At 45.3% G+C, this 60,279-nt stretch overlaps 4 protein-coding genes across 13 annotated transcripts in view; 2 read left to right on the forward strand and 2 right to left on the reverse strand.

Moving 5' to 3' along the window:
- The window catches only part of THNSL2 (threonine synthase like 2), a 9,515-nt gene extending 7,985 nt beyond the window's left edge, over positions 1–1,530 (reverse strand). Inside the window, exon 1 of one of the 3 annotated variants that reach the window (XM_026034187.1) lies at positions 1,464–1,530. Coding sequence is in view for 1 of the 3 variants with exons in the window: in XM_026034186.1 (XP_025889971.1) it covers positions 627–665 (39 nt within the window). In the remaining 2 variants the exon portion in view is untranslated. Of the gene's footprint in view, positions 1–626; positions 751–900; positions 952–1,463 lie in introns of those variants that run through there. The other 2 variants (XM_026034188.1, XM_026034186.1) reach the window with 2 other exon arrangements.
- Positions 1,531–12,194: 10,664 nt separating this feature from the next.
- On the forward strand, positions 12,195–15,528 carry FABP1 (fatty acid binding protein 1). The gene is made up of 4 exons (XM_026034234.1): positions 12,195–12,320; positions 13,260–13,432; positions 14,839–14,931; positions 15,408–15,528. The coding sequence occupies exons 1-4, from the start codon at positions 12,254–12,256 to the stop codon at positions 15,456–15,458; spliced, it is 384 nt and encodes a 127-aa protein (XP_025890019.1). The 5' UTR covers positions 12,195–12,253; the 3' UTR covers positions 15,459–15,528.
- Positions 15,529–17,114: 1,586 nt separating this feature from the next.
- SMYD1 (SET and MYND domain containing 1) lies at positions 17,115–38,195 on the reverse strand. 2 transcript variants are annotated; one of them, XM_026034220.1, is made up of 10 exons: positions 38,045–38,195; positions 30,001–30,177; positions 29,507–29,720; positions 27,690–27,820; positions 25,921–25,959; positions 23,271–23,463; positions 20,937–21,029; positions 19,992–20,155; positions 18,949–19,117; positions 17,115–17,499 (listed from the first exon to the last, which is right to left on the reverse strand). In XM_026034220.1, exons 1-10 carry the CDS (start codon positions 38,179–38,181, stop codon positions 17,341–17,343), a joined length of 1,476 nt encoding a protein of 491 aa, XP_025890005.1. In that variant the 5' UTR covers positions 38,182–38,195; the 3' UTR covers positions 17,115–17,340. The 2 variants fall into 2 exon arrangements, with proteins under 2 accessions (XP_025890005.1, XP_025890006.1); XM_026034221.1 differs by lacking the exon at positions 25,921–25,959.
- Positions 38,196–47,800: 9,605 nt separating this feature from the next.
- The window catches only part of KRCC1 (lysine rich coiled-coil 1), a 14,889-nt gene continuing 2,410 nt past the window's right edge, over positions 47,801–60,279 (forward strand). For 3 of the 7 annotated variants that reach the window (XM_026034114.1, XM_026034113.1, XM_026034112.1), the window contains exons 1-7: positions 47,801–47,959; positions 49,161–49,265; positions 49,355–49,529; positions 49,969–50,247; positions 51,511–51,610; positions 53,113–54,039; positions 59,227–59,354. In XM_026034114.1, coding sequence (XP_025889899.1) covers positions 47,816–47,959; positions 49,161–49,265; positions 49,355–49,529; positions 49,969–50,247; positions 51,511–51,610; positions 53,113–53,893 — 1,584 coding nt within the window. In that variant the 5' untranslated portion in view covers positions 47,801–47,815 and the 3' untranslated portion in view covers positions 53,894–54,039; positions 59,227–59,354. Of the gene's footprint in view, positions 47,960–49,160; positions 49,266–49,354; positions 49,530–49,968; positions 50,248–51,510; positions 51,611–53,112; positions 54,358–59,226; positions 59,355–60,279 lie in introns of those variants that run through there. The other 4 variants (XM_026034116.1, XM_026034118.1, XM_026034119.1 and 1 more) reach the window with 4 other exon arrangements.

A 60,279-nucleotide genomic window follows, 5' to 3' on the forward strand; every position in this document is an offset into this window, starting at 1 on the left:
AGAAAGAAAGAAAGAAAGAAAGAAAGAAAGAAAGAAAGAAAGAAAGAAAGAAAGAAAGAAAGAAAGAAAGAAAGAAAGAAAGAAAGAAAGAAAGAGTCAAAAAAAAGGAATTAAAATGAACCCATGGAGCTACAAAGATTCAAAAGACCCAAATCTGCATAATTTTAAACAGACTAAAACATTTCTTCCACAAAGTTTGCATCCCGACAACTCTCATGTGCTGTTGCCTCTCTTTGATTCTGCTGAGCACATGTGAATTCCGCATAGATCCAGTATTTGAGTACATTTTTTTTTCCAGCCATCACCATCATGAAATAAGGCTAAAAGCTGAGCATCTAATGCCARCACAGCTAACCAGAAAGCCTCAAAATTAATCTATTTTAAATGACATTTCCTACAGCCTGAGCCAGGACAGTTACCCCAGACCCATGCATAAAGTCCTGCTTGGGGAGCAGTGAACAAAACATGGGTATCCACCCATTTTTCCCAGTTTATCCCCTCATGGGACTTTCTTGCAAACATCGTGAGGCAATTTCCAGGCAGCAGCGCTGAGATCTCCCTGTGTTACATAAAGGCAAAGAGGAGCTGAAAAAAATCCCCAGGGACCATAAAAGACACCACAGAACTGTGCAGAGCGACGCTGTGAGACAGCCCAGAGTCAACATCCAGCGCCTGAAAAGCTGGAAACGCCAAATCTCATCCCTGCTGTGACTCTGCCCCAGCGCCGGGGCGGTGAAGGCCGCGTCSGGACGGAGCCGGCGGCAGAGCCGGACACAGCTCCACGCCGGAGCTGCCTCCGGCGCCGCGGCCGCCCAGGAGCGCTCGGCGCCTCTGGAGCTGCTGGGATTTTGCCTCGGAGCCCTGGGGAGGGACACGGGGGCTGTGGGAGGCAGCAGGTACCCGCGGACCGCGGCGGCCACCCCGGCCTGACGGATACTTGTGCTCGCCGAAACCTTTCCCTGTTGCAACTTCCTGAGGGATATAAGAGTCCCCTTCAGGAAAGCTCCGGTCGCGCTGTGTGGATGGTGGAAAACAGCCCAGGGGGGCATCCTCAGGTCYCTTCCAACCTCAGCCGCTTGCTGGTGTGTCCCCATGGAGGAGAAAGCAGCTGGTCTGCAGAGAGAGACCTGGGACCTTCAGTCAAAGTGCTGGGGATTTGAGATTTTTGAGGTTTGGGAGAGGCACGAGTAGTGCCCCAGAGCTGTGCCATCATGAAAAGGGATCTCCTGGACTTGAAATTCTCCAAGGGCTTCCCTGCAATGGGAGATGGATGCTCTGTGCAGCCCTGAAACCTTCAAAGTGCAAACCCGGTGTACAAAAACCCATCTTTTTCAGCCCAGTTGAGACTCACAGGAACTGTAACCAGTAGCAAAACCACCCCCAGGCCAGCCCCAGCTGGACCGGGTAAACAGGAGCCCCTGGGGTGACCCACGGTGCCCATTCCTGGTACCTCGGCCACTCACCTCAGCTGGTCCCCAGTGCCCCCGCGAATCCCACAGGATGGGGGTGAAACGACAAATGCAGAAGCTGTTTGTGCCCAGATATTTCCGTGCCTGGGGTATTTTTGGAAGGTAGATGACCYTTGAGTACACACTCAGGTTGGTGATTAATCCCATGTTTACCAGGCATCAGGAAAGCTCATCGGAGCGTGCCCACACGCTGCCCCAAATGCCCCCGCTCCTTGCGGCCACCAGTGCTTCCCTACSCCGTACCTGATTTCTGGCTGATAGCTGAAAAGAGACACTGGCAAAGAAAGCCACCATGGTCATCCAAGTCACTCCAGCACATGCTTGGAGATGTGGAGTGGAACTATGAAAAGGAAGCGGTACAGAAGCATTTTGGGGGCTTTGTTTACACCAACTGAATGCTAAACTACAGCGGATCCTGGTGAAGAGCCCTTCTGTTTTCAGAGAAAACAGGGGTGGTGTTTTTAGCTGGAGTTGCAAGTTTCACTTCAGACGAGACTTTAACCCTGRCTGTGGGTCTAAGTTCAGATACAAGCGTACAGCTGGGAAGTGTGCCCTCATGTTCAGGTTAAACCAATACCAGATAACCCCTCAAATCCCCAGTAATGCTGGTTTAGGAACCAGAGTGGCTCAAGGTTCAAGATATAACTCTTTCTTCTGCAGCTCTCCCTTGTATCAGCTTCGATTCTTCTAAGAATTGTAATATTTTTGGACAGAAGAGCTAACAAGCAGATTGATGGTCACTTGAGCATTGCTCAAGTGCGTTGCTCTAGGATGCATGCTGGATCACTACAAAAAATGCATTGCACCAGGAGATCCAGCTCCTCTAAGCGGGCAGAAACAGCCGCAGGGCTCTTGACACCACTTTATCAGCGCCTTGCACCTACCACAGCAGCAGCACTTACCAACGTGTGATGGGTGTCAGTGTTTGCAACCATACAATTTGAGTAAATTACCTGGGTACCTCTCGCACAGAGGTCACACGTGAGCTTAGCGCCCATAGGAAGCAACTGGGATGTGACATGTGCCATGTACAGCTGGACTTAACCAGTCCAGTACTGGACTTAACCAGTCCAGTACTCTCCAATCTATCTGGACTTACCCACCAGAAATCAGTTGCATTTAGAGAGCTAGTGGATCTGGGGGCTCTGGGAAAGTCTCTCTGGGGCCAGTCTCTCAGGATGGGATGCACCGCTCTGTTAGCATCCCAATTAAATCCCCATTTCGCTAGATGGCGGCAATGCCCCACGGCAGCCCTGAGGTGGCAAAGGGTGAGCCACAGCCTCCACAAAGTCCTGGTTCCTGACCATCCATCCAATATTTCTGGGCCTGTGAGGAAGCAAGGGATCCATCTTGCCTTTCTTCCCATCACCCAAACCCTTTATGTGATGCTCTCCATGTGTTCACCTCCAGGTAGCTCTCTCAGGACTCATTAATCTCTCTGCAAAGCCCCACTTAGAGGTGAGGAAGAGGAGGCACTGAAATGTCCACAGCAAGACCCAAACAGGAGCTGTGGTGGCCACATGAGTCATTTAGGTCTGTTGCACTAGTCTGCAGCAACCTCCTACCCCTGAGGCTGGTCATGCAGAGACATTTCCAGYCAGATAAGGACTCCCTGGAAGAAGGTGAGTAGCCTTAGACATGGCAAAGGCTGTTTGAGGTGTGGAAGCAGATTCTTCTGGTTCACCTCACCTTATTCCTTAGCTCCATTCTAAAGTTTTATAACCCTCCTTCCAGTACAGTCTCTCCTCTTCTGCCTTCTGCTCTCTCCATTTCCATGCTGAAACCCAGTTGTTGTTACACAAATGTTGGACAAGGTGTGAGATCCACAGGCTGTTTCCTCTTGGGTGAACTAGGGACCTTGCCTCTTGCTCCACGGTGGCTCCCCCATGAGGACTCCTACCCTAAGTCTCACCTTTCCTCTAAGGATAAGGAAGAGACCCACAAATCCCACATCAAAGGAGTTAACACTCACCACCTCTTCTACATCAACTACAGCAACTAGATCACGTAGTTGCTACTAATGGGTCAGGCAGCAGGCTCTGAAGCTTACCGTGAAAGGTCTGAGCTTTCTTATCCACAAGAGAGTCAATACTGAGATGCAAGTGGAGCTTAGATATTTGGGCACTGCAAATAGTGCTCAGATACTTGGGAATGAGGAGAACTGAATAGGACAATCCTAAGTGGGTCTCTGGAGGCCTACACCCAAGACAGAAACTCAGCAAGAGGCCCATGAAAATCCCATAGTGACCACTGAAAAGGTATGAGCTTCAGACAAAGCTGCCCCACCACCGGGAAGAGCTCAGCAGATGCAGAGACACCACATGGGTGTCTCTCACCTTGCTGTCCTCCGTAGTGTATTTACCTTGCTCGGGACCAATTTTTCTGAAGATCAAAATCTCCTTGACTGCAACCAAACAGAGAATAAGGCACTTTCATGAGGACTTATCACATCAGCCTAAATGACACAAAAATATCCCCTTTGTCTCCTGGTCCTGTCTCCGTCCTGCTAGAGAGAGAAACATGCTATGTTGCCTTGTGTTTGCAAACTGTACCCAGACAAATGCTTCCAGATCTATAAATGGGCAAACCAACTCTAGGCAGATCTAGTAAGTGGATGACAAGGATGTTTGGTATTTTGCAATGCCTTTTGCTACTCTGTACAGAGTGGGAAGCCTGTTATATTTTCTGAGGGAATGTACATAAGCCTGTCACTGGTGGTAGATGAAGATGTCCTTGGTCCCTTCCCCTGTTCTACAAAGAAGTATGAACTTTCACACTGAAAACACTGAGGTTCCAGGTAAAAAACTGTCATGCTTTGTCTGCCAACTAGATCACTTTGATTCTGCCTTTGTCAGAGGTCATTAGACCCCATGCTGGTGAGATTCAAGGTACACAGCAGCATGAGGAACTGTAGAGGTTTGCAGAGTGCATCTGCTCAGCACACAAGTATGCATCCAGAACCATCTTAGCACCTCATGTCAGGGAAATATAAGACAGAAGTTATATATCTGTAAATGAAACAAAGTGTAAGAAGCTGGTTTTTTGCTATGCTGAATGCGGGTCTTCTTCCCTCTTTCTAAATCCAGTATAAATTCAAGGTAACTCAGCTGACATGATCTCCGAGATAGGACTTCTGTGTGGAATAACGTCTCTTTTCATATGCAGGTACAACAGACATGAACTTCTACCTTCACTTGTAGTGATCTGGCAGGGCAAGGAGCAGGCACAGCTAAAACATTGCAGAAGGTGTGTCAGCCCTTTCACCACTGCTGGRTGTTAAACCTGTTCTTATCACAAGGCATTTCACAATAGGCTCCAAGGACATCGGTGTGGTGGTTAGTTCTTTTAGGCTAAAGTGCAAGACCCAACTGTAAATCCAGAGCAGAAAGGGAATGTGAGGATGAGATTGTGCAATGCTTGCTCCAGTGATGGGATATTGAAGACACTCTTGCCCAGAGAAGGTGGTGCAATCTGGTCCTACTGTGACAAAGATTACATTAAATCTCTCTGCATCAAACAGGACACAGACTGTAGTAATTCTGGATTTTGTTGACACCTTTGGTCCTACTTGCATTGTGCTCGATTCCGGGGGAACACCTCACTGGCAGCAAGACCTGGAGAGGTGGCTACTGGTGAAAACTCTGTTGCTCTTGAGTGCCCATGCAATCTCTTACACTGCCCTCTCACAGCAGCATCATATCTGAGCACTAAGCTGCTGGTTTGTGCATCACTCCCATGTCATTGTTTTCCCGAGCCAAGCAGTACTATATGCTAGGGAAAGCCATAGAGGACTTTCTTTGGAACTTACATTTGTATTAAATACATGTTGTGGCTGTACATTTAGCTTAGAAAGAGACAAGAACACTGGTCTTTGGCACAGAGCATCTGCGTATTTGCTTTGGAGCAGAAAAGGTTGGCATGGGGGTGTCACTTGATTCTTGCCTTTTGTCCCTTTCTCTTGGACAAGATCTCAGGCAAGATTTTTCTCCGGCATTGAAGGGCTTTTCCTGTTTTGAAGGATRTCCCTTTGTGCCAAAGGAGTGAAGATGTGAAAGTGGTTATATCACCTTGGTGCAYGAAGCTCCTATAGATATCATGGGTGTGGGACACCAAGTCAAGTGTATGGCACTTATTAAAGACAGATAAAGAAATGGGATGTTCATGCAGTCCATTTTTGTGATAAGATGGGTTGTATAGGAGGACCCATGTGCAAGCAGCAGGACACACTTGTACATGCTCCTCCTCACGACTGTATGAACCTGAGTAACTATCCTTGACCTCCTGTCATCTATTGCAACTAGTCATTAAGTGAGACTCAGTCAGGATTGAGGAGAGGGCTGACCAGGTAAAGAGGTGATCATATGCCCAGAGTGACAGCCGGGAGTCACTCCAGGGTAGAGTTTGTTTGATCACTTGTAAGTACTTTGAGGGTACCATCCTTTACATCCTAAGGTTCAAACCTCAATTTGATCAGATGAAAGGCCTATCCCCTCTGTGTCACTAGGGCTCCTAAGATATCCAGCTCAGTTGGAGACATCTGTGCTTACAGACATGTTAAGCAGAATGAGATAATCACATTTACACTACTCAAATGTTGTGCTACTCCATTTTAGAGGACTCTAAGTCCTTCTCACTCAAAAATGTAATTGCTAATGGCTTCATTTCTTGCCCAACATTTTGTTTTCCCGACTTGGGACAAGGTAGCTCCATAAGCAGTGAACATTGCTTTTAGTCCTTGTCTTTCGACTCTATAAGCTGGGTGGTGTGATAGAGGACAGTCTAGCAGTCTACTCATGTAAAATGACCAGACTGTGATTTGGGTTAGTTCCCAGCTATAAAGGAAAAAATATGACTTTTAAAGGGTCGCCTTCACCTGGAGAGATATGCAGGTGTCACATGCCTGGAGAGAGGCCACAGCACAACACTGCAAACATTTCAGGTTTGGCAAGAGATCAGGAGGCCGGGGCCAGGTAAGTATCACAGCCTGTCATTGCAACCCAGGTTTCTCACTATAGGCTTGTGGTAGTCAGGCCACTTTGTGGTCTTCACAGCTCTTGATCTCCTTGGGCAATAACAGCAGCTCTGGTGTCCAGTGAGCTTGAGATCAGCCAAGTTAATCTCTAGGAGACAGACTTGTTTCCTCCTTTACTTAATGGCAACAAGCAAGATAGCTCTGGTTAGCTGTTGGGTTCCTGCTATAAGGCAAGACTTTAGCAGTGAAGAGCTCTTTGGTAAGCTCTACTCTCCAGATCAACACTGGCAAGCAAAGCTAAACTCATATTATCTGGAGATAATATGGAGAAGCAGTATATACTGGAGAAGSAGTACACGGCCTTTACTCCCTTTGGGACCTTTGTAATAAGATGAGAAGGACTGAGTGCTGCCCTTCACTGGATTTCRCATTAATTGAAGGTGTTATCAAGCAGTGGTACTCTATAGAAGCTGCCATTTTCGGCAGGATTATCAAGGCCCTGATAATGGTGTATCTAATCTTAGACGATGTGAACTGGCACTTGCACATCTACAGCCTGAAAGCTACAGTTTGCAGCCARCCAGCCTGATTCCAGAATATTACCAAGGCTATTTAAGAAAAAAAAAATGTGAATTGTGCCTTATTTCATGTCACACTATCTTGGTAACAAAGCCCAATGGAAATCTAGTGGAAGCCAAGATGGGCAGAGGGTTGAAAGCATCGGCAACATCTATCCTCAACTCGCCCAGCCTTTCAAATCAATACAGCCATGTGGCCTTCTAAGAAACCTTTGTTCCTTGAAGTTCAAAAAAAAAAAAAAAAAACGGAACAATCAGAAGACATGAAAAGTAGTCAGGAGACCAAGTTCCCAGGTACAATCAGGACAGAAATATGAAGACTCAAGCAATAATAAGCAGTAATATGGCTCTAGACACAGAAAGATCTGTGGATCTGTGATTGACGAGCTGATGACCACTCATATACAGTTATGAGTTTGGGATGCCCAAGAGGCTCTGCACTCAAGGAACCCATGACTAAACTAGCAAGTGCCCTGGCTTGCAGCCCTTCATTTCATTTGAATTTTGAATTTCTAGTGCATTGGCTAGTCCCAGCTTCACAAAGCACTGAAGTGAAAGAAAAGACTTCATTGGGAATCACTGGTAGACTAGATAGAGGAGATGGATAGGTATGAGAACTGCAAAGCTGTCAAGCTACAGCAAACTCTCTCCATGCAGCACCTCCAGCTGTAAAGTCCTTTCTGGAGTTCAGAGCTCCAGAAATCAGAGCTTTGGTTCAAACTAGAGAGAGCAGAAAGGGTTTTTTTTCCCCACAGTATCTCTGATACCAGATCGCTTGGCCATCCCCTGCAACATCCAGATTCATGTGGATACCACTTAGCCAGGGGAGAGCCAAAATCCCCTACAATAATGTCCATATTGTCAGGCTGTGGGACAGTGAGACAGTGGTTTCTCAATCCCCATGGACAAAGACCTTTTGCTGGACGAAGGATGCACGTAAACCCAACAGGTTGCAGGAGGTATCAAAAAGGAAAAGAGTGAATTTTATTTCCCACTTAGAGGCACACCTAGGTTCAATCTCTGCCCTGATGGATGCTCAGRCATAAGTACTTAATTGATTGGGGCAAGACCTCACCCAGGGAGAGGATGAGGGCAGGCGATCAGAGCCTACAACTTCTCCAAGAGCAGCAACAAGGATAATGGAGCCAAGTTCTTTTTGGTAACAGTAGRTATAGGAAAAGGCAACAACCAAAAACTGCACTTTGGGAGATTTAGGTGAAGAGGAGAATAAATGCTTCCACAAGCGAGTGGTGCAGTCCTGGGACTGATCCAGGACTGGCCAGACAAATCTCATATCAGCAACAGCAGATAGAACCAGAGACCTCCAGAGGTCTCCCCCTCCCTGCATTTCTGTGATTCAGAGCCTTGGGACACAGAGAATTTGGTACTTACGTGGCTAGGAGGAAGTTGAGAACATCTGCATGTTCATGTCATTAATTCACGTGCAAAAAGCAGAGGTGGCACACCTGAAGTCTTTAATGTAGCAAGCTTCTAAGGTCCTAAGCTTTATCTCCAAAGCAACTCTACCTCCATGGAGCCTGCTGACTTTCTGCAAGACAGAGCCTCATCAGTTTTGAAAATGACCTGAGCCTTTTCTCTTCTTATAAAGCATACACAGATTTTAGCCTATGGGGCAGATTTTAATCAAACAATCAGCTGGCTCAGATTTGTGATAATTCAAATCAGGCACAATTTCTTGACCCTTGAAAGTTAAAAAGACTTGGAAAGTTAAAAGATCCCATATTCTGATGGGGGAGATGTACAAGTATTCTGAACTTTGCTTTTGAGATTAAGTTTATCTCACCTGCCATTTGCTCAGCAAGCCTGGCTAGATAATTATTACCCTGGCCAAATTTCATTCAGCGAGGTTTTTTTCCCTCCTTCTTCATATATACTTCTGCATTTCTTTACTAGGGGAAATAAAAGAATGTGAATCCACTTGTCAGCAAAACAGAGAGCTTTTATTATTGATCACTGATAACTAAAAGTAAGTTATAACAAGTAGCAGTTGGCTGCATTTCCCAACTTGCCAGCAGTAAATGCAATTAGCAGCTCAGACAACCAAAGGAGAATGACTCCTACTGCCACAGACACCAAGAGTGGATGATATTTCTCCAGACTCCTGTCTATCTAAGTGTACTTAGTGTCTGCTTCTACTTCTCCTACCTCCATCATCAATTACTCAACACATTGAAGTTAGAAGCATAATTATCATGTATTTCTCCACAATAAGTGAGAAGAGCAGGATACTTGCAGAAAACACCTTTGATCTGAAGTACAGTCAATTATATCACCAGTTGCCCATTTCTGCTGACAAGCAGGAGAATCCTGGACAATTATTTAACATTCATAGACCTTAAGAGATGGGCCTCCCCAGGGCAAGTTCTCACCCAATTCCCAATGGTTTCCAAGTGGTTCAGCTAACTAAATTAAGCATTGCATAGACTGARGATATTCCACTTAAATCAAGATTTGTTCCAGAGTTTCACTGTCTCAACGAGCAAGCCCCATTGTTGGTTTCATTTTCACAACTCAGTTCCTAGCTATCTTAGTGCGGAGAGCACTAATGTCCTTTCCCAACTGGTAAGTAATAACATCAGCAAAAACATTTCGTGACTGGTTTAAATGACAGTTTCCCTATCGTGAGTCTAAGSGAAGACATTTCCAGCCTGGATGTAAATCCTGGAAAGGAAAGATATTTAGAAATAAATATTTGGCATGATGGAGAAAGTCYCTATGCTTTTCCAGACTTGCTTTTAAACAGTTTTTTTGTTTCATCAACCATTTCAAAGTGTGTAGGCCAAAATCAGCATGAGGGATGTCTTGTCTCAGGTCAAATCCCCACCAGCGCTGTGAGACTTAATACTCTCATCTCCTTTCACAAAGAGCAGGTGTCTGGATGAGGGAGCTTGTGCCAGGGGCGTCTGCGATGGTTGGGGAAATTCCAGGTGCTCCTTGAGGTAGATAAGTTGGATTCATTTTGCCTGCTATTAAATGTTTGTAAATAACTCAGTCATCTATCTATGCTCCTTTGGTAGAGGCTAGAGGGAGATAGGGAACCCAGGGACATTGCCTGTGTCTTGTCCCTCCTTTGGCTCATCTGCACAGGAGCTCTGAGGCAGTCCTTGCTGCACATGGCTGAGATTAGATGAGAAAAGTCCCTCCCTGGTGGTCCAGAGACCACCCCTTCTCTCCAGCCTGCACCTAAGAGTGGATGAGAGCTGGGTGGCCATGCTGGCATTGGGACAGTGAGATGTGCTGGTGCGGGAGCACATCTCACTGAGCAGTGAATGAAACTGGAGCTGCAGGCAGCTATGATGGCAAGGTAAGTATATTCCCATGGTGAACATACCACAGGGCCTTGGGAGCACTGAGCTCCTAAATGAGTCAGAGGCAAAAATAATGAGGTAGTTTTTCATGTTCGTATATATGAAGGAAGAATGAGAGTCCTTGGGTCCCCAAATCAACTGGAGGAGCAGCCCGAGGCCCATGGATGCTCAGGAGGCACTCGAGGCCTCAGGTAGCCCATACTGGGTGAAGGTCATCTGGAGAGAGGCAGGACCTGGCTGCCACAGCGCGGTGGCCTTGGCAGCCCCAGCTGGGGTCAGACTCACACCATGCACATTGAGGCAGCGCTGCAAAGGGCCTGTGTAGGCTACAGCCCATTGCAGCTCTAGGAATATTCGATGATACTGCATGAAGAGGGAAAAATATAAATCCWAATTCCTGCTGGGGAAAGCAGCCCAGCACTGAGAAAAGCGCTGGCTCAACAATGCTCAAAGAACTTGCCCAGTCTTGGGCACCCAGGGACTGTTTCTCCCACCGGGCGCCCCTACAACTTCCCAAGTGGAAAGGGCTTTCCCTGCCTTTGCCAGCAGCCACCAACTGTACTAATTAACTGGAAATTGAGGCCAAATCTTGACAGTGCAGTGGCTGCCACGCACTGTCGCAGCATGGGAAGAGCATCCCAGGAGGTGGATCCACACAGTGAATCTTCATTGCAAAACTGCCAGGCTGTGGCCTGGGGAGAGAGGAAGGAGACGAGTTTTGTTTCATTCTATTTCATTTTCTGACAGAGAAGCATCTCCTGATTGCAGAGAGACAGCAAAGAGCACAGAAGAGAACGCAGGAATTGCAAAGATAATAAGGCACATGGGTGAAAAGGGAAAAGAAACCTCCGCTGGTGGCTTTGGGGAGAGGAGAACTTCACTGAAGGACTTGRGAGAGGTGAGAGTGAGCAGGTGAGCTTGGCGGTCCTCATTTGGAGGGTGGACACTGGGAGGTGGCCCAATGAGCTGGAATGCCTGGACATGGTTGGCGTGAAGGAGCTCGGACCAAAGCCTTGTCTTGAATGGACAGAACAGGCTCAGTCTGGGAACTTCTGATGCAGTTTTTGCAAGAAATGCAGCTCTGAGAGAAGAGAGCTTCATTGGCAGAGGGGTAACTACACGGAGCCTGCTCTGTGGAAAGGAGATTAGAGACTTTTAGCACGGCTCCTCATGACATCCCTGTCTCCATCACTAATGGCACAGTGCATTTATCCACCTCAAACCTTTCAATGGAGGCAAGGGCAGAGGGATAGAGTTTGAACTCAAAATGCGGCCTTCAGACTGGAAATAGGTTAAGCCAAGATTTGATTTTGTGACCTGTCATTTCACTAGGGGACCACAATGATTTTCTGACTATATCCATGGATTATAGTGAAGCCCACAGGTATAGAGGACTGCAAGGCATCTATAGGAGTGCCGGTGTCTGCCTGTGCACAGGCAGTATTTTTTGTGTTAGTGTTAAAACCTCAGCATTTGCACATGAGCAAATAGAGACACTGATGGTGTTCGCTCCATGGGCCACCATCTTTCACCACTTCCTGCTCTTCCAAATGTACATTGCCAGACTCCAAGCTGATTAGATGATTTGGCTCCGAATCCTCTGATAACCAGCCTCTCTGTCCAGTTTTCTCCTCCATTTGTTTACGGATGCCGCATTGCTAACGCCATAAAACAGGTTTATGAGACATTCCCTGCCCCCATATCGTAAATCAAGATCTGTAAAATACAAAGTGATTTATCGCTGACCATTGCCCAGTTGTATGTTAATGTTTGAACATAGCAATAAAAGAATTACATCATCTCACCTCTGACCAACTTTTAGGGCAGAAGGTCCTTATAAAACCAAGCTCTGCTTGCCTGCAAGACATCTTCTCTGTTGTTGGGAACACAGAGAGCCTTTCCATCATGAGCTTCAGTGGAAAGTATCAACTCCAGTCRCACGAAAATTTTGAACCTTTTATGAAAGCCCTCGGTAAGTGTCTGATCTCTGTGTCTACGTGTGCCATGTGCTGCTTGTGCCTATTTAGCTTCACTGATATTTGGAATAACCCAATTGTGCATATGTGTTGATGATACAAGTTGAAAATCCTTTTCAGTTCATATTTCTGTCATATTACAGTGCCAAAGGTTTTCTTTTTAATACATGTGCATGGAGATGTCATCTCAAAATACAGAGGAGAAAGGGGTCTTGATGGCTGAAAGTCAAGGGACTCTGCGTGAAGTCCTTCAGCTCACATGGAAACGGTTCCAGCAGCCTCGGCAGCCGTGAGCCAGACCAGTGACTGCTGTGGACACATGCCAAGCTAGTAGGATGTGGTGGCTTTGGGCAGTCACAGCTCTGTCCCATCTGGCTGTGAAATATGAGAGTGAGCAGCCCACCACGCTGCTGCTGTGCGATGGGGCAAGTCTGCAGGCTCCTCCACTCATCACAAAAATAATCTTCATGTTTAGATGCCTGCTGATGGACATGGCTAACCAGATTGCCAGGCAATGTGCTCCTGCAGGCGGTCACAAGACAGATGGGCTACTTCTGCAGGAGATGCTCTGTGTGCTAAATCAGCATTCCCAATCAGGACCTGGGAGAGGACTTGAGACACTTAGTTCAGCAAGACTCTGAATTTCATCACATCTACGTTTATTTAATCTGATTTCTCTGCTTGCTTCTCTCTCCACACTCAGTGAGGAAAGGAAAACAGGGTTTATTCTTTCCCTTTGATGACTGGACAAAGGAGAGAGCTGTTCTGCTCCCAGACAGCTCCTTCACACAAAGTCCTGGACGACTTTATTTACTGTGCTTCCCCCACAGCAGAGCTGTCACCCTGACAAATCTTTTCCAGCTTCTCCCTCCAGCAGCAGCAATCTGTCCACTGGTGGCTCTCATGCCCATTTAACAGCCCTTGTTTCTGGCCAGGGCTTCCTGATGAGCAGATCCAGAAGGGCAAGGACATGAAGAGCACCTCGGAAATTGTGCAGAATGGGAAAAAGTTCAAGCTTACTGTGACCACCGGCAGCAAAGTTATGACTAGTGAGTTCACTATTGGGGAGGAGAGCGAGCTAGAGCTGATGACAGGAGAGAAGGTCAAGGTGAGTGATCAGCTCCACAGATGCCCATGCCATGAGCACTCAGGTACCTTAAATTACCTTTCCAGACAAGTAAATTATCCTTTCTAGGATGAACCCTGAAACCGAGTCTGTTGATGTGACACATGGTGCTCTTCTCCTGGCAGCTCCTCAGCAAGTCTTCAGGGTGCACATTTTCAGACAYACCAGGTCCATTTCAGAGCAACCTTTTTGAGAAACCTGGAACCTGAGACTCTCAGATTTCTACCTGCCCTGTCAGTTTTTACAGAATACCCTACAAACTCCTTACTTAGCACCTCTGCAGACATGTCCTTACTTTTCTAAAGGTGTCTTATTAGCCAGTTCAGAAAATATGAGCTGCAACTGCAAAAGTTTTCAAAGGTTTGAGGGGAGAAAGGTTCAAATTTCCACCACATTGCAATATGAAGCATCCCTCCCACCTTCATTTTGTTGACTTAAAGGTAGTGTAAGAAAGAGCCAAATGAATCATAAAACAATAAATCTGTCCTTTTAAGTCACAGAGGCTCTTATCTTGTCTGGTAGCCTTTTCCAGAGCTCCCGTTTACAGTGGGTGAGGTGATTTGGCAAGGTGAGGATTTATCACCCTGGAAATAGAGCCAGCTCCCATGCCCAGACAAATGCTTGAAGTGGTTCATGAACTGCCGAGACAGTTGCCACTGCCTGAGGAAAGGGTGACACTGCGAGGCCTTTTTGCTTGGTAAATCAGGCCCTGAGAGCCTCGTATGCCATGTCATGATTTTCAACATCAGTGAAATTGCTAACACATGAGCTAGGGGAGAATGGCTATTTTAAGTACCTTACCTTCTCAAAATGGTCAATTAGAGGGAGATTAATATGTCTTATAGCTGCATAGACAGATGGACAAAAATGTTTTTTGTTGGTGGTGTTCCTTTTTTAACCTAAGTAATTTTAGTTTAACATCACACTGTGTGATAGCTGCCCTGAGAGAGCTTGTGGTAGCTGCAGTCTGTGCAGAGCTGCAGCTCTCATCAGAAAAAGACTCTGTGGAGATACTCATCCCTCTGAGAGCTTTCCAGGTGCATCTGTATTTCTTTAAGCTCATTATATTGTCCCCAGCATGATTTAGATGAGCTCCAGCTTTTCATTGCCACACAACTCTCCATTAGACTCCCAAAGGAGGAGCTTGTAGCAGGTCGCAATAGGCTGAACATGGAGAGAAGATGATGTGGCATCTACCAAAGATTAAGGGCCAGCTCAGGTGGCTCCACACCTCTTCACTCTGCCCTCTTGGTCTGCATGCTGAAGGAGCCTCTGGTGGAAGGGAGATGCTGAGTGAAGATGCTCAATGATGATAGGGAAGCACAAGGGAAGGGCTGAAATGGTCTCTATGAGTAATATGAATGTCTCTATCTCCTTCTCTATGCTAGGCTGTTGTGCAGATGGAAGGTGACAACAAGCTGGTGGCAACCGCAAAAGGAATCAAATCCGTCACCGTGCTCGATGGAGACACCCTCACCAATGTAAGTACAGAAGGGGCTGTGGAAAGAATAAATGGTCTATACAGCTGCCTTTGAGGGTCCCAACAGAGCCAACCAAGCAGTCTGGAGTAATACTGAAGATCTCTGTGAAGTGTTCAAGACCAGCATGTGCTAGCATAGTGAGTGTGAATCCTAAACCGACTAGGTTGGCAAGTGCTGAAGGGGATTTTTGTGTAGTCTAATCACATAATAAGATCATGTTCTCACCCTGAGGTATAGATTTGTGCTGGCACTTTTACTCAAGAGAGGTGTGGCAGACTCTCTCAGATAAAGGATCCCAAATTATCCCTCCTCTCTTTGGAATATCCACTCATGTAGCCAAAACTTTAATAACTCTGTTTGTAGAAAACAGACTGGGGACCAGTTCCATCTTCTAAAGTGCAAGATCAGATCCTCTCTATGGAGAGAGTTTGCAGCCACACACAATGAAAAGTTCATGCTTTGTATTTGTTTTGTAGACCATGACCATGGGAGATATCACCTACAAGAGAATCAGCAAGAGAATCTAGAAATCCTGTGCATGCTTATCATTTTACTGTGTAAAATACGTTCATTGGAGTCACATTTATATTAAAGACCTTTATCATTACTATCATCAGCCTCTTCATTGTGATTATAGGGAGATGCTGTAATTTTTGAGGGTTTGCTATAAGAGCTGCCTGTGTAACACTTTCCCTTCACCTGTATCTATGCCCCAACTGGTGGAGATTGGGCAAAAGGCTCAGGAGATGTTGTTCTTCCTTCCATCGGTAGGAGGGCAGGACAAGGGTACAGGCTCATCAGTGAGATGTCCATGCCACTTTTCCGGGGGCATGGATGCTCTGGGCTGGAAAGCATGGATGGAGGGAAAAGTGCCCACCAGGTGTAGGGCTGGAGAAAGGGCTCTGGTCCACTCAATTAAAAATGTGGACCAATGTGGCCACAAGCCTGGAAAGCCAGGCTGGTTGTGCACAGTGTGCCTTGGGATAGCGGTGAATGTGGGAGAATTTGAGGCATCCCGACAGCCGTCCCCTTCCTTTCAAAGCTCCATCCCAAAGTGAGGTTGCCTTCAGCAGTAGTAAAAATGGTGTTCTGAAGTTTAAAGCAAGGAATCAATATGATTTCAATATGATCAACATGTATAAGTACCTGAGGGGAGAATGTAGGGAGGATGGGGCCAAACTCTTCTCAGTAGTGGCCAGTGACAGGACAAGGGGTAATGGGTACAAGTTGAAACACGGGCAGTTCCATCTGCATGTGAGGAGGAACTTCTTCACTGTGAGGGTGACAGAGCCCTGGCACAGGCTGCCCAGGGAGGCTGTGGAGTCTCCTTCTCTGGAGATCTTCCAAACCCGCCTGGATGCCGCTCTGTGCCCTGTGCTCTGGGTGTCCCTACTGGAGCAGGGGGTTGGACTAGATGATCTCTAGAGGTCCCTTCCAACCTCAACCATTCTGTGATTCTGTTACTCGGTCCTGCAGGCTACAGGCAACCCATCACTAAGTGTGTGTTTAACACCAAGCTGTGCCTGGTAAATTGTATTACTCAAATTCAACTCCTTCTTCCCCGGTAAAATACTGATTTTCTTTCCTGGCAGAAAGAATGATGTTCTTTCTTAGTAGCAGTCACTTCCAAACTCTGTCCTTGGAGGCTAATTGGGAATCTTCACTGGGAAGTGAATTTATGGTTGATGTGATGGTGTTCTGGTTTGGATATGTTTCTGATCTGGCAACAGGTTTTGGCACCCATCCCATGTCCATCTGCTTGCCAGCGCTGTCAACATTTCCTATTTTTAAGTACGGTAACAAATTTATCATAATTGATTTATCCAGAGATTGGATCTTCACTTGCAAAGTGCCAGCAGTTGGATACTGCTTACATAACTTGCACCTCGTTTTCATAAGCATGTGTGGCTTTTTTTGAATTCAGCTTCTCAAGTCTACTGTCCTTTGCTACAACACTCATAGACATCACCAGAACAAAACTATGTCATCMCCAGGAAGTGACAGAAGAAAACATTTAGGAAAGAATTGATTAAAAACCTTGAACATTCTATGATTCTATGCAAAATGTAACCAAGGAATTCAGGATCAGGACTTGCCTGGAAGGAAACAGCTTTGAACAAGAATTTAAATCATTTTATAACAGATCTTTTTAACTTTTATTTTTAATGTTAGTGGTAGAAAAAAAAAAAAAGATGTTAAAACACGCTCCTTTCTGCAAGGAGTTCTTCTGCTCTAAGCCCCCCGAAGAATTTTAGATCTCTTCCCAAGCAGGTCCATGTTCTCAGACTGGTGCCACTGGAAAAAAAAAATCTTTATGGATATATCACATTAATGTATCACATTCCCTATGTTTGGAGCTGCCACAGGTGATGTTATCCCATAGGCATGAATTTGCGTCAGGCTCAAGTTTTATTCCTTCTTGTGGAAGAGACTGGGTGAGGGCTCATTGGAGGGTTCAGGCATGACTTGAATCTTTTGGTTCTTGAGAGCAGCTTCTCTCATCTTGTAATACATGAACTCGTTCTGCTGGAACATGCGCAGCTCCATCTCCGTCTGGACACGCATGACCTGAGGGACAAAGCAGGTTAAAGACCTGTGATGCAGAGGATCTCAAAGCAAGTGAATAACTCACTTCCTTCACATGGGATCTGTCCATTAGTAATGTCCTAGGCCATGTAACGACTGGGATGCATCTTGTTCTAGGTCTCCATCAGCAGTGCCAAACTGGACAGAGATAATCAGGTACTTCTTAAACCCAGTTGCCAGTGTGAAGTGAAGAAGGCATCAGCCTTCCCTTTGTCACCTCCTATGTAAGTTGCAGGGAAGCCTTGTGGTCCCAAACTCAATTGATGCACAAGAGATGCAAGGACACAGAGTTGACACTGTGAAGAGCCARGGAATGGGTGTATTCCCATCCACACCACAGGTCTGACCTACGGTGTCATCATAGGGATTCAGATCATCTCCAGCTATGTGACCTCCTGTGGGAGGAGGCAGGGAAAGAAGAGTGGGATGCTTGGCCCCAGCTTGACCACATCATCATTGCACCCCCTTGCATCCCAGGATTCAATATGAGCAGGGTCACTCCTAGTATTTCTACTAGTAACTTCTAAAACTACTCCTGAGCCTATGGCACTGCGCCATGAGGCAGTCATCATGGCGCAGTGCCATAGGCTCAGGAGTAGTTTTAGAACATCTCTTTACACCTACTGGACAGTTTGTTAAGACCCTTGGCTGTTGAAGATGTGCCATAAACCCACTAGTTTCCTCTTGGAAAAAAAGTAGAAAAGGGAATASAGAAATGGAGACAACATGGTCTCACCCTCATATGTATAAGGCATAGGATATAAGGTACAAGACAGGATGGCTTTAGATACAAGCTACTCATTTGTTTTCAGATAGGATTGCACTAATAAAGGCAATATCTCTGTAATGGAATTAAGACCTCAATAAAGGATTTCATAGCTGAGCAGTTATAATTTGACTGCAATCTGCAGCTCTTCACCTTAAGCTAGGAAATCTTATCACTCATTTGAAGAAAAAAATGTGTTGCAACTCATTACTAAGAAAGCCTGTCAGTGACAGAAGGACAAGGAAGCCGTAAATAAGGAATAAAAATGGTTAGCATAAAATATAAGATAATGAAGATCACTTGGTAAGCTGGGAACAGGCTGGCATTTGTAATGGTGGCATTAATAATTTCATATAGCCAAATTGTTATACCATTCATCTGAGAACAGGCAGACTGTCTCAAGAATGGGAGATTTATCCTTGGTCACAGTAAAATGATCCAGGGACTTGTGGACCATTTTTAATATATGCCTTGATGCAGGCTAAAAACTACTTCTCAGAGACAAAAGTTTCCCATAGGAAGGAATATGTATTTCTCATCAGTCTGAAATACAACCTAGAGAAAAACATACCACTAGTAAGAAGCAAGTCAGAAGTTGTTTCCACGGTTTGAATGTAACTCCTTTATAGACAACTTATAGACAATACAGGAATCCTGACACTTACCTCCAGGTCTTTGGTAATGGGATGGGAAGGTCCATGGGTGACCAGAAGAATGGCATAAGCTTTACAGATGAGGCCATGCCCAGCTTCAATGAGACCAGCATGCCAGTGGGTCACTCCTGCCCGCATCACCGCCATTCCCAGCTGCGCATTGTTGGGATGGTATATTTTCCTGGAAAACGTTGTGTAAGTTTAGTTCAGGGAAGGCCTGAGTTCCCCAGTGTTTGTCAATGACACGGCATGTTTGCTGAAGAGCAAACCTCAAACCATTTTGACCTCAAAAGCAGGTTGTCAGATATCACACCAAGCAAGTTCTGTTAGCAGCTATTGCCCCTCTCAGGGGTGATCCCCAAAATCACAGACTTTTGGGGACAGATTGGACCAAAAGAGAAAGCTGTGAGAATGAATCGCTTTCAGCAGGAGAAGGCTATGGCTTTCACTGCTTATTTTTTAATTTTTTGCTAACTAATATTCATCAGTCCTGTAGTGAAACCACAATAATAATGAGATGTGACATTTTTACTGTGAGTTCAATCCTTTGAGGACCAAGATTGCAGTTCATTTTCAGTGGGCCTTTGCCACAGGCCTTAGGAATGTTATTTAACCAAGACAGAAATCCAGATGTTATTCAGGAGTGAAGGGGTATCTTAAGTGCAGCCACATGAGAGTTCTCTCATCGCTGCAACGTCTCCTTCCTGCAATACACAGGGGAGCAGACCATGTTCTGCAGTGATTTTCTCTCCTGCCTCTAACCAGGCTTTGTGTTTTGCTACCAGGGCAACCCAGAGATGCAAAATGAAGAGGCTAAKGAAAGAGGTAACCAAACTCCTTGCCAGATAGCACTCAGTAAATCAGATTATTTGGGAACTCTTCATTTAYTAAAGGGTCCCTCCTTGTTTGGTGACACAATTCAAGCCCATTCTGTTGCTTTATGGGAATAACTTCTGCAAAGTAAAAGCAAAGTTAGCCCTAAAGTGTTTGTATAACACACTGCCTAATGTTACATGACCACCAAGAACCCCCCAAAATAACCCAAACAGCCATACAGGTAGCCATCCACCATCCTCTTGGCGTAGTCAGCTGCCTCCTCAAACATCTGGAGGTAGGAGAGCACCTCGGAGGCAATGCTGAGGATSCGCAGGAGGTAAATGTTTGTTTCTCCCAGCACAGGCTCCTGTTTCTTCAGGCATTCACGGCACAGCCTCACAACCTAAGGGAGAAGAAGAGAAGGTCAGAAGCTGCTGCACCAAAGACCCGTAGGTTGCACAGTCCCTATCAGTTCTGGAGGCCGTGCTAGACCCTGCAAAGCCTGGGGAAGTCAGGAAATGCTTTTGTTTGTCACAAACCATCACTCTACAAAAAGGTTTGGCGCTCAAATTCATCCTTTCCCAAGCCTACATTCACAAAACTGAGAAGGAAGAATCGAGGCCTTTAGTCCAATGGATCCAGAACAAAAATGTATATACATCCCAGTAGCCTGATTTTATCCAAGATGAGTGTTAAGGAAGAGTTTACATTCCAACACAATCCACCCACCCTCCTTTTCCACCACTCTGGGAGGCTTCAGCCATTTCCCAAAGTAATTTCAAACTTTTAGCCTAATACTCAGCCTCAAATGTTTTCCTGAATGTGTTACACTCTGAACAGAACAATTACTACCTGGATCAGAAAAAAAGGGAGAGAAAAAGAAATATCTCTACAGCTGGCTAGTTTAACATGCAGAGCTGGTCCTGCATCAGTGAATATTAGTATTCACTGTCCTGCATCAGTGRATATTAGTATAATTCACACAGCGTGAAACAGCTCCAGTAAAAGAGATGGGGACAGCAGGTCTGACTTCTAGGTTCTCCTGGTAACTCATGTTTTTCACTTGGCTGGTGCTTGGTTTCATGTTCATGTTGGAAATGCCTGATCGTGCTGCAGGCAGCCCAGGGGAGCTCTGCTCCATTTCCCACGTGCATGCAGGCAAGAAAACAAGCCCAGAGACTCACTTCATGGTAAACTCCCTCCAAGCGGGCCTTGTTGATCTTCTCCAGGGTGTCCTTGGAAAACTGGATCACCTCCTTCACCGTCTCTGCAGAGGGCTGGGAGCATTAGGAAAACTGGTGAGGAAAACGCACTGGTTTCAGCTGATTTCAGAACGCTAGTTTCAGCTGCACCCAGGGAGATGTGTTTTGCCATACACCTCACAGAAGTTAGGGTTTCCTTGTGTGTTTGAGGAGACATGATGCAAAGCAAGCAGACCTGACAAAACACTAACTAGCTGCTAATTAATTGCCTCTATTCCCTCCATCTAATGCTGAAATATAAAACTACATAGTTGGGAAAGGCTCCCGAAAGGCTAAGTTAGAAAGAACAATAGCTTTTCAGAGCTACATTCCCCAGTGTATGTAGGAATATATATATTTATATGTTATATTTGTGTTGCATTTTATTATTATATACTACTGGGCTGAAACTATTTAGGTAATCAGATTGGAGTAGCATTCAGGATGTCCTAGTGTGCAGAGCACGTGCAAAGGCAACATTAATGTCAGTGCAAATTGCATTGCTAACATTAGCTGAGTACAGCCTCCCAGAATAGGCCCTTTCAACACCACTTACACAGCAGCCTTGTCAAATAAAAAACCTCCCTTGCTTCCCCGAGGCCCCTAATCCTGTTGCCATTATAAACAAAGGGAGCTTTGCTACTATGTGGAAGGGGAAAAGGACTGGAAGCCAAAAACGGCTGTTGAGGATGCAAGCTGTCACTCTTGCATAGATTTATATAAATATATATATATATATATATGTATTCATAGCACTTTTTCCATGCAGCTGTGAGAGCTGCTGCTGTCAAGCAAGGGAGCTTGAATGCAGAGAATGTGACAGAGCAGGCATCGGGCCGCCGCGCTCTGTGGTTGAACTCATGCTAGATACTTATTGTCTGTGGCCAGAGAGTATTTTTAATAGCTGAAATCACACACCTTGCATAGCTGCAGGGGGGCTTTTTTCTGGGCAAGCACTCAGGATCACAGAGGACACTTACCCCGGCAGTGAGCTGGATGGTGCAGCTCGCCACCCACACAAGGCTGAATGAGAGCAGGGACGTCTAAGGGATTTATGCAGCACACTGCAGGAGGGGGTTGAAAATACTTACACAGAAAAATGGGGGAAATTGCTTTTTCATCAGAGGAAAGAAGTCTGGGACAGCTTTGCAGTTGACACTGCAGGAGGGGGTTGAAAATACTTACACAGAAAAATGGGGGAAATTGCTTTTTCATCAGAGGAAAGAAGTCTGGGACAGCTTTGCAGTTGCATGTCTGCAGCCATGCAGACATGGGGAGTTTTAAATGTCAGGATTAGTTTTAAGGTGGATAAATTTAGAAATGGGGTTACAGATCAGAGATCCCTACAGTAGCAGAGAAGCCAGAGCCACCAAGCCAGAAGGTGCCTTCCAGGCTCCTGCCCTCCTGCAGATGGGAGCTCCCTGGCAGCTAGAGTCTGCTTTTCCAAAGCTTTAGTCAGGGAGAGATTTTTGGTTTTGGCAACAGACACACACAGAAGGGACAGGGCAAGATCCAGCTTTTCCTGACTGCTACCTCTAGGAACACAGGACTGAGCTTGGCTCTCCTGTAGCTGCACTGAGCTGAGGCTGAGGATCTTGCCCTAGCTAGGAGAGAACAGCTTGCTCCACATTTTACAAACTGTACAGCTTCAGCAGTGCTGGCTCATTCTGTTATCATGAATTCTCTGTAATATATTTTCTGTTCTAGTGTTTAGGACTTTGGTGACCATTCAGTTCCTGAATGGTCAAAAACCTCAAACAAAATGGGGTCAAAAACCCCAACTTAAATCACAGCATTTTTCTCCGCCTGGCACCTCATTTTCCAATATTTCAGCATTGTGCTTATTGATGAATCAGTAGCATTGCTGGGAACTTTTATAAACTAGTGAGAATGCATATGGTTAGTTTTATCACCAGAGAGCTAGAGGCAGCTTTGAGGGGGCTTTTAAATTAAAAAGTGTGCAGTTGTTAGACATCAAATGTGGCATAAGAGGGGTTAAACTGACCTTGCAGGGTGTTCAAATCAGCATAGCGTTCAATTAAGCTTTAGTTCTGCTCTCCTATTTTACATCAGCACCATGTAGACTTCAGTTGTGTTGTGCTTCTGCCAAAATCCAGSTCTACAGCCCGGAGCACATGGCGGGCTGAGGAGCCACAGCTTAGCCCTTTTGCAGGGATGTGATTTTGTTGTCTCCTGGTTTGTTTTCTATYAACTAAACCAAGAGTCAAGTCCTGGCTGCCTGCAGGTTCGCGCGTAGTCGTCGTGACAGGACCCTACCTTTTTTTCCCCTTCCTTTACAGCCAGCATCAGGTCATCCTTGATCTGCTTCTTGCAGTGCTCGCACGTGCAATCGAAATAATACTGCTTCTTCAGCTGCTTCCTCCGCTCCTCGCTCACGTTGAGGAAATCCACGTAGGCAACGGTGAGCTCGTCCCCAGRGGAAATCTTGCTCAGGGCTCGCAGCTCGATCCTGCTTGCAAAGAGGAGGGGAGGGATAGAAAAGCCAAGGTGAGGGATCCTGGGTGTAAAGCTTTGGGGCCAATGGCCTCAGCTCCTGCCCTGGGGCACTGCTTCATGTCTCCAAAGAGGCCAGTGCATAAAAGTGCAGCTGTTCACTAACTAAACACATACTGAAAGGCTCATGGTGCTTCTCCTGACCCTCTCCCTAGCAGAGATACACTGAAAATTGGAAAGGGCCTGAAATAGAAGAGTTTATTGCCAGCTTTATATATCTGGATGGGGGCTCAATGTAGACATAAACTTGTGCTGTGTTCAGGGGGTCTTTCAGGGRACTTGCCAGAAGAAAGCCCTGAGATGAGAAGTGCATGAGCAGCACTGCAGAATGCTGAGCTTAGACTTCGGATCTTTTTTTAAGCRCTGCTTGCACCCTACTCGCACAGCCCTGGCAAAACTCCCAGATCACCAGCCCGTGCCGCTTTCAGTATCATTTTCACTATGAAAATTTTGAAGACTGYGACTGGACCAAAATTTAGGGCAAATATTTGAAAGAAAAACAGGCCTTTTGAAAATCCAGGTCTTTGTAGCTGTCTCATTCTCATGTCTTCCCCTGGAAAAGGTCTTAAATAATGTGCAAGCACCAAATAATTCTCTTCCTGTGTCATTTCAGCAGGCAAAATCTCTCTCTTGATTATTTGAGGTGCCCTGGCARTCAAGGGTGCATAACTGGCTGCAGAGATTAGCCCAAGGGAAACAAAGCCCCACCAAGCAGCAATGCAAGGGGGTGCTTTTGCATGTCCACTGTGGCCCACCTACCGCTGGCTCTACCTGTTCTTAGAAACAATTCACGRCGTCCCAGACAAGTGACCAAAGGCTTCACCCACGGCACAGCCAGATGCATTAGAAATAGCTCTGTTGCAGAGGATGATTATTTTTTTTCCCCCTGCATGATCCTATTTCTGCAGAGGGGCCATAATTCACATGAGGGAGCTCCCGACACCAACCTTGGTAACGCTGCATCTTCCGGCCACACAGGGCAGCTGTGTAAGCGGCCCTTAGAGGCCRGGCTTGACCTTCTCTTGGCATTAGGTCACATCAACGGCCTCCTACAGTCATCCCTAAAGAGGCCATCCTCACGAAGSACAGCTATCAGTTATGCCATGCCCACGAGACAACACCAGCCAGAGCTGGGTGCAACCGGCTGCCAGCTGCTCCAAGGAGGAAGAGCATAAAGAAGAGCCATTTCCAAGGTTTTCATATTTAAGCATTCCCTTTCACACTTAATGGGATCTTTGTTTGAGTGAGTCATGCAAGGAAGCAGAATCAAGCCTCTCACTTTTATGATGCCCCTGATAGCCTAAGCAAACGAGTCGTGTTTGAAGCAGGTATAGAATCATTATGCTTGGAAAAGACCTTCAGGATTGAGTCCAAACCCACGCGTTCCTTGCACTGAGGAGATCAGCAGGGTTGGGGACAAGCGTGGCAGAGCAGGACGTATTTAAAACACAGCAGTTAGAAGGATGCTGAGCTGAGAGCTGGGCTGGAACAGGGACTGATCAAGCAGCCCCAGCCCTTGGACCCCGCTCCCTCTGCCCATCCCCTGCAGCGAGGGGCACAGTGAGACCCAGAGAGCCCACAACTGAAGTCACCCTGAGACAGCAGCTCCAGGCACATGTTAATCCCACTCGCCCATTTTTATGGTCCTCTCTAATGTATGGTGTAAACATCAGCGATGGAGAAAAGGGCATTAGATGTAATTCACCTCTTCCAGGGTCCCTTTAATGGGACCAGCTATAATAAATCAAGTGCAGTGAGCTAAGCAGAGCACTTTTTTCTTTTTTTTTTATCTCTTTATAACAAATATTTTAGGGAACTCTTTAACAGGATAGAAATGTTTGGGTCAGGTAACAGTGGCATCATTAAAAGGTGAACCATTAAAGAGCTATTATGAAACAAAATGTGAAATCTGCATCGGGAGGCTTTGCTGCTGGAGTGAACGCATTCAAAGGGTGCTGCWGGTTACAGAAGAAACACGGGCTATTTAGTATGTCAGTAATGCAATCATTTCCCATCTCGCAGTACGCAAGGTTTTATTTTGGGCTATACAAGATTAGCGAGACCTTGTTCTGACTTTCATGCTCTTGCCCGTAGTCAGGGGAGGAGAAGAGAGGAGTGGAGAAGGGAGATGTCGGGAGGAAGGGAGAGAGGAAGGGCAGGGGGGCAGCTGGCTCACGCTGAGTATCATCATCGTGTGTTTAATGTACTACCAAACACAGAGGTAAGTGAGGTTGGGGTTTAGTGGAGCTTTACACGGGAAGGATGAAGAGAAGTGGAGGGAATGGGGGAAGTGAAACTCTGCRAACAGGGCTCTGGTTCAGAGCCCCTTGGTGCTGCTTGCAGCCTTGTTATTAACAGGGAGAACGAGGGGTAGAGGCCAAGGGGAAGGAGGATGCTTACACGACCGACCCACCTCATCTGTGTGTGGAACATTGATCTTACAGCCTCATGACTGAAAGACAAAACAAACATCTGCAGTTTACACAGGCGCAAGTACAATGGAAGAAACTGGGGTCTGGGTGCCTGGCGCTGGGCTCGCGGGAGGCAGCTGCAGCCGGACGGTGAGAAGAGCTCTGACTCTAAGCGAGTTGCCCAGCGCCAAGTTGTGGCCCATCTAAGGGACAGTCATCCTGACTCGGTGCTTTTGGGAATGCTCCTGGCCAGCGGAGGAGCAAAACCCCCTTCTGACATTTTGCTGGCACCGAAGGGCTAATTCTCCCGCATGCATCAGAGATGTCTCCACTGACATGGCCAGAGACGTGCTCACTTAAACATTGCTTGCAACAGAGGTTAGACCAAGCTTTTCCACCAGGTTTTCACACAAAAAAAAGACAAGAAACCTTGATCCTTTACTTGACCAATTGCACAACATAACCAGACRGTCAAGGTTTAAAGTCAGTAAGAGGACACACATGGGAGCTTCAGCAGGCTGCTGGGCAAACAAAATGTCATTCCTCTACTTACCATGCAGAAACTCAGGCTTCAGGGTTGCTCTCACTGCTAATTACCTCCTCCACCTTCTATGCTCGTTTGAGAAGCTCTCCCAGTCCTCATAGTAAGGATTTGATCCAGGACAATTGGATATCAGAGCACAAACTCCGATTGACTTTGGATCAGGCCCTATGTCCCCCAAAGATAACCATCTTTGCAATTTTTTTCTCTTTTGCTTGCTCCCCAGCTGCATAACAAACACTTCATTTATCAGATAAAACTGGCAATAAGAATTTGAGTGCATAAGCAATGTGTTAGTTAAAGTAAGGAAGACTCTGGGTTTATCTTAAGCTCAACATTAAGGCTTGCTAAACATAGGTCTATAGGAAATCTTCAGACTAAGCATGAAAATTTGATGAAATACTGTGGCTGTGCTTTAGGCAGGCAACTTCTCCCAACTGAGGTCTTGGACACGATGCAACTTGCTGGATAAACAGCAATTTATACCCTGTTTGGCCTGAAAGGAGGCTGTGAAGGGCAAAACATCCTTCCAGTGGGCTGGACTGAGAAAACATGCACAACTGGGCAGCCTCACTCCCAGCTCTGCAGAAATGTCCYTGCATTTCCTGCTGTGCTTCTCATAACCATGTCATGGTTGTCCTACAGATGTTTCCTTACAGGGTGAGAACGGGCAATGCACAGAGGTTACGGGTATCTTGCACTGGTACATGACTGTTTTGCAGACATCAGTCACAAGTGGCATTAAGATCCCATTGCTAAAGAGTTAATGAGTGATTAATAGAGACTGCACACTCTCACRAAGATGAGGATTTGTGTTAGGTATGGTTATAAACACATCAGCACGTAGCAATACACAGCTGATTGCGGGCTTCTGTAATAAGAGCTCTTGAACTGTGGACTCACAGTACAATCTAAAATAACTCATTAACCATAATTGTTCCTTTATGACTCGTAAATGAAGCCTCGATATAGGAATCTGGCCTTAGTTAGCTAATTAACAATTTATCTGTGTGTTTATAGATCGAATTTCAAAACTCACAGGACCAAGGGAAAAACTCTTTGCCAGTTCACTGGACCTTGGGCCAATCTTACTGATAAGTTCTGTGTATTCGCTTAATTCATCAAAAGATATTTTTAAAAGAACAATCATGAGAGAAAAGAACTCTTCTTTAGAAATAAAATTCTGACATTTTTCCAACTAAAAGAGGAATAAGAGAGAAATCCACTCACTTGCCATTGTTGAAGATGACTGTGCAGTTGGGCCAGCAGTCATGGTTGGCCTGGCAGAGGTTGGGGAAGATACCCACACCAACAGCCTGCAGTCCTCTTTGGTCACTGAGGGTGAAGCCATTGCAGTTGATCTAGGCCCAAAATACAAGAAGGAACAAGTGTTAGAGGAGAAAGAAATTAATTCAGCTGCTTTTTGGTATCAAGATTTCTCAGCCCATTCTGATTCTTTAGGAGAGGTACATTCCTAGCACCCTACCTTCAAACTTTTAAGAAGTGTCTATAAGGTTAACAAAGCAGGTAACTGTAAAAATGACAACTTTAATTGTGATTAAACRTCAGTAGAAGGTGATGCAGGACTCAAGCAGAAGGACCAGCTCAGAGAAGTGCTGAGTAAACACCACAGCCTATTTGCTGCTTGTATCCATCCTGAGTGTTTAAGATAAATTTGGTAAATCCCTCAATGGGATTTCTCACATTTGCCCTCTGCAAATAGTTAAAAAAAAAAACTCACAGGAAAATTAATTTGAAGCAATTTAAGTAGAGTAGCTGCAGAAAGCAAAGTTCACACTTGTAAAACCAGGTATCAGTGTAAGCAATTAACCATAGGAGTGTGTTCAGACTGGACAAACATCTACTGGGAAGCCCATAACGCTTATAAATCAATTATTTTGCTCCCTTTAATTGCTTTATTTCCATTTTTTTTTCCATGAAGTGTTTGCTCCATCCATACTTCCTGACTTCCACAAGGGCAGGATATCCTGACTCAAGAGGCCGGAGTTTCTCTGCCAGCTCAATAGGGAGGGATGCTCTGCATCCTCCCAGCAGGAAGGATACGCACCAGGATTTGGGCTGGCAAAGGCACCTTCTGGGCCACAGTGGCCACTGTGGAGGCACAAGAGGAGCAGGTCCCATCTCAGCCCACACTGGTCCCTTGGGCAGTGTTCCTAGCTGAGGGGTTAGTGCATCCCTGGATACATCGACCTACACTAGAGTCAGGCAGAAAAACTCAACCGTAAATGATCTCAGGGGAACTTCCTTTCTGCTATGTGGAGAACAAAAAATTGCAGTCAAATGAGAAATGGATATTATAAAATATATGTACTCTCTTTTACTATTGTGTGTTCTTATATATGTATGCATGCATATATATGTAAAAACATATCTATGTATAATTACCATATATAGATGTAAGAATCTAGAGTACACAAAATACTCTACAAAATACATTAATAAACATTAATGCATATATTCATATTGGGTATTCAAAAATATTGTGCTTTATATATATGATTATATAAAGTGTATATATGTATATGTATAAACATATCATATTTTAAGTATATTTACTAAAAATACATTTAAATACACCTTCCTAATTCTTCCAGGCACAGAGAGATGCCCAGCATGACTTGTTATGTGAATTATAGAATCACAGAATCATTACAGTTGGAAAAGACCTTCAAGATATCTAGTCAAACCAYAAAGCCTTCAACACCATCCTTGCGAAACCATGTCCCTAAGTGCAGCACCAAAGCCATTTGCTGCACATTTAGACAGCTAAAAATGTTTCATACTTTGACCTTGCTGTGCCTTGTTTTCCCACATGGAATCGCAGGATGGAGGCAGGTGGGRAACAAGGTGATATTCAAACCATCCACCATAACAGTCTGTCCCAGCTATCTGGGCTGCTACAGCTTCTTAATGGCAAGAGGAGGAGGAGTGGAGGCGAACTGCTCCAAGAAACTGAGTTTATATCTGGGGTTGGCATTGCCCATGACCTTAAACCCAACCTTTGCTCTCCCATCCCTCAGACCTACCACTCCGAACACGTGGGAAATGAACTGTATGCCAAACTGCTGGCTCTGCGGCGGCCAAAACTCAAGGAAGCTCTCCACATCGGCATGCAGCTCCTTCTTCTCCTCCTCGCCGAAGTTGTCCACGTGGTTCTGCAGCTCATCGATGGAGACCAGGCAGCCCTCCGCCAGCCCACTGCCTTCCCTCTCCATCCTCCACAGGATACGGGCTGCCAACCTGGCCAGGAAAGAGCCCACAGATGAGTGCYGTTCTCTGACTGTCTAAGATAGATGCACCTCCATCCAGCAGGAGAACTRTCAAAATTCATCCCAGCTCAGGAATGCTGCTGGCTTTCCCCAGTCTAGCTTATGTCTACGTGTCCGGGTCCCAACCAGGTCACCCAGCTCTTATCTCCCACCTTTAGAAGGGAAGCCCTTGTCTTCTCCTACCGTTTTCAGGCCAGCTCAGGAGCCAAAGAGCCAGGCTCATGGCACAGACCCTCAGGGCCACCACTCACCTGATGTTTTCGGTGGGCACTTTGCCATGTCTCTTGACGGCAGAGCACTCGTTCTTGTGGTCCAGCCACGCGGCTCTCTGGCAGGTCCGGTCGCAGTAGTAGGCAAACTTGCACTGGCCGCAGCGGTGAAGCCTCTCCTGCCGTTTGAAGCAGGTGTGACAGATGATGTGAGTCAGGCTGGAAGGACAGAAGGACCCGTTGGCTTGGACCTTGTGGAAGGGTCACACAGCCCAGTGCTCCAGCAAACGCTCCTTGCACATGGTGAGGACAGACCCTTCCCTTTTGAGAGGAAGGGGAAACCTGCCATGCAAAGCCCTAGTTTAATCCTCATGTGTTTGTCTTCTCCCTTTGGCTATGCTGATCTGTATGACAGATACGTTGTTTAAAGGGGGGAAGCAATAAAACATTCCCCAGCTCTCAGGCCTCTTGTCTGCAGCTCATCTGCTTCTTCTCAGCACTGCCATCGCTAATAGGGTTTTCAGTTTGTTTCTGTTGTCTGTCTGGCCCTTGTTGAAGTACCAGCCACCCGTTCGCTGGGCTGAAAGCAGATRCTTAATGAGTCTTTTGCTTAGGCAAACCTGAAGAAAAACGGGAAGGCAAAGAGCCAGGCTGAGGGTGCCACAAAACGGAGCTGCCGCAGGAAGATGCTGTCACCTGCTCCTTCCCCTGGTGCAGGCATGTGTTTCCTGGCCCTCAGCCATCACAAGAGAGCAGAGCAGAGCCAGAGGCCAGGCTGGTTCAAGGCTCTCCTGGCCCCAGTGACTCCAGGCAGATGCCTAGGGAGATGTCACTTGTCAATTAAAAGTCAGGATTTCCATGAGGTCACTACAACTACCCATATGTAACTATAACCAGAGGGGAGGAATATACCACAGGATACTGATGTATCTACCTAGGTTCATAGTTCTGAGAGTGTCCGGGCCCAGGATCAAGGGATATCCCCTACCATGTGCCCCCTTGACACTTCCAGTTGCCTTATCCTGGGAAGCATCCTGCCTCATCCTTGCTTCACTGGGAAGCAAAGAAAAACTCTCTCCTGCTCAGACAACTTCAAGACTTTCTACTTGCTGATGGATCCAGTTAAATCTAGTAGGGTTGTTAGTAATCCTAAGGACTCATGACTTTTAAATGCAATAGACAGCATGGAGTTTCACTGCCCCAAAGATGATGTCTGGATGGAGCTGAGTTGCTCCCACCTTGCAAGAACAGGGCATCGGATGAGGGACACAGTGGGCAAACCTGGAGAGCAACCTGGCCCTGGAGGAGGTGTTTGCCTGGCTCATTKCTGCTTCCAGCACTCTGCTCCTCCAGGCAACTGCCCACCTTGCCTCCACCATCCCCAGGCTCGAGGGTATGGGAGATTTCACAACATTCCCATCATTTAGACACCGCCAGCCCTAGGAAGGAGGTCCTCCTCATTAGGAAAAGCTCACAGACTGCAGAGGCAAAGGAAACAACAGCACTGCACGGTCTGCAATGAAGATACTGAAGCACAAGGAAATAAAAATTTATTGAAGGTCACACAAGAAGCCTGTGCCGCAGCCAGTCATCAGACACAGGGCCTCCATCCAGAWGACTCTCCTGCCTCTCCACTGTCTATTTAAATATACATAAGCATGCACGTATGTGTATTTACATATATCATTGTGCTTAAAATGCCCTTCCATTCCTGCAGCACTGCTACGTGGGCTGCTAACGCAAGCCACCCYGCTCCCTGGCCCTTGCAGGATGAAGAAGGCTATTGATTTAAAGCCAGATGACTTGCAGCAGGCAATGCAGCGTGCAAAAAAATGGGGTTTGTAAAAGGACAGTGAGCAGTGGTTGGTGGGAGGGCGCCCAGCTGAAGGCAAGCATTTGGGAAGGGGCAGGGGGCAGCGCTTGTGCAGGAAGGGGGATGCAACCAGGTCCATTAAATCAAAGGAAAGAGATGGGTGCTGGTGAGAAATGCGAGGCTGTGCTCTGTCAGCTGTCAAGTCAGGGGGGCAGAGAGGTGCAAGAGCGATTGCGCTCCTTGTAAGGCAAAGAAGAGCCACGGAGCTGATAAAACCCACATGGCTGCGTCGTGCCGGGAAGCGTGGGGACGTATCTCGCTTGGGGAATGGGGCTCCCTCCGCTGCCTGCACGTCTCGAGGGGAGCGGAGCAGAGAGGCAGCTGGAAAAGTTCCTCTGTACGAAGGAAAGGCACGTTGGAGGAGGAAACGGTGCAGCAGATCCGGAATCCGGGGACACAGGCTCGTGTCTTCCCTCTCCCTCTCTCAGGACAGAAAAATCCTGAAAGGTTGGCTTTGCGTTTTGTCATTTATTGCACTGAGTGCCCAGTGTTTCCAAAGGAAACCCACACAGTAGAACTTACTTCTAGCCCCGGAAAGCCATCATTTCTGAGAAGCAAAAATGCACCCAAAAAAAGTCATCGAAGACTTTATGGGAAAATGAAGGAGCAGCACAAAAAAATGCAGGAACAACCACTTGTGCACAATCYGAGCAGATTGCCAGGTGTAAGAACTACCACTTCTCTCGTAAAACCTTTGTGGGATCCTTCATGCTCAGAAATGACCTACAGGAACAGATTTATTGTTAATGTGCATGTGAATGGGCTCAGATCTTGGTGCCATGAAAAAATGATGATAGAGGTATTTGAGATTATTTCCTATAAATAAATAAATAAATAAATAAATAAATAAATAAATAAATGAAACCCTTTAGCTCCTGCTAGTCCTGCAGGTCTCTAAATGCCCCAGCTTTCTCTTGGCTCACACAACCTCACACCATTCCAGAGGTGCTCCAAGTTGGACACCCAGAACGGGGTTCATGAAGCAGAGCTCTTGCTTGGTCTCTTGGTCCCAGGGACAAGAACATGCTCTGACACTACCTGTCCTGGAGGGAGAAAGCACAGTGGACACCAAAGGYAAGCAATGTCCCTCAGTTCCTCCACCCTTCCTCAGTGACATCCCTCGAGGACAGAAGGTGCAGCYTTGAGGTGAAACCCAAGTCTCACAGACTGTGGAAATCACTGGGCTATGATACCTTCTCCATCTGACCTAGAAAATGGACATCTCTTCTTATCCCATCCAAAAGCAGCATGTTCATTAGCACAATGATTTCCTCAGCCTGTCCAAGCCTTGCCAGACCAGAGATTTAGGACTACTTGGAGGGCCAGGTGCCACTAACTGATTCACTAATCGACCTTCCGGGGATCATCAAATTTCCTCGGTTCCTCATCCAAGTGTCAACAAAGTTGAACTCTCAGGGACTCCAGAGATCTGATATTACTTGGATGAGATGCACAACTACTGCCAGTCCCAGTTGTAGCTACACTCACAAAAGCGGTGGTTCCACACACTGCCTAATGACTGCAAGAGGTGACAGAGCAATAGTGACCTCAAGCAGTGCTTTCCATGAAAGCAGAAGAAAAGAGCTCTTGAGGCTGCTTGGAAGCACGATGGGTTCAGATCTGCTGCACCCGCCAAGACAGAAGTTGAGCACTGTGATGCAACCATCTCATCTCTGAGACACGCACATGACTTCCCTTCTCATCCCTGCAACATCTCATTCAGTGATGGGGAAAAGCAACATGAGATGGTGCTACTGTGAACAAATAGGTTGTTTTTTCACTGAATAGCTCACAGATATGATGAAAAGCTCACAAAACTCCTTGAAATGGGTTTACACTAGTCTGCATGTGGCAGGACACACACAGATGATCTAACACAACTAAATCCATCTGCTTCATATATTGACTGGCTGGGCGACCATGATGATAGGTTCATTTTAGACTATTTAATGATTTTAATGAGGTGTCAGTGTGGTTTTCTTTCAAAAAGCTCGGTTTTCCCCCAAGTTTAGCTTAAGCTTTTGAACGAACTAGATAACCAAACAGAAGCAAAATGAAGAAAAGTTTAAATAGTGTGAATTCAATCACATTGGTTCTCAGCTTTTATTGATGGCATTTGAAAGCAATGCTTTCACAATATTTTCAGAAGCATATTGCTACAGAAAATTTTGCCTTTCTTATACCCCTACAGCTACAAAAATACAACACCTCACATTTCCCTTGGCAAATGCTTGCAGGGCTTGTTCCATACATCTAAAGAAGCACAGAAATGGCATGACCTGTTGTTGTTTGTTTTCAGTCTGTAGATCACTCATCAAGCAGCTCTTCAGGTGATCCTGGCTTTCCACCACGTGATACYCCTTGCCTTGATTACTGTTTCTCAAACCCCACTGGTTAAAGAGCAAACCCATCAAGAGAAGGTTGACAGAGATATATCAGGGCTCCCTATGTCTGGGGGAAATGTAAACTCCTACACGCTTGAGAGCCAACAGACGTGTCAGAAGAGAAGGTCACATACTGTACATTTTGTGGAGGCAACAGGAACACCATCGTCCTGAAGGTGGCCATGAGGAAAAGAGATCTGTTTGTCTTCAAACAGAAAGTGAAAAAGGAGGGTGAAAAGGATTAAACAGCAGCAGGTAGGAAGGGGACCRGCCTCAATCAGAGGCAAAGGGCACAGGGAATGCACCGGGGAACTGTACATTGAAAAAGGACCCCACCAAAGGCACAGAATTCCTCAAGGGTATGTGCTTCCAATCTTCTGCATCTATTTTAGGACAATGCAAGCCTGACACGGACTTCTTTTTTTTTTTTTTCCGTAAGTGTTATTTTAGCTGATAACAGTGAGTCTGGTTGAAACACAAATCAGAGAGTGTGTCTGCACTTCATCCAAGCAGCGAAATACCTGAGCTTGCACTGATTCTGCACCGCCCTTAAATCAGTGTTTGCCATTTCTTTAAACTGTTTGCTCCAGTTCAGAGAGAGTGAATGGACTTGATGCAGAAGTTACCAGCAGGTAACCAATATATAAAGAGAAGGGTCAGCTTTGACAGTCAGATCTTGGCTTTAAAAATCTAAGAAGCTATGAGCTGTCTGATATTTATAGTTGACTACAGCAGCTTTGCTTTAAGATTTCTGCACCTTTGGATGAGAAGCTCCCTGGCATGCTTTAAGAAGAGATGGTCATTGCCAGACTGGAGAGTATGAGCCCCAGCCAGACTTAACCTATATTCTGGGTGAACTTCCAGGACTTTCAGGGGTGGAAATAAGAGTTTGTAGACTAAACATACGATCCTGGCTTTATTTTAGCCTCTGCAGGGACACTCATCTCGTCTGAGACACTGTGTGAGCCCAATAAATCCTGGGTTGTACCTGTCAGTCCTCTCTGGACATCATGGACACCTTAGGGCAACTCAGATGACACTAGACACTGTGCGTAGGTAGGTGAATCCTGCCCTTAGCTCCATGAGGACATGTGTAGACCTTAATYCAGAATATCTTAATTTGCAAGCTGCATCCCAAGTGGATAAGCCATTGTTTCACCTCATATAATGTTCCCATGTAAATGATGGATCTCCTTTCCTTACTCTGATTGCAGAGTTTTGTGAAAGAAAAGATATTTTTCAGCAAGTGATGTTTTCCCCACTGTGCTACAGAATCTCTGCCTCACTTAAGCCACAGAGTGGTTTATCTGCACTTTCTGCTGTCAGCACCTAACGCTGGGTGCCAGGACTAGCTACTCAGGCTCCCTAGCTCCCTAGAGAGTCAGGAGGAAGAGGTATGTTCCTCTTATGGCCGTTCAGAGCATGGAATTTTAGGCTCTTGTACTGCACAGCTGTCTGGATGACTCTGGCTCTCTCCAGGGATTTGTGGATTTTCTAACTTAGACGCCAGAAGATAAGACATTTACAGCAGAAAACGTGAATTTATCATTCCAAAGCCATGTTCTTCACCATGTCAAAAGACCAACAGCTTTTCTGGAGCTTCCACATTTCTAGGCAGTAACGCCTCCCATGTGGCCACAGTTCCACACCCACCCACAAGCAGTRGGTGCTCCCCATCCTGTAGCAGAGCCACACCAAGAAAACAAGGTTGTGCCTCAGCAAATCTGCTCCCTCTTGCCCTGAGCACCTGCTTTCACCTCATCAGCATCCACGCTGCATCCCAAAGAACTGACTTCCTGAAAGGGCTACAGGGCATGGGCCAAATTTTCAAAGTACTCTGCATCTTTTCCTGCTTCCCTGGTAGCCCTCACACTTGCAGAAAGAAGAGCTCTGTGGGAAATCTGGTCACCTATTTAAGTGATAAGGTATGATCCAAATTCTTCAAAGATTAAACCCACTTATTGCTCCTACTTAAATTCTCTTTCTACAGTAGACCTATATGTTGCTTTCAGCAAGACTGACATGCTGAGGGAATCGGGGTGAGGGGCTCTGGACTTACATGTCCCATTGCAGGGTGAGCACTTTCTTAATGCTGTAGGTGCCACACAATTTTAAATCCTTCCTCTAGCCATAGATAGAGGCAGCTCCTGTCTCCACACATTTTTTGTCTGTGGCCATGGGAAAACACAGGTAGAAAATCCCTGCAAAAATATCCTGAGGCAGGGGTAGAAGGTACCTTCAAACCAAAGCCCTGGGTGTGCGTGAAAAACACTGGAGTCACTTTTGCAAGAAAAAAAATGCTGATTTCCGTGAGATCCCGGTCACAGGAGGTGCCTTGCTGAGTGCTAAGCAACAAGTACTGAGCTGGCACCGTCTGCTTCAGAGATGTCAGGAATGCATTTCATCACYGGCACATAGAAAGCGCTATAGGATGAAATATAAGAGAGGATAGGAGTCCCTCATTACTACTGCATGGGCAGCACGAAGGAGMAGCAAGGGAGATAGGAAGGAGTGAAACCACTGCTGTTCTCCGCAGTCTCAGGGAAGGGTTGTGTTTATTTTACCTCCTTGCTGCTCAGTGCCTGCATCTGTCCTCTGGAAGCTAAATAATCCGAGTCTGTACCAGGAGGGAAGCGCATCTCTCCCCATTGGAGGTTTTCAGTTGGAAACCTAAGCCTGGCACACGGTCTGCACCCTAGGAGCTGTGGTGGGGATAGTTTCTCCCCTTATCTCACATTACACAAGTGACATTTGAAAATGCAAGAAAGCTGCAGCTCTTCAACGCGATCAGATGAGCTGCTGTATCCGTGATGCTCGCAATGCTTCATTTGGAAGGAAAAAAAATACGCCATCCAAGAATCAAAAGGTAAAATGCTTTCAATAGGTAAAGGGATAATTATTATTTTTAATACAGCATATGGTAGATTTCACTGCCAATGGGAACATCTAAAGCAAACACAATATCATGGGGAGCTCCCAACTAGTAACCTGAGGGAAACTCAAGAGCAGGAGCTAAAAGGACATGTTAARGAGAGATGGTTTTGGCTAACTACTGTAATCCAACTCAGTTCAGCTACAAATATTATTCAAGAATTTATAATACTTAACTGAAAAAAAATCAGTTTTAATGGCATGTGCTTGCAATGATATATTAAAATAATCAAAAACTATTGCCATTGCTGTTGAATAGGTTTGTGAAAATGTTCTCCCACTGATATTACAAAGGCAGGGAAAAAAGCAAAGGAAAGACAGAAAAAATACTTGTTACGTGCTCCGTTCATTTGATCCCTTATTCTCTGCTATTGCCAGATCACCCAGTAGCACAAATGAACTTCATCCGACTCCATCCTCGACCTCGTTAACAGCGTTGATTCATTCAGGGAAAGCTCAGACAGGCAGAATCACTCACTACCCTATTAATCTGCAGAGCTTTCACCAAAGCCACTGGCAATATGGGGCAAAACTCAGTCTCAGGACTCAACAAGATGCCCTGGAAGAATTACTTAGCCTTGGCAGCAACGTGGGCTTTGGAAGACATTGAACACGCTCAACTTTCAGTGCATTTGGTAAAAGCTGGGGGCACTGAGCGCCTTGCAAGCTCGCACCCTGGAAACCATCTGTGCCTTATTTAAAACAAGAAGCCTCCTCTGAGCGCGGGAGGGACAGTGGCCGCGAGCTGCAGGCGCCTCTTTGCAGAACTGCTCCCGCTCTCCCTTCGCACCCTCCGCTGACGCTATCCAGACACCTCCAAACTTCCAGCCGCACGGCCAGCTCGAGCTTTGCACCGAGACAGCTCCTGATCTTTGTTTCACAAGGGCTCTTCTCTTACCTATCAAAAACCACGGCGGCGTAGGCCGGCTCCGCGAAGATGACATCCCCGGGCAGGAATTCCTTCCGCGCTCGCAAGCCGCGGCCTTTGCCTTCGGCCGCAAACACTTCCACCGACTCCATTCCCCCCTTGGTCATGGCAGGGACCCTTTGGCATGGGAGGCGGGCACCTCGGAGCGCGCCAAGCCTCCCGTCACCTTCGCCTTGACACCGGAGCACGCTTATAAGCGGGCTGGCTGCCCCTAGCACCCACCCCCGGCGGCACCGCTTCCCATAGGAGGGCAAGGGGGTGGGAGGAGGAGGAGGAGGCGAAGCTCTTCGGCACCACGGTGCCGACYGGCGCAGGGAAACCAAAGAGCTGGGACGCCTGCCGCGTCAGGAAGCCCCTCTCCAAAAACCACGTTTGGAATTGTTTCTGCTGGCCACCAGCGGTTGTGTATGTTAGGGCTCGGAGATTGATTTGTGCTCTCCCATCGGGGAGGGAATGTATTCTCTCGGCAGGGTATTTTTAGCAACCACATGCTTCTGTCTCTCAGGAAGCAACAGCTGAGGCAGTGGGATGGGGAGGGCGGGAATGCATATTTCCGACCCCTTCCACTGTCATCTGGCTTTTTCCAGAAACTAAACAATGCTGCTTTATTTTTACCCTTCGAGGAGACGGCCCGTGACGCAGGGCAGGGAGAACGGGGAAGCACGYGCCTCCTCCATTGCCACCGGCGCCTGGAGAAGGGGATTCGCTTCCCAAGGGCTGGCGGAGGGCTCATAGAGCAGCCTGGCTGCAGGAGCGAGGACGACGGGTTAGATATTCACACAGTTTGGTGGGCACTACATACCCTTTGAAATGGCAGCACGTTCGAGGGCGCTCTTCACCTCCAATGCACAATGACAAAAGAGAATTGGGGAATACGGCCCACCTTAATATAAAAGGAGGGGACACMAGAGGTATCAAACCCATGGGGACACCATCCCCTGCTCTGCTCGCTGCTCCCAGGGGCCACTGTAAGCTCAAGGTGGCCTCCAGGTGTAACAGGCAACCTCACTGTGGAAGTTAACCCAGCTCATGTTGTCATTCAGCATTTTCTTAYCATGGTGTGGATAATCCACGGCAATCTCACCTTTCCACCATGAATAAACCTCATTCTGTTTCACCCTGGATTTGCTAAGCGCTCTGCAAGGGTCAACGTTGGCAAACCTCTTCCCATGCCTCCTTGCTGCACAGAGGAACCCAGAAAAACAGATAAGGAACGTGATGTGCGGGGAGGTAAAGAAGATATAATCCTTGTGCATCCCTAGATACACTTTACCTATCCAAGGCAGGAAGAAATGTTGTTGTCATCTTCAGGATGGTCACAGAACTGCTCAGTATCTATGGCTAAAAGCTTCTGGCATCTTTCCCACCAAAAGAATAAAAAAAAGGAAACCCATGTTAGCAGAAATATCCTGTGTTAAATGTTGGCGCTCCTCTGATTGTGCCAAGCCTGAGCAGCATCATTCATAACTCCACAAATTCAGGGTGATGTGAGTGTTCACATGGTTGTTATTAATGTTGCCCAAAATGACCAGACTCCTCCATTCTTTACTGGGAAGCTGTAGCAGAGCTGGCAGCATAAACCTTCCCAGCAAACACGGTTTTAATTGCAGTGTTTGMTATGTAACTGGTGATATCGGGATGCTCTGCTGTCCATGTTTAATCCCCCTGGGTGTAAGTGCCTTTAGATATAGCAGCCAGCCCTCAAAATTGGGTGTTGKTTTTTTTTCCCTCCAAACTGGAGTGTTGCTGTATCAAATCCTGTCATTAAGCTATATGCTCTGTGGCCAATTCCTGGATAACAGGGAAAACATTTGCACTACTGTCAAAGCAGCAAGCTAAAAGCAAACTGCATGGAGAAGGAAAGAGCACGTGATGGGCTCCAGGGCGTTAAAAATGATCCACCTGGAGACAAAACCACCAGGAAAAGGTGGCTGTGGAAGGCTAAGAGAGGCTGGATATTGGGAATTCCCACTATTTGGAGCAGCGACTTTCCAACCCTAGGGAAATTCTGATGTTSTAGGGAAGTTCTGATGTTCCAAGCAAGCTGGTACTGGGATTTGGGGGCACGGAGAAGGGCTGACCTTTCAGCAGGGAGTTAACAGGAGTTATTGGAAGACATTCTGTCACCAGCCGTCCCCAGGCTGGGCTGGCGGGAGGGACGGCGCYGCTCTCGTCCTGGCCACAGAACCGGCAGACAGGGACTCACGTCCCTGCATATGCCCCGAGCACGGCATTCCAAGAAGTCATGGATAAAAGTGAGRAAAAGGGAAAAGAAAAAAAAAAATAACATAAAAGCATAATGAATAGTGCTCCTAAGGGTGCATTAAGCAAGCCTGAAAGGGGCTGGTTTTGGTCTTGGGACAGGAGATTTTGGGTGGATTTTCCCACCTCGCGGGCAGCGCTCGGGGTGACATCAGGGGCTGAATTTGGGGCACTTTGGGGTGTTTTGGTCAGTTGAGGGGCCACTTGAGAGGGCGGGAAAGGCCCACGAGCCCCGGGGGGCTGGGGATGTCGCGGGAGCAGCAAGGCCGGTAGACACCGGGTGCTCGCGGGCGGGCGGTCACTGGTGCTCACGGAGCGGAGGGACAAGGCCGGGGCCGGAGGGACATGGCCGGGGCCGGAGGGACATGGCCGGGGCCGCAGCACCGGCGGGGCGCGGGGGCCGCAGCGCCCCCGGGCGGCGCGGAGGGCGCGGGCGGCGCCGTGGCGGCCGTGCGGGGCGGCCCCGCGTCATGGCGGCCGCGGCGGGCGCGGAGGTGGCGGCGGCGGCGCCGCGGCGGCCCCTGCCCGCGGGCTGCCCGCCAGGTGAGCGCGGCCCCGGGCGCGCACGGGCCGCCCTGGAGGCGGTTCCGGCGGGAGGATGCGGGGCCGCGGGCTGCAGGGCGCCCTCGGGGGTCGCGTTTGGGACGGGGGGAGCCTTGGGGGAGGGTGAGGGATTTTTGTAGCGCCGTAGGGCTCCTCTTGGGCTTCGGAAGGGGCTGCGGGGCGAGGTGCGGGGCGGCCGGGGGTCCCCGGGGCCTCCAGGGCAGGCGTGGGGCTCTGGGGAGAGGGGCTGTGGGGACATTGGGGGCCAGGGAGGGGGTTAGAGTGGGGGTCCTRGGGAGGGTGAGGGGCTGCAGGGGGAGCTGGGGGTGGTTGTTGGGGTTCCCAGGGGATTTGGGGAGGCTGAGGAGCTTTAATCATGTCCTAGTGGCTGTTATTGCGGTTTGGAGCGGCCTGGGCACCCTATGGAGCAGTGAGGGGCTGCAGGGGCGCCTCGGGGGTGATTATTGGGGTTCAGGGGGATTTGGGGGGGTGGATTTTAGAGTGTCTTAGAGGCTGTTATTTTTTGGAGGGATCTGGAGGCCACAGGGTGAGGGTTGTAAGTGACCGAGGGGAGGATGGAGGTTTCCATAGCGGGAGCAGGAGGGAGTGAAGGGAAGGCAGTGTGTCTGGAAGGGAGCCCAGGGTGTCCGGAGGGGCCGTGGGGATGGGGATGAGCACCCGGGAAGGGGCTGGAGCACCCATGGCAAGGAGCTGTCCTGGGCATCTCGCCTGGTTGGAGTCCTACAGGGCCCCCAGGCAGCAGGACATGAAACAGGAGGGAACTTAAATCTCGGTGCGACTCGGGCAGCAAAACCTGGCAATGGGAAGGGAGAAATCCTGCAAAACCTGAGTCTTTCCACAGGGATTCCCATCCCCTCCTTCCCAAGGGGCTCGTGTCAGTCCCTTGGCGTGGGGACATGGAGAACCTGCCCTACAGCTGGTGTGGGCAGAAATATCCTCCCTCGGCCTGCCAAGTGTCACCCAGCGCGGTGACAGAGACCCTCTCATCAGCCACCCATTCCCAGCTGGAGCTTGAAGTTTCTTCCGTGCAAGACTGGGTTTTGCCACTTGTGTCAGCGAGATATTTCAGATCTCCCTTGGTCGGATTCTTGCTGCTGAAAAGGGAATTATTTCCTGTGCTCTCTGCCCGATGCTCCTGCAGCGAGGTCTGACATCAAACCATCCATAATRGGTGTAAGATATTTACGTGTTGGAAAGCTTCAGTTAATGTTTTACGAGCACTGCATAATGAAAAACAAGTTTAAATCAAGTTTTTTAAATAAGCTAACCACATACTTGGCAATGTATAAATATGGCCTTGTTGTTAAATATGTGACGTATCTATTGACACAAGATTTTCCCTATTGTCAGTTAAATTTAGCAGTGCTCTGCTGAAAAGATAAAACTCTGTAGGGATCAGGCACTCTTAACTGTTTAAAAAGTTCACAACCATTTAGGCAGTCTGCTTTTAGAAGAAAAAAACAACACAAGTACCTACATTTCTCAAGGGAGTGTTCTTGGGGGGAGGTATGAGTGCAATCTAGTTGTCTTTAGATTTAAACTCTGTTTTTCATGTGTATTTCTTAAGCTGAGTTGGGATGCCCCTAAAATTCAGAATGGGCAATATTACAATTTAGAGCAATACTGCCAGAGCCTTTCATGTAAAAATGCTTTCCTCCTGACCCACCCACCCCCCAAATTTCCAGGAATTTTAAAGGAGTTCTACCCTCAAAACCTGTAAATTTTCAACATAGCTCATACTGTTACATTTAGCATATAACTGATAGTGATTGTGTTTTGAGCCAAACATAGCAAGGTCAGCTAATACCTGTGCCAAGCAGAGTTATGGAATTGGATAAGATTGTAATTTAGTATTCGGTAGTGTATTGAGGGATGGAGGGCATCTTCTTAAATAAAAATACAGCAATGACTTTTATCTTTAGAAACCCTTTGTGGCAAGCTTTACTGCTAGTTTCTACTCTTAATCTTGTTGGTTTTAGCCTTAGGGCTAATGGATTTTTGTATATTTATTTTTCATTCAGTAGCTGCAAGATAAAAACTTTAAATAAAAGCTATATATCTTATAACGAACAGTTAATTTGCTCCCTTTTTAAAGACCCAATATTTAGCTCATCCATGCTATAAATTACTAATTTTCCATTTTTACTTCCCCTTCCTGTTTATTTATTCTCCATATCTTCTCCGTCTTCCACTTAGGAGAGTAGGGAGAAGCCAGGTAACAAATCTCACTTTATGTTTCTCAGCCAGCTTTCCACMAGCCAGTCTGCAGTCACAGTAAAAGCAGGCAGAGAAATAATATTGCACAAACTACTGCAATATAATCTTACAGGAGCACTTATATGTCAGTGGGGATAGAACATAAAGGTAGGTTTTCTTAACCTACCTCAATGTATAAAAGTGGGAGTTTGGAAGGTTATTTCTTACTGGTTTCTAAGACTCAAGAAGTAGAAATGAGAATGATTCTAAGGCAACAGGGTGATGTTTGGCAAGGGAAGTGGCCCTTACCTTGCAGTATTTAAGAAGTCTGATGTGTTAGGGATTTTTAAAAGGAACTAGTCACCCCGCACACACTTTAATCAGCCTTTTGTGGTATCCTTTGACTTTGCGTTTCAAGATGCAAGACAGCTGGACCAAACCATGCACAGCCAAATTCCAAAAATTCAAGACTGGATTTCTTAAGTCCTGTGCAGTTTATTACAGCCAAAGTGACCTGACCCTTTTCTGGTGAAAACAGAAAAACTGATTTCAGTCATTTAGAGCTCTGAAACACTGGTCAGGCTCTCAGTGGGTGCAACAGACTGCAGGAGCAGAGATACTCAGCAGAGCAATGGAAGAAGTGAGCATCTTCATGGAGTAGCAGTTGTTATGCTGCACGTAGGGAATTTATTAAAGCATTGAGATTTATTTCCTGTTAAGAGAGGGGGCAAAGCATCTTGCTCCTGATGATCTAGGGCATGAGAAGGGTGAGCACTGCGACTCCTGTGACATGAGGCTTTTCCTCTGGTTTGCTGAAGCAGATGAGAGACCTGCCTGGCCAGAAGAGGCTTTTGCCYGAGTTTTTATTTAGCTCTTGCAGTCGAGAATCTCTTGCAGCCCTGGGCTCCAACCCTGCTCTGCAGGTCTGTGCTCCAGAGGCCTCGTTGTGCYTGTGTAGGGCCTCAGGCACGTGTCTTGTGCAAGTCTACAGTAACATACAGGATTCAGAGCTGCTTGTAGGTGTGTTCCCAGGTCAATGTGGTAGCTATCACCAGTGTCAGTGCATAAAAACAGAATTTATGCAATTGCTTTTGAGAATACAGGGTTGGGCTGTTAGAAATGTCCTTTTAATTTGAGGCTTTTTTTTGTTAGTGATTTTTTTGTTTTTTTTTTTAATTATTTTTATTTTTTTGAGTGCAATTCTGCTTTTTTTTTTTTTTTTTTAATTATTTTTATTTTTTTGAGTGCAATTCTGCATTTTTAATACTGATTTCAAGAGAAGCAGATAGGCTGATACTAAAATATTCTGGAAGACCATTAGAATCATGAAGCTAGTTTGGCAGAACGAAAGTGCTGTAAGTTCAGCTTAATAATGTTCATTTTTCAAGCAACAGAATCCAGTCTGGCCGTCCTTTCCTTCACAAACACCTGACCGTGTARAAAATAAAAATAAAATTATTAAAAAGGATATTTGGGTTCTTCAGAGAGAGAAAATGCTCTGTGTGCTTTTAAGATGGTATCAGAGAAACAAAAATCAGTAAGTCACTGTTTTTCAATTCATATACTTATTTTGGTGTGGTTTTGTTTTTAAAGGCTACTTGTTTTGCTCCAGATTTACAAAATCCACCTATGTTATTTTATCTGTTAAAGTCACATCTGTTCTCTCGCTACAAGGAATGCTGAGCACCTGCTCTCTCCACTGCCTTTTCAGGRCTTATATTCCAGTATTTGAACATTATTATGATCAAATAGATCTTATTTTAAAAATTGGGTTCTTGCTGCCTGTTACTTTAGGCTAGGCTTATATTCCACATTAAAAATAATTGTATAAAACGTATCTCTGGAGGTGTGTTCTTGTAAATGCTAAATGGATGAGCAGGAGCGTATGTGCTGCATACTCAGAAGATACTTGATCTTCTGCACTTTCACCCAAGTTATTGACTGTTTTCTAAGGCTGTTTTTATAACGTTGCTTCATATAAAGTTACCCTGTTAAATCTTCAGTTACCCTGTGACTTGCCTTACAGATGAAGGATGTGCAAGAGTGAGACTGATGCACTAAAGCATTACATTTGGATCAGCTTATATCTGCAACAGAGATGGAATTAATAGTATTTTTTCTCATTCCTTGCTTTTCCTTTTTTTTTTTCAAACATCCAAAAAAGTACTTTTTTACATATATTAATTTAAGCCGGACCTGGGAGGAGTTGTAGYCTTTTTAGGTTGTACCACCGTTAAGGAGAGGAATGGTTATGATCTTGTGGACAAATACAGAGTGTTTCAAGAATAATTTGGAAGGAGGGGCATGTTCTTCTAGCAGCAGCACACTGAATGCTGCTTGAAAGCTATTTTATATTTTTTTTTAATTAAAAATGAGAAGGAGGTACTCAGTCCACCTGTTATCCTTTCTMCTTAAGTTGTACTTAAATAGCATGATACTGGCAGATGTATGAACATCTGGAATCACTTACAAAACATTTCCTAGCACTTGCTTTAGAAGAAAAGCAGGGAGTTTAAGCCATGACTCTTCAGAGCCTAACTGAAAATAGTAATTTCAAGCTAAATTCTTATGCTAATTTGGATGYTCAGGATAATATTTAAAAGCTCTGCTCAAGTGAGGAACTCCATGCAATTACTCACGTTCCTAAGAATTAGTTTCAGCTCATCCGTTTGCATCAGGTAACTGATTTTTCCCCTCAGTCCTGTAGCAGGATATTGGGTGTGGAGAAGCAAAAACCAGGGTCTTCATACTTAAATGTGTGGATACAGCCTGAATGCAGCCTCAGCTAAACTTGTTTGCAATTTGAGTATGCAGATTTAAAGGTGTTGGCCAGTATTTCYCAAGTCAGAACTGGGAATAGAACCAAGTTCTCCATTTTCACACTAAACACTTCTTTTAATCATTTTGGGATGCAACTGAATGACATTTCAGTGACTGGTTAAGTCCTCTTTTCCATAGCTCCCTGCAGACTTGGGGTTCACTGCCTTGGTTTTATCCTTTTGCCTTGATGTGTTCACATTGCAGTCGTACGCTGTGGTTTGACACATTCATCCACAAAGATCAATATTTGGACATGTTTTTAAAGTCGCATTATTAATATATTTGGGGGTTGGACTAGATGATCTCTAGAGGTCCATTCCAACCTTAAGGATCTGTGATAGTGATTTGGATCCCAAGCAGTCTTTGCAATCATTTGAAATGTGGCCAGAGCTTATATGTCCTTGTCACACGAGGCAGACGCGAGCTTGGATGTTTAACAAGCAGTTTGTTCTGAACTTAGCACCAGAGATTAAATGGCTGGTTTGGGTAGTTTTGGTAAAGAGGGCAAGGACTATGTGGTCACCAAGAGCGTTGTTTGCAGCAAGATTCATGTTACTGCAAAGTCAGTGACTGTTTACTCGTCCTATGGAGTGTTTAAGGAGGCAGTTTCCAGTGCATCTCTGGCACTGGGAACACCWGGAAGCCTTTAAAACGTCAGCTGTCCAAAAGCCCCATTTCACAGCRAGTGCTGCTCTCACTGCAGAAAGCAGCAAGTGGCTTGGAGGTTTTGTGGAGGTGCTACCTAAATCCAGCARTACCTGGATACAGAGGTATCTGGACAGTGGTTTAACCTGGAATCACCATGGGATTCCTGGTAAGCTTGAGGAATAAGAGACATAAAAAGTGATGGAGATGTGCTTGTTCACAGCTTGAACACTGGGATGCTGCCAATCAAAGTGATGTGAGCTCAGGACTGTCCCTTTATCTGGTTTTGGGTGGGTTTCCCAAACCTTTTCATAATTAACCAGGCTTTAGGAACTAGTTTACCCGGTTCCTGCCCATGTTATTCATTCAGTAGCACAGCAGTAACTGCAAAGTAGCTGCTAACTTCAAAGTTTAGACTGCTTCTCAAGCATTCAAATAGTGCTTCCAATCTGAAGGAATTCTTAGTGTAAAGAATAAGGAGGGAGTAGAGAGCAAAGAAGGCTCTGGCAATAGTAGRAGCACGAAAAATGACAGCAGTCCTGTGTGGTGGCCACATTTTCCCTTTCCTGCAGGTTCCTTCCACTTCTCCCCACAGAGATACRTGCCTGTCTTTCCAGCATAGTCCTCTCTCTTCCCTGATCCCAGCTCCCTTTTCCTTCTCTGTTTTATTAAAAYGCCCAAGTATCTCAGAAGATTACTGTAAATGGTAGCATTACAGTATAGGTTAGACATGATTAATACTACAAAACTGAGAAAGGATGTGCGTTTGGGAGATTTTTTTTTCCACTTTTGTGTGCATGTCTTTCATTTCTTGCATTCATAGACCTGATAGTAGATAATCCCTTTGGCASCTCTTCTCTGTCTGTGCTGTCCCAGAGGCTTTCCTAGCTTTCCATTCTCATGTAGTCCTTCCTTAATCATCTGTGAGCTGATGGTCGCAGAGCTTAGCACCGTCCTTCTCAATGCTGGAGTTACAGAACGTGCTATACAGTATTTCATTCTTCTTTTTCATGCTCCCTTGGGCTTTACATGCTTTTGGCAGGTGGCCCAGAGAATAATCTTTAGAAATAAAGGCCTCTATGACTGTCTGTCTTCAAGCAGAGGGTTAGTTGGCTCTACARCAATTCTTCGAAGCCACAACCAGGCACAGGGTGATCCAGTGCACAAACCTCATCTCGTTCTGTCATCTTGCACTGCATATGAATATTCATTCGTGGTTAATATCTTGTATAAGCAGAGAGATGCAAATATATCATGTCTGATACTGATGTTTTTTCGCTTTGCTCTTTAGGTGGCATTTTAGATGAGGCAACAAGGAAAGACCTTTTTACAGACACTTTCTGTAAGCTTTGTGGGGCAGTGCTGCAGTTTGAGTCCCAAAGGATGTCACATTATGAGGTAGGCTAAAAGGGAGCATCTTTACTAGCAAGTACTGGGGCTTTTCTGTGTGTTTTGGATGGKTTTTTTTTTTCTGTGTTGAGAAAGACCATTCACATCTAATAATGATTTTCTTAAAGCTTATCCTAGGCTTAGACATTATCCAGAAGTAAATGTTGTGACAGTTGGGGGTTTGATGGTGAAGGGTGGTCACCACATGCTGTATTGCAGCATGTTTCTAGACAAAATCAAACTCCTTCAAGCCGTAGTGTGACTGAAGCAGATTGGCACCGTTTTACCCAGAGTGAATGGATGACATGGGACAATATTTAATACAGCAGCCCCAGGTCCTGCCTTTACACCCTAGCACGCTGCTCTCTGTGTCTGCGTTAGGCAGGTTGAATCATGCCAGAGGCATTTCTTGGAGCAAACGTGTGCCTTGGGATGTTGCCACAGACATGGGAAGGCATGTTTTATTTTGAAATTGGTCTTYAGCATGTATACATGCTCAAGATATTTCCTTCTTTTTCTCTCTTCAGGTCAAAATTAAAGTTAAAAATGTCAGTTGTATCAACTAGAACTTGAGTCTTGCAAAGTATGATTTCTTTACTTCCATTTAACTTAGGCAGGAGTGGCACTCTCCTGCCTAAGTTAAACTTAAGTTAGTTTCTAACTCCTGCTTAAGTTAAACTCTGCACTGCAGAGTTCAGGCCCTCAGTTTGAATTTCTATTTCTTGGATCAGAATCCAGTGGAGGATAATAGGTACCACTGTAAAATTACCCATTTTCACCATTGCAGGGAGATCTGATAGGGAAACAGCTGGTCTTTCTCCCCGGTTAGGTTTGTGTTGGCTGGCCAGGTGTCACCTTGTTCTCCTTGATAATATTGCTCCATATCCTGGACTACACCTCAGAATCAGTGATAGATACTTGGAAAGCATCAGGTCAGAGTAGACAAGTTACTTGTTTTGCTTGGAAGGATTGATGAGGGTGGATGACTCYGAGGGCTGCGTGAGGCAAAATTTTAAGGGTAATGCTAAGTATTATCTAATTGACTAAAATATAGGATTGTTAAATGAGATGACTTTTATCTGCTTGTAACTTATATGTTGCAATCAGCAAGCACTGAAAGCCRTTTTTGACAAATGAACTCCCAGTTATTGGATATACCAATGCATGAGTCCTTATTAATGAAACAGGGATAATTCTAGTTTCTTTCCAGGGCAAGAAGCATGCTCAGAAAGTTCGACTTTACATCCAGATGCACAGCGAGAAAGAGAGGCAGGAGCATGGGAAACCGAAGAGAGTGGATTGTGCCAATTTTCAGGTGACTTTTCCTCTTCAGATCTTTCACTAAAATATTTCCTTGTACTTCAGTGAATGTCTGTACCTGAGCTTGCCTTTTCCTGATTTCAGACGGATGGCAGTGGAGTAGTGGACAGAAACAAGTACTGCAATCTCTGCAATATGATTTTTACTTCCCCCATTGTTGCCTTGTCTCACTACTTGGGAAAGATCCATGCTAAAAAGCTGAAGCAATTATCAGGAGACCAAGCCCAGATGTCAGCCCAGCAAACACAGCCTGTCTCTGGTGAGAACTAAATAATTAGGTCCTACAAGTGCTTGTGTTTATCTGTCACTCTGAACCAAACACAGTGAAGTGAATCTTCCTACACCTGCTGTGTCTCTGCTTTCCTGTGCTGCTAAAATTGTGGATCTCCCACCTGAGAACTGATTAGGTGGATCAAAAAARACATTGCTCTGTGCAGCTGTACAACAAAGGATCCTTGCTTTTCAATTTGCTATTTTTCATCAACTGAAACTAAAGGCAAATATCTAAAAAAAAAAGAAAATATTTAATGAGTGATGTCTGTTGCTATTCTGAGTATTTCATTGCAACCTAAAGCAGATGKCATTCTATTTGATAAATTAGTATCTTAAGTTAAAAAACAATCCATCCATGAGCAACACATGAGTGGTCACTGTTGTTCCATGGAATTGTTCTAGCCTTTATTTTGTTGCACTGTCAGCAGGTTTATCCTCCACTTCCACATCTCCAGCTTTACAGAAGTCCTCAGCTGAGAAGCCCTCGCCGACTTCGAAAGCTGAAGAGTCATCTTCATCCTCCAGCAAAAGTTTAGAGATAAATGATCCAGAGAAGTACTGCAAGCTCTGCTCTGCTCCCTTCAATAACCCACTGGTGGCCCATCAGCACTATCTTGGTAAGAAACACAGAAGAAATGAAGCACGTAAAAAGATGATGGAGGAGATGGGAGACAAAGCGGCCCCTGCAGAATCCMGCACAAATGGTAAGTAGGACATGAGGAAGTATTAGAGGTTGAAGTGTCACTTGAATGTTCACCTCTCATTTGTGCAATAAGATGCTCTGATTTGKGCAAGGAAGTGACAGGCTTCTCCGCCTCTGACAGCTTTAGGCTGGAAAATATTTSCAGTTGACTTGGAAATCCTCATCCAAATCAAATTCAAATGATCGTAAAAAGTAGCCCAGTTGTGGTGGAAACTCCACGGCTTCCACAAGCAACATGTGCCAGGGCTTCTCAATCTTAAAACCCTCTATTGGCATTTAATCTAATTCTCCCTAACCACAGTGTCTCTTCATTGTGCACAGAGCAAAACATAGAGACAGGAAAGGGGACTTTTTTTTCCTTTTTTCCCTTTTTTCCCTTTTCCCTTTTTCACGTTCTTTAAATAATTGAAATCTGGTGTTATGCCTTACTTTCATTGTCTGGTCCTGTGTGACAAAGCTGTTCTCCTTTCTCTTACAGGGAACTCAAAATCCTAGTTGATACTCAAAAGCCATTGTTAGTGTAGGCCAGTTCTCCCTAAGTAAATCCTGTTGTAAATTAAACAAAATAACGCATTTTGWTGCAAAACAATAGCCCATTGGAAAAAATGCTGCATTTTACCAATGGAGGAAGCTCTTGGGTTTGTGTGTGTGGAGGGGAAAAGTTACTCACTGGTTTTAATTTATTTAGCTTTATGGATGACACAGCTTGTAGGGGGAAATGACACAAGCTTTTCCTTTTCTCTTGTCTTATATTTGGCTGAGGCTCCACATGCTGTATTCATAATGCTCTGTATTGACAGTTCCCTCAGCATCTCCTGTACAGGGTTAAAGTTACATTGCTTTGAACTAATGTTTAAACTGCCCTTATTTGAATTAAATCCAGATTGTGTGGATTTGTGTCTGTGGGTGCTTGCTCTGAGTCGGGTATTTACAATAGCATTTAATTTTTAAGTGTAGTTCACTTTCATCAGAACTTGGTAACAGCATCTGAGAATTATTCTGGATGATTTCAGTCATCAAAATTAATTCAAAAGTATTCTCTTTGTTATTGTTTAGACGGTGGTTATGCTGCAACTCACAAGCTGCCATCATAAGAAATACCATATTCTTGTGTAAAATGGAAACACATGGCAGCACAGAACTTAGATCTTTCCCTAAAAGCCAACATTATCTAATGACTCTTGCATGGGGAGGGAATGTGATGTGCTATGAGTTTTGCCTTTTTATTTGATGTGTCTCTAACCTACAGCTCCCTTCTTTTCAGCAGTTGGGGCTGGTCAGTACATATGTCCTATATGTAACATCACACTTACATCTGTAGAAATGTACCAGTCCCACATGCAAGGGAATAAGCACCAGACTAAGTAAGTGTCTTGGTAACTGTTCATCTTTTGCTTGTGCTTTCAAGTTTCTGTGAAAGATTTTTGCCTTCTGTACCAGCCCTGCTCCTTGCTGTTAAGTGGCTTTGACTAGTTAGTGGGTATATTTTGTGCTGGCTTGAAGGGGCACTGTCCACTTAAACATTATGTTTCTAACTGAAATTCAGTCTTGGAGTCTCACAGTCACATCTCAACAACAGTCCACAGGAAAGGTCCTAAACCTATGCAGTTTTTCCAGCTTATTTTGCAGTCTGGAGACACAGCATCTGTTCTTGGCATGGCCAGTGCTCCAGCTAGGAGGAGATGGTCTGTGCTGTGTTYCTGCTGGCGCAGCAAACAAGACCTTAACCCAAGAAAAGTGACAGTCTCCAGTGATCCTGTTGACTTCAGCATTCACCAACAAAAACATCCAATGTTTGGAGTAAGAGGATTCGTGGGTGGGGTGGTGGCTCTGTACTTTTCTCTTGACCCAGAAAGGGGCGTTGCAGTTTGTGTTAATTGCAGAGCGGCTGTTGTGCTGGTTTATCTACTGGTAGATACACTTGTTGGAGACTGTTGTGCAAGTGTAGGCAAAGCACCAAGGTTGTTTCATATTAGGTATTTTGATAAGACATATTTTTAAGTTAGGGTGCAATATTAAAGTAACTGCAACAATATGACAGGCATGTTACTGATAACGACTTTAAATGTTTGCTTCATCAATGAAATTGGAGTCCCCAAAACAGAGGAGTGTGAGGAAATGCTACCGGGTGTTTATATTTTAACAAAAYGAGTGTGTAAAGCTGGTGAATGAGGACAGTGTAAGATGCATTAAAGGGATGGGTCTTTGGAGCTGTTCTTCTCAGTGAGGATATCTTTGTCATCTAACCCTTTATCCTCCAACCTGAGGAAATGGAGAGTCAAATATGAGCGAGTTAGTTCTGCCTCGGGCCAGGCATCTCCTGCCTTCTGGCAATCCACATTTTTAGCTTCTGTTTTGTCTTGTTTATGCTGTGAAGTCATCTTGTTTGCCTGACAGAATTGAACTGTCAGTTTGTAATACAATTGTTTAATATCTGCAGCTCATAAGAGATTAGTTAATGACAGAGATATTAAATTTCCTTCCTATTTAAAAAAAATAGTTCTGAAAATGCACGCAGTCATTTTCAAAGCATCTTTTATCCTCATAGTATCCCAGGTCACAAAAGAAACCTCCTTTGGTCTTCATTAAATTACTCCAGATTTGGGTTTCACACAATGTAGAACCTGTCCCCTCCAACAATTTGATTTTACAATTATGATYGTATATAGCAGGGTACATAACAGTAGATAGTATAAAGCAGGCTATTCAGAGCAACAGACTTGAAATATGTTCTTCTGTGGAACTGTGGAAATAAAAGTTGTGTATTGTGATATATGTCTCTCAACTTTCTGCTGTTTTAAAATCATCAAGCCCTAAGCAAATAGTATTAATAATTAAGACTTTCTGTCCATTTATTTTTTTGCAGAGAAACAACAGTTGTCAATCTCACAAAGAACTCAAAGAAAACTTATGACTCCTTTCAAGATGAACTAACAGATTATATTAAAGTACAGAAAACTGGAGATCTGGAGTCAGAAACACTTCCCAGAAAGACAGAAGGGGAAGTGTTTCAGGATAAAGATACTGGAGGAAGAAGTGACCCTGGTGAGGTTTTACCTGCAAGCTTTACACAAGAGCAAGCCCAGCATTCCAGCCTCTGCTCAGAAACACACTCACCTACAGATACTGGGGAAAACTCATCAGTTTGTGAGAATACACTGGAAACCATGCCTGATTGTCACTATAATGAGGAATATGGTGTAGACAAAAAGGCATCTGAGGTGGCCKCCATCAGAGAGGAGGGCTTTGTTCTATCAGTTGCCACATCTAATGACTGCCACGAACTTCTGTCTGCTRAAACTGCTCTCAACACCTACACAAAAGAAGAAAAACCTCTGGAAAAACATGTTGAGGAGTCAAAGTGCATCCATGTCGAATTGAAGTATGAGAAAAAAGGCACAAAGCAGAAAAGAAAGGAGAACAGTGAAGATGAAGATTCTGAGAAGGAAGGTGAGCAGCCAAAGCGAATAAAAGTGGACACGGACTTGATAAATGAGGAGAAATCAAAATCTTACAAAGACAAGAAGCTTGGAGAAAACCCTGCTGAGAGAGAGAGCAAAAAGCACAAGAAAGATAAAAAGAAGCCACAGACAGAAAGCAAAACAGAAGAGGAGCTGCTCTGGGATGAATCTATCCTGGGATACTGATACGGATTTTGTTTAGTTTTAAGAACCTGATTCTCTCTCTAGACTCTCTTAGCCATTGTGTCCTGTACAATGACTTTTGTAAACAAAATTTTTGTTCCAACCTGGAAGCAAGAAAAATCCTGTCTCCTGAGAGTTTGGGGTAGTAGGTATGCATCCAGTTTTAATTATCTTACACTTACAGCAGTCATTGCAGTAATGTAAGTTTGACAGTCTGTAATCTCATCTGGAATATACTCCAAAAAAGGGTCAGTAGCCTACAGAATTCCCTTGGAATTTCACCAAATGTACAGCTTCTTTCTGATAACAATAGTACCTGCTATGGAGGCTTCTGTCATTCTCTAGGCAAGTACATAAATGTGTAAGATAGCTGCACTACAGTGTTCCCAGCTATTTCTGTAAGTGTTTCACTGTCAGGTTTTAAAGGAGAATGTCAAATGCTTTTGATTCCATATCTTATTTCCAATTGCTTTTCATCCAGTCCTGAGAGTGGAAATWGAGTCTCTATTAAACATGTAACTGGTTGTCAGATGTACCTTGTCTAATACATTTTTCTTAATGCAATCCAAATTCTTTATTTAATTTAGGAAACACAGAAGTGCGGGATACAAAATTAATTGCTTAAAATGAGGGTATTTTCTGCTTCATTCAGTCACAGCAATTTACAGGAAGTCTCAAACATCCAGGAATGCTAGAGTGAARCTGGATTTGTAATCAAAAAAATACTCTGGAAACAGACAGCTTTGTATTTCTGTTTTAAATACAGTCTCACCAGATCTCCGTTCACGGTATGGATCCTATAATTGTAGCTTAAGAACTGATGTCCTGCATATGTGAAATTAGTTCTGGCCATCTTTTTCTAATCTACCCTTGTCGTTGTTTGAGGCTGATAGTACCTCTGCTTCCTTCAGTGGATCCTTTCCTCCCTTGAGKGTTACATGCCTTTCCATATCTTACCTAGGACGCTTTCCTTGGCCTTCCTTATCCTCTGCTCTTCTGAAAGAGTCTCAAGTCCCACATTAACTGCTTTTCTCAATATTTATTGGGGTAAAGAGCAAGTTCAATCATAAGTTATTATGTTAGCTTTTTGTCTTGTCAGCCGCAGGCTGCTTTGCCATTTTAAAGCACTCTTTCCTACATCTACTCTTTGTTGTAAGAATAACATATGACTGTAGCTGGTCTCCCCTGTAGGACAAGTAGTGAGGACTTTCTTTTGTCACAGGGCACCTGCTTGAACAAACCTCGGGACATTATAAGATCTCTCATATTTCTAACACCCTGTCAGACAGGGCTGTACAAACACGGCCAGTGTCTTTCAGGGTTATTACTAGGGAACCCTGCTCTGTATGGTCACATACTCTTCATTTCTTTAGAAAGTCAGTCTGAAAAACTAGTTAAGACTCCAGCAGGTGGTAAGGGTGCAGTGTAGGCCTCTGCACACACACAGAGAACAGACTCGTTGAAGGAAAATAAGTGTCTGTTTAACTGCTTTTCAAATGAGAATTGCRCTTTTGGAAGTGAGGAGAAGGTGATTAAACAGTTCTACAAATATGTGAAAAGCATAAATTGGTAGAACAGACTTTCTGCTCTGYTTAATGATCATTCCTAATCCTGTGCCTTACCTCCATGTCCTCTGCCCCACCTACTGGAAAGTCCTTGCTCAGGCTCCATAGACTATCTCTAAATAGATTTTCTTAGCATCAAATGTGAAATATGGTAAGGTGCCCAAAGGAGTGCTGTTGTCACAGTGTGATTAAGCAACTGTTAATCCACAGATTGTGGCTGTAGATGCTGCAAGTGAGAGCAGACTGTCTCATCCAGCATATTTCAGAATATTTAAGGTTGGAAGGGACCTCTACAGATCATCTAGTCCAACCTTCCTGCTCAAGCAGGCACACCTAGAGCATGGACCTAGAGCATATGTGACACAGAGCTCTAATTGAGATAAGTGATACCTTATTTCTTGGAGTAGTAAATAATGATTATGTTCACATGTTTCCTGATTGCCTTGTTCCTAGCTTTTAACATACTTGGCAAGTTACATATATGTTAGGCATTTTAAAATACTGAATACCCAGAYTGATGACTTCATTTACCCTTTGCTGTAAATATTTCCTTCCTTCTCTTTAGTAGCACGGGAATCCACAGTGTAATGAAAGATGATTTTGCTCATCTGTTCCTCTTATTAGAAGCACCAAGGCATTGCAATCCTGAGGTGAGACACAGTCACAGATCTGATGCTGCATCCAAACAGCTAGGGTGGCAGATCTTCCTGGAGGCCCCTTGGAGGCAGTGGTGCTTTATGCAGGTATGAGGGTTCTTCTGTGGAGGATTAAGCACAGCAGTGCTAGGTTTGATCCATCTCCTCTTCCAGCGATCCTGCATGCTGCTTGCTTCAGGAGAGAGCTGCTCTATATCACTACAGGCTGCTGTGAGCTGCAGTCAGGCATTTGTCCTGAACACAGAACTTCATCACCAGGTTAAGTGGTGTAAATCTAGTAGACCACAGAAGAAGACACCATCTGCTGTTTAAAATAGGGCCTGCGTAAAGACTCTGCATTTCAGTTTTAGTTCTGCCCTGGTTTGCCGGGTCCCCTGGATCAAGTCAAGTCTTCCAAGGCCTCTTTTTCACCTTGTCCCCGTTGCTATAGAAGGAGACTTGGGCAGATAGAACCCCAACCATTTATGTCACCACTTGAGGAGGCAACTGCTGCTGGTCCCCCTCCCCTCCTGAGGATGGGAGAGCATCCTCATTTGCTGTTCTCATTCACAAGCAAGTGAATCAGCTTCAGCCAACCCCTTCTGAAAGTGCTATAGTTGCTTCCTAATAAGCACAGAGCCCCAGGGCTCACTTGTGAAAGCAGCTCCTGGGCTGTGCCTGCAAAACACTGTCCTTTTTGTGGCTTATATTCCTCACACCATCAGCTGCAGCATGTAAAAATGTTTTTAGCGAGCTCCTAGTGCTGGATATGTTTGAAAAAGGCTCCACCTGAAACAGGGCATCTCTCTGCATCCTGCAAAGTGCTAAGAGGTTGGTCTCACTGTGGAGGGACCTTGTTTTAAGTCTTCCCCTAGAAGGGAGAGCCACAGAGTTCGGGCTGGGGTTTCAGCAAGACATCCTGGCAATAGTAATGCCTGACAAGCAAGTTAACCATAGCCTTRGCTTACAAAATATATCCTCCTTCAATCAAATCTGCTCACTTGCTGAAGCTTATTTCTAAGAAGATGGAGAGGCGTTCATTGAAAGCAGTGTGAATGACTTGAATTTAGTGCCTTTATTCTCTGAAATTTATCATGTTTCTACAGAATTGCATTATAGTATGAAGTTGTTCCTTGAGCAAGAGGATTGTTATATTAATTAAAGTATTTTTCAGAGTATTTCTAGGCTAATACTGGCATCCTGTGAGATGGAAGCAGACATCTGCAGGAGTCTCCTTTGCACCACCTACCGAATCACAGTCAGGTCTCACTGTAGAATTGATCCCCAACAGGGCTGCTTTGCTAAAACATGAACATTCAGGTCACCAACCATTTCTTCTTGCATTGACAGGCTCAGATTCTAGTTATTTCTTTACTAAAGACATGAAAGTTTGACATGAAACCAAAAGCTCAACAGGAGCACTGAAAATAGTAGCATATTACATTTTTTCCCCGCTATTAGTGGGAAAAGCTGAGAATTGGTGTGTATGTGTGAGAGATTTAAAAGAAGTTTTTAAAATGAAGCAGGAGTTTCTAGAATCAACAAAATGAAAACTCAAATTAACAAAAATGAAGCAGGAGTTCTTAGAATTACAAATGAAGCTGTTCAAAGCAAAGCTTTGAACGCTGCCAGGGCTGCTGCACTTGAGCCCTTTTGGCGTCTGACAAACAGCCTAAGGTTATTGATGTCGACGCTTAGTGCCAGGCATTTCCAAATTATGTGTATTACAGATTAGGGCTGCATGGACTCGACTCCATCTCTCTGTAGCACTGTGCTATGTAATATAAAGAAATCCATATATAATACAGAATTTCTATAGTGAGAAATATTATACTACAGGCAATGCCTCATGCTCATATTGCGTTATATCATCCCCTGTTTGGATGCTATTTCTGAGTCAAGGTGATAGAGCTTTCCCTTTTCATGCAAGTAGCAGAGATGACGATTTTTGTTTATCAAGTCTTTAATTTCTCTTCACTCCTTCATGCTAGCAATATAGCAGTGGTGAAGAACACACTCAAGTACCAAGGTATTTATACAAGTCCTCCTCACAGGGTTAGTCAAAACTRTGAAGTATGTCTCCTTACATTTATTTGACTTTAATAGCCCTATTAGTATTTTACATGTAAATTATGTTAGACATAATGCATTTAAGTCATTCTCTCAGAAGTAAAACAACTTGTCTTTCAGTAAGCAAGGAGCTAGTGTAAATAATAGAGATCTTAAAAGGGAGGGAAGGGTAAGAGGAAATAATTGGAGTGTTTTTCCCTAGTCCAAAGTGCAGTGTTTGGCTGTAGCTTCCCTGCCTTGCAGAGCTGCCAGGAAGATCTGTGCCTGGAAGTCGGTGCTTCGAGAGCACGTTGGCAGAAGTGGTAGTGGTTTCCTGCATCAGCTCTTACCCCCTTCCCTTCAGCCTGCTCAATTCATCTGTTGTGCTTCAAAAATCAGTCAGCCTTGCYAGCTTCACTGCAGGAGCAACCCATCTTCTGCCTTCATCTCCCCCTTTGCTCTTGTAGTGAAACCACCAGGCGACCAGTTCCATCTTTTTCTGATCAAATGAATCACCCAGGCAAGGTGTTAACCACTGAAATGTGACTCCTTCAGCATCTTGCAACATTTGGCTCCTTGCCCGGCTCTTTGGGGCTAGCAGAAGTTTTATTGCTCTTACTTTGTAAGGCTCCAGGTCAAGGCCCAGTGCAGGATGTGCTYAGGTTGGTTGAGAGAACTGACCTCAGCCTAGACTTGCTTTTAATAGTAGTATCTGCACATTCCCTGAAGTTCCTGGGTCAAGTAGCTCRTGTCAATGATGTCCATAATGCAGAAGCCTCAGCACCCTTTAGGATGGCACCCTTTGCACCCATACTTTGTGTAGCGGCCAAATTTGGGAGTGCAGCAGCCATTCCTTTGCACTTGAACTCTGTCACTTCTCCACACTGAGCTGTGCACAGGGTGGAAAAAGAGGTCTGGGCAGCACATGTGAGATCAAAAGCCTAAGACGAGAGTTCTGTCCTACAGTCACAAAACTTATTAATGATCTAATCCACTATCCTCCTCAAAACTCAAGGAGAAGGTCGTGCCAGGTCTTTGACTGCCTTATGCTTTTTTTATATCTGTCTTTTCTCGATTTTTTTTCTAGTTTGACAAATGAAGAAATCAGAGCACATTCGTTGGGAGAGCTCGCGTGCTGACTGCACAGCTCGTGTGCCGAGGGTCTGGTGTCTCCTACCAGGAGCAGCCGTAAGCAGTGGGGCCTCGTGGGTTCGGGTACGTGCAGCTGCTTCCTTGTTTCTGCTCTGCACTCAAAGCAGAAGTATCAGGCGGTGAGGAGGAGAAAGATGAGAACCTACCCAGGAGCTGGTGACCATCTCAAGCTCTGCTCTGTGGGCTTTTCCGCTCTCTAGTGTGTTTTACACATCATTTTCCATCATGACTTCATGGCACATGGCTCCACATTTCCCCTCGTTTCCACATTTATTGATCAGCCTTATTAGCAAACACGGAGAAAGTGAGGATGGACCTATAAATGTGACTCTGTGTTCTGGAAATACTTTTTTGTACATCCATGGATGTGCTGTTGAGGCAAATCAATCTTTTTCTTTTTTAAATAAAGTTTTGTAGAGTGACCTGATGGAGAGGCAGATAGGCTTCTCTGAAGCATCACTGCAATGTTTGCTAACTGAGAGCAAGGATGAAGCAGCAGGATCACCCCAGCAAGGTGAATTTGTTCTGTTTTTTGCTTCATCATGTGCTCCTGCATTTGACAAGTACAGGATACTTCAGAGATGATCAGCACCTGTAAGCCTTGGCCAATGTTGTCCAAGTAGCCTTAAAATTAACAATAATAAGAAGAAAATCTGTGTCATTTTTGACAACTCAGAAAGTGGTTTGCCTCTGAGAATGGCTGACTACTGCAACTCAGTAGCCCTAAAAGTCATAGAATCATAGAATCATAGAATGCCGAAGGTTGGAAGGGACCTCAGAGGTCATCGAGTCCAACCCCCCTGCTCACGCAGGGTCACCTAGAGCACATGCCACAGGGCTGCATCCAAGCGGCTTTTAAAGATCTCCAAAGAAGGAGACTCCACAACCTCTCTGGGCAGCCTGTTCCAGTGCTTTGTCACCCTCACAGTGAAGAAATGCTTCCTTAAGTTCCTGTGGAACTTCCGATGCTTCAGTTTGAAGCCATTTC

The sequence above is a fragment of the Nothoprocta perdicaria genome, unplaced genomic scaffold (genome assembly GCF_003342845.1).
Source record: "Nothoprocta perdicaria isolate Ctin4 unplaced genomic scaffold, notPer1 scaffold_14, whole genome shotgun sequence".
Taxonomy (NCBI): Eukaryota; Metazoa; Chordata; class Aves; order Tinamiformes; family Tinamidae; genus Nothoprocta; species Nothoprocta perdicaria.